The 70,872-nt window shown below is 37.7% G+C and overlaps 1 non-coding gene and 1 pseudogene across 1 annotated transcript; both read right to left on the bottom strand.

Annotated features, from left to right (window-relative positions):
• Positions 1-12,229: 12,229 nt before the first annotated feature.
• Positions 12,230-39,343, bottom strand: LOC127678145 (mesoderm induction early response protein 1-like; annotated as a pseudogene).
• Positions 39,344-68,546: 29,203 nt separating this feature from the next.
• On the bottom strand, positions 68,547-68,619 carry Trnak-cuu (transfer RNA lysine (anticodon CUU)). Its single transcript has one exon. It is a non-coding gene; the product is annotated as a tRNA-Lys (tRNA).
• Positions 68,620-70,872: the final 2,253 nt, after the last annotated feature.

The following is a 70,872-nucleotide window of genomic DNA, read 5'->3' as shown; positions in this document are numbered from 1 at the left end:
CAATCCTGCATTAACACTCTTGCATAGGAATGTTGCTCATAACTGCCTACTGTTACACCCCATATAAGGGACTCACGACACCCAAACAGCTGTTTGCACAGACAGATAATTTATTAAGCTGGGAAAAAAAAGGTAAGATTGTTTGATTGCTGATTTACGCAGAACAGCAGTAAACGACCTACAGTTGTAATTTTTTTCCATTTTTTTATTATTTCATTTGATATATATATATATATATATATATATATATATATATATATATATATATTTACATATCCACCCTTCTCTCTCCCTACTGCAACTCCTTCAATGTCTCTTCAACTTCCTCCCAAATTCATTACCTCCTGTATTAGTCAGGGTTTCTTTTTTTTTTTTTTTTAATTTTTTTTATTCGATATAATTTATTTACATTTCAAATGATTTCCCCTTTTCTAGCCCCCCACTCCCCGAAAGTCCCGTAAGCCGCGTTCTCTTCCCCTGTCCTCCCACCCACCCCTTCCCACTTCCCCGTTCTGGTTTTGTCGAATCCTGCTTCACTGAGTTTTTCCATAACCAGGGGCCACTCCTCCTTTGTTCTTGTATCTCATTTGATGTGTGGATTATGTTTTGGGTATTCCAGTTTTCTAGGTTAATATCCACTTATTAGTGAGTGCATACCATGATTCACCTTTTGAGTCTGGGTTACCTCACTTAGTATGATGTTCTCTAGCTCCATCCATTTACCTAAGAATTTCATGAATTCATTGTTTCTAATGGCTGAATAGTACTCCACTGTGTAGATATACCACATTTTTTGCATCCACTCTTCTGTTGAGGGATACCTGGGTTCTTTCCAGCATCTGGCAATTATAAATAGGGCTGCTATGAACATAGTAGAGCATGTATCCTTATTACATGGTGGGGAATCCTCTGGGTATATGCCCAGGAGTGGTATAGCAGGATCTTCTGGAAGTGAGGTGCCCAGTTTTCGGAGGAACCGCCAGACTGCTTTCCAGAGTGGTTGTACCAATTTGCAACCCCACCAGCAGTGGAGGAGTGTTCGTCTTTCTCCACACCCTCTCCAACACCTGCTGTCTCCTGAATTTTTAATCTTAGCCATTCTGACTGTTGTAAGATGAAATCTCAGGGTTGTTTTGATTTGCATTTCCCTAATGACTAATGAAGTTGAGCATTTTTAAAGATGCTTCTCCGCCATCCGAAGTTCTTCAGGTGAGAATTCTTTGTTTAACTCTGTACCCCATTTTTAAATAGGGTTTTTTGGTTTTCTGGAGTCTACCTTCTTGAGTTCTTTATATATATTGGATATTAGCCCTCTATCTGATGTAGGATTGGTGAAGATCTTTTCCCAATGTGTTGGTTGCCGATTTGTCCTCTTGATGGTGTCCTTTGCCTTACAGAAACTTCGTAATTTTATGAGGTCCCATTTGTCAATTCTTGCTCTTAGAGCATGCGCTATTGTTGTTCTGTTCAGAAATTTTCTCCCTGTACCGATGTCGTCAAGGGTCTTCCCCAGTTTCTTTTCTATTAGCTTCAGAGTGTCTGGCTTTATGTGGAGGTCCTTGATCCATTTGAATTTGAGCTTAGTACAAGGAGACAAGAATGGATCAATTCGCATTCTTCTGCATGCTGACCTCCAGTTGAACAAGCACCATTTGTTGAAAAGGCTATCTTTTTTCCATTGGATGTTTTCAGCCTCTTTGTCGAGGATCAAGTGGTCATAGGTGTGTGGGTTCATTTCTGGACCTTCAATCCTGTTCCATTTATCCTCCTGCCTGTCACTGTACCAATACCATGCAGTTTTTAACACTATTGCTCTGTAGTATTGCTTGAGGTCAGGGATACTGATTCCCCCAGATTTTCTTTTGTTGCTGAGAATAGTTTTAGCTATCCTGGGTTTTTTGTTGTTCCAGATGAATTTGATAATTGCTCTTTCTAACTCTGTGAAGAATTGAGTTGGGATTTTGATGGGTATTGCATTGAATCTGTATATTGCTTTTGGCAAAATGGCCATTTTAACTATATTGATTCTACCAATCCATGAGCATGGGAGGTTTCCCATTTTTTTGAGGTCTTCTTCCATTTCCTTCTTCAGAGTCTTGAAGTTCTTGTCATACAGATCTTTCACATGTTTGGTAAGAGTCACCCCAAGATACTTTATACTGTTTGTGGCTATTGTGAAGGGGGTCATTTCCCTAATTTCTTTCTCAGCCTGCTTATCCTTTGAGTATAGGAAGGCCACTGGTTTGCTTGTGTTGATTTTATAACCTGCCACTTTGCTGAAGTTGTTTATCAGCTGTAGGAGCTCTCTAGTGGAGTTTTTTGGGTCACTTAGGTTGACTATCATGTCGTTTGCAAATAATGATAGTTTGACTTCTTCCTTTCCAATTTGTATCCCTTTGACCTCTTTATGTTGTCGAATTGCCCGAGCTAGTACCTCAAGTACAATATTGAAAAGATAAGGAGAAAGGGGGCAGCCTTGTCTGGTCCCTGATTTCAGTGGGATTGCTTCAAGTTTCTCTCCATTTAGTTTGATGCTGGCTACCGGTTTGCTGTATATTGCTTTTACTATGTTTAGGTATGGGCCTTGAATTCCTGTTCTCTCCAAGACTTTAAGCATGAAAGGATGCTGGATTTTGTCAAATGCTTTTTCAGCATCCAATGAAATGACCATGTGGTTTTGTTCTTTGAGTTTGTTTATGTAGTGGATTGCATTGATGGATTTCCCTATATTGAACCAACCCTGCATTCCCGGGATAAAGCCTACTTGATCATGGTGGACGATCATTTTGATATGTTCTTGGACTCGGTTGGCAAGAATATTTTTGAGTATTTTTGCATCGGTGTTCATAAGGGAAATTGGTCTGAAGTTCTCTTTCTTTGTTGGATCTTTGTGTGGCTTTGGTATCAGCGTAATTGTGGCTTCGTAGAAGGAATTGGGTAGTGTTCCTTCCGTTTCTATTTTGTGGAATAGTTTGAAGAGTATTGGTGTTAACTCTTCTTTGAAGGTCTGATAGAATTCTGCACTGAAACCATCTGGTCCTGTGCTTTTTTTGGTTGGAAGACTTTCTATGACTCCTTCTATTTCTTTAGGCATTATGGGACTGTTTAGATGGTGTAGTTGGTCCTGATTTAATTTTGATATTTGGTATCTGTCAAGGAAATTGTCCATTTCCTCCAGATTCTCCAGTTGTGTTGAGTACAGTCTCTTGTCTTAGGATCTGATGATTTTTTGGATTTCCTCAGTTTCTGTTGTTATATCTCCCTTTTCATTTCTAAGTTTGTTAATTTGGATACTTTCTCTGTGCCCTTTGGTCAGTCTGGCTAAGGGTTTATCTATCTTGTTGATTTTCTCAAAGAACCAGCTCCTGGTTTTGTTGATTTTTGTATGGTTCTCTTTGTTTCTACTTGATTGATTTCGGCCCTGAGTTTGATGATTTCCTGCCTTCTACTCCTCCTGGGTGAAATAGCTTCTTTTTGTTCCAGGGCTTTCAGGTGTGTCATTAAGCTGGTAATGTATGCTCTCTCCATTTTCTTTTTGGAGGCACTCAGGGCTATGAGTTTTCCTCTTAGCACTGCTTTCATTGTGTCCCATCAGTTTCGGTATGTTGTGTTTTCATTTTCATTGTGTTCTAAAAAGTCTTTAATTTCTTTCTTTATTTCTTCCTTGACCAACGTATCATAGAGTAGAATATTGTTCAGTTTCCACATGTATGTGGGTTTTCTGTTGTTTTTGTTGCTATTGAAGATCACTTTTACTCCATAGTGATCTGATAGGAGGCATGTGATTAGTTCGATCTTCTTATATTTGTTGAGGTCTGCCTTGTGTCCAATTATATGGTCGATTTTGGAGAAGGTACCATGAGGTGCTGAGAAAAAGGTATATTCTTTTGCTTTAGGGTGAAATGTTCGATAAATATCATTCAAATCCAATTGGTCCAAAGCTTCAATTAGATTTACTGTGTCCCTGTTTAGTTTCTGTTTTCCCGATCGCTCCATTGAGGAAAGTGGAATGTTGAAGTCCCCCACAATTATTGTGTTAGGTGCAATGTGTGCTTTGAGCTTTAGTAAAGTTTCTTTTACGAATGAGGGTACCCTTGCATTTGGCGCATAGATGTTCAGAACTGAAAGTTCTTCTTGGTGGATTTTTCCTTTGACCAGCAAGAAATGTCCTTCTGTGTCTCTTTTGATGACTTTAGGTTGAAAATCAATTTTATCTGATATTAGAATGGCTACTCCTGCGCGTTTCCTGTGTCCATTGGCTTATAAGATTGTCTTCCAGCCTTTTACTCTAAGGTAGTTTTTATCTTTGACACTGAGGTGTGTCTCCTGTATACAGCAAATTGTAGGGTCCTGTTTCCTTATCCAGTCTGTTAGTCTGTGTCTTTTTATTGGGGAATTGAGACCATTGATGTTAAGAGATATTAGGGAATAGTGATTATTACTTCCTGTCATTTTTGATGTTCTTTTTATATTTGAGTGGTTATCTTCTTTTGGGTTTGATGAAGGAAGGTAACTATCTTGCTTTTTCCAGGGTGTAGTTTCCCTCCTTGTATTGGAGTTTTCCTCCTATTATTCTTTGCAGAGCTGGGTTTGTGGAAAGATATTGTGTAAATTTGGTTTTGTCATGGAATATCTTGGTTTCTCCATCTATGTTGAATGAGAGTTTTGCTGGGTATAGTAGGCTTGGCTGACATTTGTGTTCTCTTAGAGTCTGCATGAGATCTGCCCAGGATCTTCTAGCTTTCATGGTCTCTGGTGAGAAGTCTGGTGTGATTCTGATAGGTCTTCCTTTATATGTTACTTGGCCTTTCTCTCTTACTGCCTTTAATATTCTTTCTTTGTTTAGTGCATTTGGGGTTTTGATTATTATGTGACGGGAGGTATTTCTGCTCAGGTCCAGTCTGTTTGGAATTCTGTAAGCTTCTTGTATATTCATAGGCATCTCTCTCTTTAAGTTAGGAAAGTTTTCTTCCATATTTTTGTTGAAGATATTTGCTGGCCCCTTCTGTTTTAAATCTTCACTCTCATCTATACCTATAATCCTTAGGTTTGGTCTTTTCATTGTATCCTGGATTTCCTGGATGTTCTGGGATACAAGCTTTTTGCATTTTGCATTTTCTTTGACAGTTGAGTCAATGGTTTCTATGGTATCTTCGGCATCTGAGATTCTTTCTTCCATCTCTTGTATTCTGTTGTTTATATTTGCATCTATGGCCCCTGATTTCTTCTCTAGATTTTCTATCTCCAAATTTGTCTCCCTTTGTGATTTCTTAGTTGTTTCTACTTCTGTTTTTAGGTCCAGGATGGTTTTGCTCAGTTCCATCATTTGTTTGTCTGTGTTTTCCTGTATTTCTTTAAGAGATTTTTGTTTCCTCTTTCATGACTTCTGCCTGTTGACTCAAGTTCTCCTGCATTTCTTTAAGTTTTTTTTTTTTTTTTTTTTTTTTTTTTTTTGCCTTTCTTCTTTATTGGCTTCTCTCTCTTGGGCCTTATTCTCCTGCATTTCTTTAAGTGTTTTTTGTGTTTCCATTAAACGGGTTTCTAGCTTATTCATGTTCCCCTGTATTGCTTTAAGAGATTCATTCATGTCCTTTTTGTGTTCTTCTAGCAGCATCATGAACAGTGATTTTAAATCCAAATCTTGTTTCTCTGGTGTGTTGGCATAACCAGGACTTGCTGATGTTGGAGAGTTTGGTTCAGATGCTTCCATATTGCCTAGATTTCTTTTAGTAGCGTTCCTGCGTTTGCCCTTTGCCATCTTATTCTCTGGAGCTAATTGGTCTTGTCTCTGCCTGGTGTTTCAGCCTCCTGAGAGGCTCTAGGGCTATTTCTGCAACACTGGAGGGCAGGGTTTCCCCTGTTGCAGATTGCTGATGTGCTTTCCTCCTCTTGGATGCCCTTGCAGCCCTAGTGTTCTTTGCCCCAGATTGTGTCTGTGAGCCAGAAGGTGCCCGTTTGCTCCTTCAGGGAGTGCTGAGGCTGTATGCTGCAGGGATCTTTTCTGCGTGCTGATCTCTCTGCTGGGCAGCAGAACTCCCAACCGGGTTGGTGCACACAAGGCTAGCCTAGCTGCTCAGGCCCTGAGTCTAGGCAAAAGCCTGGCAGGCCAATGTCGGAGCAAAGTTCCCCTCAGCTGTGAGTGTTAATTGGGTCTGTCAGGTGGCTAGGATGGTGGCGTGCGAGCGTTCCCTGAGAGTGCTGGGAGAGTCTGCTGGGCTAACAACCTCCTGGCTGGGTCAGCACACAGATGTCCCACCGAGCAGCCCAGGGCCTGGGGGCAGTCCAGGGCCTGACCATCTGAGACCCCTGCTATGTCTGCCTTGGGCTATGCCTGTTAGCTGGTTTGGTTTTGTCTGCTAGTCTCTCTGGCTTCCCGTAGGCAAAATGGCGGTGGTGCGCGCCAGCCCGGGCAAACAAGCTCCTGGCTGGGTCAGCACACAGATGGCCCACCGAGCAGCCCAGGACCTGGGGGCAGTCCAGGGCCTGACCATCTGAGACCCCTGCTATGTCCGCCTCGGGCTATGCCTGTTAGCCGGTTTGGTTTTGCCTGCTAGGTCTCTCTGGCTTCCCTTAGGCAAAATGGCGGTGGTGCGCGCGCCGGCCCCGGGGGAAAAAAACCTCCTGGCCGGGTTTGCACCCCGGTGGCCCCCCGATCAGCCCAGGGCCTGGGTGCAGGCCAACGCCCGTCGGGCTTAGACCCCCGTGATGTTGGTCTCGGGTTATATTGGCGTACCTCAGTCTGATTTCTCTGGCGACCAAGAACCAATATGGAGCCCTCGTAACTGACTGGTGGGAGGCAGAGTTCTGTTGTGGCTTCTGTGTGGTGAAAGGCACCGTAAATCCGCTGCTGCTTGCAGCCTGGCTGGCCAGCGATGGCCAGTGGTCGTGGGCGCCAGGTCTGCCTGGACCCTGTCCGCTTGGTTCTACTGCTGATGGCCCTTCCTCTGGACCAGCCACAGCTGCAGCTGCTGCTGCTGCTGTTGCCAATATAGAACTCTTTCGATATATTTTTAATTTGCATTTCAAATGATTTCCCCTTTTCTGGTTGCCCACTCCCCGAAAGTCACATCAGACCCCTTCCCTCGGTGACAAAAGATTTCTTCCCAAAAGTTTAGTTGGGGAACTTGGCATAACATTTGGCTGAATTAGTCTGAATTTCCTTCATCATCTTTCTAGGTTAGAAGCTTAGATCTCTGCTTAGGATTATTGGCATAATCAATCCCTTGGAGGTGAGTGAGAATTTTTGACAAGGGCCAAGTTGAAGGCCAATCTTGCCCTCCAATAATTGTCACATCAACTCCAGTATCTATCAATCCTTCAGTTCTTTTTCCTTTAATTGGTAATTTCAGGTTAGGCCTTTTATTAGTAATAGACTGAATGCAATACACTCCAGAGGACCCAAAGCCACTCTATTCTCTCATATTCTTAACACATTTTGAAGGTAGCAGATGCAAAGGAACTAAAACAAGTTGAGCAATTCTTTGGTTAGAAGGAACAGTTATAACACTATAAGGGGAAACAGCCATAATTTTAATTACTCATAATCATTATCTATGTCACCTGGATAAATCTGCAGCCCCTTTACAATAGTACTACTTCATCCTAGAAGCAATCCACAAGTTTCTGCAGGCAAAGGTCCAAAGACTTCTGTAGGCAGATTCTGGACCCGCATTTCTGGAGTTAATATGACATTGGAGGTGGACCACTTGTCCAGTCCTGAGATTCCCAGTATTGCCCTTATAAGTTCAAAGATGGATTTTCCTGGCCTGGCAGTAGTTTATTGGCTCCATAAGCTGTCTGCTGTGATTGTCTGAGGGCCTGATTCTGGACCCTCTGCTAGTTCCCTGATAAGGGTGGGCCCTGAATATCAATCACAACATAAATCTCTAGCCCAGTGATTATCATTCCTACATTTAGGATAGACGCCTGGAGTTCAATTTGATTGCCCGCTTACAGCACCTCAGTTGTTAAGGCAATCACTTTTAATGTGACCAAGACCTCCACATTTAAAACAATTTTGTTCCCTTATCTCTATGAAAATATCCCCTGTATCGTGGTTCCTCACAAAGCTGCAGCTATGGTGAGGCCCTGAATGAATGAAGGTCCAATTTCTGAACAAAGGCGAATATAACTAGCTAATTCTGTCTTTCCCATATGAGGTCTGATGGCCTTGTAAAAAGCTGCATTAGTGTTCTCAGAAGCCAGCTGGGTGACTCACAGATCTTCTGCCTGAAAATCTCCAAAAATTTGATTAGCTGTTTTAAATAGCCTATCCACAAATCCTGAAAAAGCTCTTCAGGAACCAGTCTGATGCCAGTTAAACTTCCACTAAGATCCCCTTTTGTTGGGCATAGATTACAAGCCTAGCACGCAGACATTGCAACCTGCATGTCCACTCCCATAGGAAACACAATCTGATTATGATTCCTTTCATATATACATTCTCCCAGTTGCAATTCAATATCCCTGTCTGGATTACCTGTGTGAGCATTCATAGCAGCAGTCCTCTTGAAATTCATGCCTTTCAGAATTCCAAAACAAGAAATCTCAATCTGACAAAGTAGACTTACATAGAGTCCTCCAATCCTGTGGAGTTAAATTTGACTCCATCAAAGTGTAAAATAAAGCTTGTTTAAAAGGAGCCATTGGGACTTACTCTGCCACAGCTGCTTTTAATATTTTATCACTTTGAATTCAAATATCTGATATAGTCTTATCCTATTCTCCAGGTCTTCGATCTCAAGGACAGGAAAAGCCAACAGGTCAAATGTATCCTGTCCTTCCTTTGTCTCCTGTCCTGAGGAAGTCAGGCTTCCTCAGGAGCCTAACATACAGCTCTTTCTAGCTGCTATTAGCATATCTCAATGTCATTGTTTTTTCCAATACTTGATACACTTTTTAGCTCCTGAAACTCATTAGTCAACTTCTGCAACTTAATCTCAAACTCCAATCTTTGTAGTTGCATATTCCACTGGATATCATCTCCTACAAAAGAGGTCATAGGCAGAACAGAAGCACATTAGGAGGCCAATCCACACCATGATATTTGGTAGCTCCTTTCTTTGGATGAGCTTTCTTCTCTACAGTCAGCTCATCAGCACTACCTCCGTATCTTTTTAATTTAGGGTGGAAAGGACCCTTTTCTAAGGCAGTCCTCTCTGGCAGTTCTTTTTCTTGATATTCTTCCAGTACTCCCTGCATTATATCTGATGCCTTCAAGGTACCTTCATCAATAGCATCCTTTATAAGTGTCCACCAATATTATCTGCCTTGGTGGCCTTTAGCGTGTTACCATTCTTTTCCCAGGTTCTCTCATTTAAAGTTCTTTTTTCTTGGAACCATGGGCAGCAAGAATCTATCCTATCTAGAAAAATCATTGTTCTTCAAACCCAATCCATTTCACCTGGAGCTGCTCTTGCAGGCTGTGGACAAAAGTCTGCCTAGAATGTTCCTGCCAAATTTTCCACTGTCCACCCTAAGCAAATTCAGTATTGGGTTGAAGCTGTTCCACTTAGCTGTATCCTTTCGCACCCACAAATTTTCAAAAAGATGAAATTTCACACTAGCACTATTATTTAACTCCTATATTTGCTCACTTGCAGGATGCCTTCTTTTTCTGTCTTTCTGGGAAGCTTCACAAAGAAAAGGTTATCTCAGGAATTTTTCTCATATCAGGTCCCTGTTTAGGAGCCAATTCATAGCTGCCAGCAGCTACTGTGAACTTGGTCCCTGTAAGAGAAGCTGGAGATACATGGGGAGGCAGCAAAAAGAAATGACATGAGGATGACTGTTGCTGTTCGAGATGTAATGTTTTATTAGGGTCTCAAGATATATGTGGCTTTTAAGGGCAATACTTTCCTCAAAACTCTGTGGGTGTAAGCTTCAATGTTTAACACTGCTCAATGGGTAGCCTGCTTAATTCAGAAAATAGTAGGTGAGGGAGATCAAAAGGACTTCAACACTCTGCCCTGGGCTAGTTCAGGTATAGATAGAGTCTCAGAGGAAAAATAAACTGGAGGTTGTGTTGTTCTAAGGAGAACCGTGGGCCAGGAATATAAAAGGCTGAGAACTAGTGATTAGCACTGAGACTCAGAAACCCAGCTCAAGTTCTGAGGGGGAAGCATCATTTCCTAAACTTCATTCTTAGCCTATTTATCCTCTGAGTTGTGGAAGACTAATGATTTGATTGAGTTAATTTAATATTGAGCCAGATTGCTGAAGTTGTTTATCAGCTTTAGGAGTTCTATGGTGGAATTTTTGGAGTCACTTAAATATACCATCCTATCATCTGAAAATAGTGATATTTTGACTTCTTGATTCCAATTTGTATCCCTTTGAACCCCCTTTGTTTACTAATTGCTCTTGGTAGCACTTTGAGTAATTGTATACAAACACACACACACACAAAGTGATATTTTGACTTCTTGATTCCAATTTGTATCCCTTTGAACCCCCTTTGTTTACTAATTGCTCTTGGTAGGACTTTGAGTAATTGTATACATACACACACACACACACACTCACACACACGCACACACACACACACATACACACACACACATATATATATGTATATATATATATACATACATACATACATACATATATATAAATGTATATAATATGTGTTTCATTTTGGAAAAACAGTATCACATTTGACAAATTGGATTACAACTGGGAAAATCTGAAAATTCTTAAGATCAATATTTTTTCATGAAAATTAACATTGCTACTGGTCAACAGTTACTCCTTGGATGCTGCAATATTGTAACATCATATGCCCTTCCATTTCTGTTGTCTTAATGGAAAAGATGAGAAATGTTACAGGCCACATGAAAGTAACTGAACAAACATGATGCATCTACATACTTAACCTGACAGTAATTTTTTCTTTTTCTTCAAAATTAATTTATAACATTGTAGCATATTCAAACAAGCTTGTAATATGAGAAGAATGCTGAATTTTAGAAGGCCCAAATTGTTGGTTTTTCTATGCAGGTCATCTGCCTACACCTCAGCACAGGTCACCTGTCTGCCCGCTGTGTGGGCCACGGAGATTCAGTAGAACTGTGGGCCGCAATGAGATACACCAGGCCAAACAGTTCCAAGTGGGACTTTATTTAAGATGGGGAAAGTGGTAGCAGGTGGGAAGAAGGACAGAAAAGAAAAAGAGAGAGGAGGAGAAATGCTATCCAGTTATATAAAGGTGATCAGGTAAATTACAGGTAAAGGTGGGCCATTGAATTCTGGGTATATAGCTGCTGTTGCCACAGCAACAGGTCTATAGTTATACTGTTTTAATTCTCACCTATATGATGTCACAGGCTTTGCAGGTCTAGGTACCACCCCAAATTATTTGTTTTTAAGTAGAAGTTTGAAAATAACACATTTTCATAATTCGTTATGAATGCTTTTAACACCTGGATAAGAAATATAACTTGGTTAATTACACACATACTTAAAAAATTATGAAAAAATCTTAAGAAAATAAAATGAGAGCTTACAGAATCAGAGTATCAGGTTCCTCAATTAAAGTTTACCATCTGTACAAGTTCAGAAAATTATACAAGCTTTTTGTATTAAGAAAGTAAAGCTGAGCAAAACATATGTACCAGAAAAATCTTTCAAAGGCTGTAAAGAATCTAGAAAAATACAGAATGTATTTTTTAAGCCATGATAAAAATATGGGAAGACAACATTGATGTCAACAATTTTACAAAAACATTCCTGACTTCATTTATTTTTAAACTTCTACATATAAAAATCACACTAGCATATCTCTTAGTATTCTTTAGGGTTTCCTTATTGATGATGTTCAATTTGTATGGAGAGAAAAATGTCTGCTGTAAAGATATTACTAGATAATAATAAAAAAAAACTGGTGTTTACCAGAAACACAAACATTTCTTTCTTCCATATAAGGCATAAGGAAAATTACCTTTAAATCAAATATATGATTCATTTTTCAAAGGAGAAAGTATAGTTATGTCTGGATCATTCAAATTTACCAATGTTTTTATATCCATAAAGAAGACTTTAAAAATTTGAAGTAAAATAACTTGTAAAAGATAGAATTATGAGTCACATTTCTTAAAGTTAGATCTTAATTTAAATTTTAAGAGTTAACCAATTGCTTCAAGGAAATCAGCATTATAAAAGCTGAAAACTGAAACCCATCCCTAAAAACTGCAGTCAAGCCAGATTTTACTGTAAAGAAAGTGAAATAGACCTAAGAGTTAGTCATTTGTATTTTCTTTTCCTGAAACTTCCCATGTGAGACTTCTTCCTGGGAAAACTTAGAGGAGCCTGGACTTTCCCACTGCTGTTTATCCATGACTGTTTAGCAGGTCTCTCATTCTTTTTCACCCAAATCATTTTCATTTCTTGCAGTAATATGGGCAAGTTTTGGATCAGTGTTCAGATTAATTGCTTCATAACCATTAGTGTCCATTTCTGTAAGAAGTGGTTTCTTAGTTCTACCTGTTGGTCCATTAATGAGTAAGCCTTCAACTTTTCATTTACTTTGTTCAGTATTTCTCCTGGTCCAAAAGATTACTATTACTGATAGTTCCATCTTCTTTCTCTGACTGGCTGTTACTACTACTTGAGACAGTTGGGGGAGGGGATAGTGCTTGGCCAGAAGCAACACTTTCACTTTCATCCAAAAGTTAATCCATGTAATCCATTACACCAGAATGAAGATTATATTAATTTTTCCAAACCTTGTTTGCTGAGCAAAGAAATCATAGTGCCCAGATTTTTTTCCATATGAATGCTACATATTCACTGACTGATCTTCTTCAGACTTTATTAGCCTGAATCAGGTGAAAATATTTTCCATAGGCTTCAGCCCTTGCTAATATTTTCTGCATTCTTCCTCTGTCCACACATTAATTCCTATTTTATATGAGATCCTTCAGGGATTGCTTCTAGACCTTTCTTGTCCCCTGTTCTAGATCCATCCTTAAAAAAAAAAAACAATCACTTTATTTTCTGGTAAATATTCTGGATCCTAGAGAAGCTGATCATCATTTTCATAGACTTTTTCATTTTTTTCGAATCTCCAAACACCAACTGGAATCTCAGCTTGAAGCATGGAGCCCACCATGATTTCCTTTTTCAATCTTCTGAAGGAATATAATTTTCATCTTCTTCATATTGTTTTTTTATTTCACTACTGGTATCAAAATATTTACATCAACCTTCGTGGATTTCCTGAACATCTTGTATATTAACAGATTGTGAGAGATCTTCATTGGAAGACTGAGTTTCATCCTCCTGACCACATGAACGCTTTATATTCTCTTCTTTATATTCCCCCACTACAGTCATTCTTATCATCATTTTCAACCTTATCATCACCTTCACATTCCTCCTCCTCCTTCTATTCCTCCTCCTCTTCTTCACATAACTGAACTGTGCTTTCATAAAAAAAGAGGCTTAGTGTAAGACCCGAAAAATCCAAGGGCACCCCAGTGTCCCACTCCTCAGAAGGTGACACCCAAAGTACTCATGAGAAAAGGTCTTGATGCAATAGATAGAGGATTTTTATTCCAGAGGCTCTGGGGTCCACAGTCATACACTGCATAGGGGTAGAGGACTGTGGAATACCAAGTGCAGAATCGGGACAGCTTTTATGGGTTTGTAACAATGCCAGTGAATCACAAACCAATCATTCCTTATCATTGAGAACCTGTGTAGAGCGAGCCAATTGATTTCTACCACTCCATAGTTTTTAGGCCAATCAGTTTGGATTATCCAAGCCCACATTCTGTTGGCCAATCAGTTTCAAATTTTCTCGGTGTTCCATAGCCACAGGTAGTTAGCTCATTTCCTGTTGCCTTATGGGGCCAGGATCACTTACTCAAGACCCTTTTGCTTAGTTCCTAACAAAGAGTGGGCTCAAGGTATGTGACCTTTCATATAGTTTCTAACAAAGACCTGGGTCATTAGTGAGTTAGGCTCTATTTTTTTATCCTTTCATTCTCCATTTTTTCTCTTGTTAATATTTCTAATCTTAGAACGGAGGACTAAAGGTCAGTTTCCTCTAGGCTCAGAAGGCCCTTGTACTTTTGTGTAAGTACCATGATCTGGACTGCACTCGCTCGCTCTCCAACAAAAGCAGTAACCCTATTAATTATGCAAGGCCCCAATGTAAGCAAGAGGAGAAAATTACTAAGGGTCTGATCAAACTGAAAGCAGGGTGGCCAAGAGTACAAGATAATTGTCTTTCCTCTGAGTCTCAAGGTTTCCTTCGTGGTGGCATCTAATGTAGACTGAATCTCCAACCTGGAAGCAATGTGGGACTTGCAAGTCTCCTTCACCTGAGTAGACCTCTAGAAGCTGCTTCTTTGCTCACCACCTCACCCACTCGAGTACCTTGAGCCTAGAGAACAAAGGCCTGAAGATCATAAATGGTAGGAGAGCTATCCCATCATTAATGTCAGTGTCTGTGGTCTGGTGATGTTGGTGAGGGCTTTATTCATCAGGGTTTCAGTAACTGCTCCTGATGCCTTCTTATGCAGATCCAGTCACCTGTCTGGAAGCAGTGAGGAGTTTTTGGCATGCCTGGAACATTTAAGGCAGACAGTTTGAGCCAAATTTCATGTTGTGGGATACCTCCTGGAAGGGCCCAGTGTATGCCAAAGAAGTTGGGGTATCAAAGAGGATCTCTGGGGGGGGGGGTCAGGTTAAAACGGCAGGGGCTGTTCAGAAACAAGAGGAGAGGTACCACCCAGCCTGAGCCAGTCTCTAAGGTCAATTTAGTTAAGGCCTCTCATAGGGTTTGTTTGTTTTCTCTTCCTGTCTTGAGTCCTGGGGACAGTACATGCAATAATGTTTCTAATTAGTCCCAAATATCTCTGTCAATTTCTGACTTATCTTAGAAACAATAGCAGAACCATTGTCTGATCCAATTACCTTGTTCACTCTGAAACTCGGGAAATTTCTTCTAACCCTGGCAGCTGTTTCCTGCTTATTGGGGAAAGTCTCAAACCATCTAGAGAAAGTATCTATAAATCCTACAAGGTATCCATAACCATATTCTCCTGCCTTAGCTTTTATAAATTTTTAAATATATTACAGGAAGAAACAATGAAAAAATATTGATGACCTTAGATTATTTTCAGCGCTGAAATTGCAGATGGAAGGACACGCAGAAAGAAAGACAGTAATCAAAGTTGAATGCTGAATATTTTATTATTGTATTGAAGCTCCGGTTGTGCTCCCTCATGGCAGTGGAAGCACATTGTGAGGGAAATCAACTTCTTACTCAATTTCTGAAAAAAAAAAAAAACAGAAAAACTAATGTATTCATATTACAGAGCAGAAAAAGAAATCTCAGTCATAATATTTGATATTGGGTCTACGACAAGGATATCACTACACATTTAGTTTGGCTAATTTCTGACACATAAATTATGGAGTAGATTTTTCCCCTGCTACCTACCAGGGGATAAATATGAATCATACCTGTCACAGAATTCTGGTTTACTGAGGTCCCTGGGGTCTGCCAGATTGGGGACCTTGTGGTCGGCCTTGTGAGTTTCCTGGCTGAGGGGGTCTTTGCTGAGGACCTCCTTGTGGTCTTTGGCCTTGAGCAGGTCTCTGCTGTTGACTTTCTTGTTGGAGTTGTTCTTCAGATGATTCCTGCTCCTCACCTTCTTGTGGGGGTGGGCCTTGAGGAGGTCTCTCCTGTGGGCCTCCTTGTGAGGGTGGGCCTTGAGGAGGTTTCTGCTGTGGGCCTCCTTGTTGGGGTGGGCCTTGAGGAGGTTTCTGCTGTGGGCCTCCTTGTTGGGATGAGCCTTGTGGAGGTTTCTGCTGTGGGCTTCCCTGAGGGGGTGGGCCTTGAGGAGGTTTCTGCTGTGGGCCTCCTTTGTGGGGTGGGCCTTGAGGAGGTTTCTGCTGTGGGCCCCCTTTGTGGGGTGAGCCTTGAGGAGGTTTCTGCTGTGGGGCTCCTTCTTGGGGTTGTCCTTGAGGAGATCCCTGCTGCTGGCCTCCTTGTGGAGGTGGGCCTTGAGGAGGTCTCTGCTGTGGACCTCCTTGTGGGGGTTGGCCCTGCTGGTTCCCATTAGCAGGGGGTCTTGGCTGGAATCCTGATGGACGAGGCCTCTGGTTTTGGTTCTGGAGTTCTGAGTCATAAAAGCAAATAATAGATGAGTTTAGTTGTACTCACCTTTGTTCTCCTTTATGCCAAAGACACTTCCACATTTCTAGATAGTAACCTTTTATAGTTTCAATGAAAGCTCCTGTTAAACCATGGCCTTTGATGACCTAATGCAGATTATTCAGGAACAGTTTCCTTGGACTAATTAAAAGAGATAAATCAGTTCATATGTGGAAGTTCTCTTACTTCTTAGAGTTTAGGGAAAGTGGTCTTTTAATGAACTGAGGTCAAATCATTAAGTTTCATGGTAAAATCCATGCAGTTTGCTCAGAAAATTGGCATCATATGGAGAAATATTATCTGTGGAAGAAGAGTCTAAAAATCATAGCCTACATAGTTCTCACTTAATAAATTCATCACAGTTTGTATTTGATGGACTCAATATAATTCTCTCAGTATAGAGTCACAAAGAAAAGAGTCACTAACAATTACTTCTGTGCTTTTACTGCTGAAATCAACTGAAATAGATTCAACAAGGAGTTGGAAGATGACAATGAAAAAATCTTGTTTCCTTAGAAGTTTCAAATTAGGGAACTTCATCTAAATTTTATCTCCCATCACTATTCCTCTGTTTTAGAAAAGGTAAATTTCTTATTGTCAGGAATTTAAACTTCTGGCTTATTGTAATTTGTTGTCTATCCATTTACTGTTCCTTATTATCAAAGTTGGATCATTTCTGTCTTTAAATCTGTGAAACCTACATTCCCTAAGTAGTAAAAAGAGAAATCTTAATACAGTATAGAGTTATAAAACTTTCCCCTTCCTAAAGACACATAAGGAGATTAAAGAGTCTTGGTATTTGCTTTATACCAAATAGAGTTTTGATGGATGGCCACTGTATAGCAAAGCAAATGATAGACTCAAGGTGAGTTCACACATGCAACTACAATCCGAGAGGTGGCAAGTGACTTTAGCTACAATCTGTGATTTCCTGGGGGAATTTTAACTGTTAGGAAAATGACCAGGTAGCATTCATTTACAGTATCTCTGGTGACTATATCAATGAGGGGCAACGGCTAAGTTACACATAACATTATCCTTTTGGTTGTCTCTATTTTAGTTAGAATCTTGCTGCCTACAATGATTAAGCCATCTATCTATCTATCTGTCTGTCTGTCTGTCTGACTGTCTGTCTGTCTGTCTGACTGTCTGTCTGTCTGTCTGTCTTTAGGTCTATCTACATTTCTATCTCTGTGTGATTTAAATTATTTATCTCTTTCAAATTTTCTATCGTCTAAATTTTAGTCTTTGCAAATAAAATTCATAAGGTTATGCATTTGAGTAAAGGATAAAAATACACTCATAATGCATTGGAATGTTGAAACAGTGTGGAAAAATGAAAAACGGTAAGATGTTATTATTTTCCTGTATTACAGTTTCAGGGTTATTACTTGAGTTGTCATCATTCAAATGGCTCTCATATCTGTTTTTCTGTAGTCTTCCCTTGATCAACAGTAAAGCAAGGCTACTGGCATATGCAGTTTAGTTTTACTACAACAGTGCCTTCAAATCTGAGACTCTCTATTTTTATAAAGCATTGGGTGGTCTCATTCATCTCTCATTACCTGTCCTGGGTTCCATTTCTCTCCTCCCCTGAAGTGTTGTCTCCTGTGCTTTAAAGAGAGTCATAACATGCACACACATATTAACGTACCTTCACCAGGTTCCTGAGCAGAGCTCAGGGCCAACAGGAGCACTGTGAACAGGACCACCAGCATCTTGGTAGAGGTTCTGATGTTTCTCCCAAGTCTGTGCTGAAAGAAAAAGACAGTGCTTTTATAAGGATGATCAGAAGAATGTCACCATTGAATTCCACACTATGCTATTTCATACCTCTCAAAGCAGGAAATCGTGCATCCTTTACTCCAACCTGGGCTTTTTGCCAATCAGGAAGATGTAAGAAAAAGCTGCCAGTGTCCCTATTTTAATGGTACAAAAATAAGAATAATTTAGAAGAAAACCTTGTGTAAAAGACTATCCTAGATAGTGACGATAATGACTATTAATATATGAAATACTTTTTCTATTTGCTGACATTATCTCTGCGTCACTATTCATTGTGGTAGCAATAGTATGTATGTGTGTATACAAATATATATATATATATATGTATATATATATACATATATATATATATATATATTAATAAATATAAATGTCAGTGATGATTTTATTCCAAATGGAATGTGGCCAATTACTCTGATCAGTATATCTTAACACTATCATTTTTTTGTTTCCTTATATATTCTAGAGTTAAGTAATACTGATGGAGTTGAAGCTATTGATATAAACATTTCAATTATAGCAAGACATTTGGAATCACTAACCTTCTAAGAATGAATAACAGTGCCCACTATTTTCTTCGTATAGCCAAATAACAACAGCATTGTCTAGTGAAACAAGAGACCTATTAAATCACTAAAATCTCAGCAAAAGTGACCTCACAACACATATGAGGTTCACCTGGGTCCTGAATCTGTAATTTGGTGATGTGTTTTTTTGAGCATTTTACATTTCAAAAGTCCATAAACAGCTCCACTTTTTAAATTGTTCTATTTAATTTGCTTATGGATAGAATTATGGAGCTGAGCATGGAGAAAAATTTTATGTTCTCCTCCAAGGGGCAAATGAATGCTGTTATGATAGTTTACTTTTTTTTGAAAGTGCTAAATTTTTTATTAGATATATTCTTTATTTACATTTAAAATATTGCCTTCATTCCTGTTTCCAACCATGCTTCTTTATCTTCACATTATGCATATTCAAAATGAGGCTGGAATTGTTTACATTTTATGTTCCAATATTTTTGTCTATTTTTATTAAAAACATTTTCACCATATTTTTTTTCAAAAGGTATTCTTATGTGCCTAATATTCCTTACTTAAATTATCTTGCCTCTATTGTTATTTTTCAACATTTCTTTCTCATTCTTCTCTTCAAAGAATTATTTTTAACAACTCTTAACTCAGAATATTTGTAGAAATTTTTCTGTGTTCCCTTGGTTTAGTTGAGTGTATGTGGCATTTTTTGTCATGCTACCATAGAGGTAGTTTAGAAGGAGTTACATAAGAGAAAAACCCAGATGTGTGACCCATGTGTATTGTTATTCACTAGGTTCTGTGCTATACCTGTGAATGTCACTCAATTCTTTTCCACCTGATTGTAGAGAATAAAGCAGAAAAGTTCACTCATCGATGGACAGCATATACTACATTCTATGTGTCCCATAAATAATAGCTACTCTCATGGTAATATATATGCGGTATTTAGACCTGTACTCTAAAGGTATTTTAATTGAAGTTCACCAATAAACTTTGGTTATCCTAAAAAGAAGCTGTTTTTCCTGCTTTTGTTGAATTTATGAGAAGCCCAATTTTCTTAGACCAGAATGTAGTCTCTATTTGTCAACAGGCCATGAGCTGTAACTTTCATAAAAACTACATAGCAAGGGAGCATGAAGATAAGTTATCCTTTCCAGGTTGTCACAGAAAAGCACCATAGTCATGAGTCATGCCTTGTGCTAGGTTGTACTGACTTTTCACATGCCTGACAATTCCAACCTTTTCTTGACTTTTTGAAAATGGCAACATATATGTTGATTCTTCCAATTATCACTCTGTTCAGGATATTTCACTGACCTTTTCAGTTTCAACAATGTGTGAAAGATGTTAGTATATCATTAAACAAAAATATTATTTGTTACCTCAACAGCACAGCTGATGCAGGAAATATAGTAGACATAAGGGTGTATTTAATGCCTAATTCAAAATTAGAGCTTCCTTTATCTCATATAAGTAATATTGAACCATATCTCCTTAATGAACACAGTCTTTATTATATTTCCACCTCTGTGAAATTCATTCTTCCCTATAAGATGCTTCCTGAGGTTCACAATTTTCTGTTATATTTTTACACAGATCTGAGTTTCATCGGAGCGCTTTCTCAGGTGACAATCTGTGCTGAACTATGAATTGGATCCTGAGGAGCTTACTAGCTTATGTACAATTAAAAGCAATAAATCACCCTTGCCTAAAATCTGTCAGTATCCAGTATAAATGTAGAGGTTAGCTTCAGAAAACTCAGACACAAATAAACCAATCTAAATTGACAGGGATAGGATACTGATGATCGATCCTTACCTAAATGCCTATTGGTAGTGGATGGCAATTTGTTTGTGGAAGTATTAGTTTTCTTGACAAGTGTGGCTGCTGGTAAGTTGTCTATTGTCCACTGGATTGATTCACATCCACTAGGACAGACAACATGATATAGAGTTACTGGTATATAAAATTATAATAATCTGAAGAAATTATGTTTGGAAAGGGACATGTTGAAGAACTGAAGATAAGGACTGTAATGGAATTGTCAGGAAAATGATCACAAATAAATATGTCATGACTGCTTCAAGTAATAAATAAAAAATATACATTGCCCGCAATTTTATTTTTTATATATATCCTCTTTTTAGCTGACTGACATGTCCTATCCAACATATATCCTTTCCTTCTTCCTGCTCTCTGTACCTATTACAACTTAAATACACCAATCATTTTAAAGCCATGAATACCTTTAGACAGTAAATATGGGTTTTTATTCCCTGGGATGGGTTATTTCACTCAGTTTTAGTTTCATCAGTATTAATTCTTTATTGTAAATTTCATATTCTTCTTTCTTAAGTTCTCAATAGTTTTATATTTTGAGTATGCACCATATGTTCATTACTCATTCAGTAGTGAATGCACATTTAGTCTACTTCCATTTCCTGCATCTTGTAAGATGGCTTCATGATAAATGGGTTTGTATCCCCTTCAGAAAGTATAAAGTCCCTTGGCTCTATGTATAAAGGTGTTTTGGGCTGTATGAGGAGAATGCATTTAGCATTGTCAGAGAAATACAGAGATGTTCATTTTCTTCAAATACTCTGGTGTGAGCTGAGCTTCCTAACATAAATACACATAAATACTGCCTGAGACCTAGGGATTTAAGAATTTTCTGTGATATCCATGATCAAAAAGCTAAAATATTTTCCATCATACATTTCTATCATTTTCTCCTAATGATCTTTCATTCACTGATTTTCAAAATTATAAATATTATTAAGCATACTCATTTTTTCTAACTACTTTTTCTAGCAATTACTCATGATTCTGTTTTCAGTTAATGTGGCTGCATAACCCCTTGCAAATGATATACTCATTCCCTAATATCTCTGTTGTGGATGAGTGAGCCTTCTCTAATGATTTATAACACATTCATTGTCTACCATATCCACTAACTTTGCTCTCAGTTGCCTAATAATTTTCAGTAGAATGCACAGAACTATGTGACTTCCAAACCACTACCTGTTTTCCTGTTATCCAAATAACATGTATATTTTGTATATACATGTATATTTAACATATTTCACTTTCTTTTAACTTAGAAACTTAAGGATTCATGGTGAGTCATTTGTGTTGGATGCTATTTTCATGCGTGAAGACATTTAGGAATGTTTTCCTGAAGTTGTCACAGGTCACTGAGTAAGGGAGAGTTGTTCTGAAAAATGTGTCACTGATGCAGGCACAGCATCTAGGATATTCTGATAAAGCAAACACATGAAAGGACATGTGATAAAGGATTCTTTTCTAAGAAAATATGTGTATAGGTCTACCTGCAATTTTGTAGTTGAGCTCTATTATCTGGTTCCATAGAGAGAAATAGACCAGCAAGATTTTGGTGGTGTACTGAAGCTTCTTGCTAATTGCATGGACTATGGTTGACTGACTTGTTTGGAAAGTAAAAATAGAATTCCATACCCAGTGAAGTAGGATGAGCTATAATTACTGAGCTAGTTGTGCCATGGTTGTGTGTCTGTCGTCTGTTCTGTAATAGCCACAGACAAGAATATCTCCTGGTGTCAGTATGTGTCTCTCCTGCTGAGGAGAGCTGAGTTTGAGACCTGGATGTCTCTGCTTAGAAGTGATTCCACTGTTGATATTCTCCCCACTCTAACTAATTTTAATGCTGTTGTATCCATACAGTATTTTTGTGCTGATTGAGCTGGTACTGCTAAATCATGAACTCTTATGATTACTTCCAGAAAACACATATGAAAGTGGAAAAAACTGAGGTTGCAGAGTATATGTGACTTCATTTGTATGATACCATCGTAACTTCTCTTGACCTTTGATTGGTACTGCACTAAAACTGAGGTCTGAGCAAAATCAAAAAATGTTCCTGGCAATAACATAACTGACACAACAGCTGCTGGTATCTGATAACAACAGATTATGCTAAGTAAACAAGTATATTCAAGATCAATGGCCTCCTCTTTGATATATTTTGGTCCCTCTTTCTCGATAACTAGTTGCTGTACTCCAATTAGCTTCAAGGCCAATATTTTTCACACTCTCATGACGTTCTAAGGCTATGACCCAACCACACACCTTGCCTCAACCTTGCAGGTATTTTTTCCTAATACGTAATGCCTTGCTCTATATTTTGAGCATCTTCATATAATTACATGTGCCAAGATTTTGGAATGTATTCTCTGTAGTGATTATTTGCTGTTTTTTTTCTTACATGTTCTGCTCTGTTTTGTGTTTATAAGCAGTTTGGCTTTGAAAGGGGATGTGGTGTGATTTGGCAACTCTCCCTAAATATATGAAAATCTCAGAATTTCTCATTATTTTGGGATGTAGGATATACCTATGTGGCCCAGAAATTTCTTTCATATTATTACCAAAACTCTCTTCAACTGCAAGGACACTCTATGACATTGCTATCTTGCATCCTAATTCTTTATAATTCAATATAGTTTTTCATGTTCATGAGACACCTTAAAATGTTTTTGTTGCTACTCCATAATTATAATTTTGCTACTGTTATGTATACTAATATAAATGTCAGTGGCTTGTAATGGTCTTGGGGTTGCAATATAAAAAAGATATTTAACCCAGAAATGGGTTGTATTTCACAGTTTGAGAACAGCTGCCAAATGGAGATAGTACCAGCATAAGAGTCACCCACATGCAGACCTAACCTTCAGACAAGAGAGGAGCAGAGGGAGGCCATGGGAACCTGTGAGTGGGAATGGACGTAAGATCTTGGGGAAAAAAATCATCTATGCTCCATGTTAATTCTCCTAAATATCACCCTTCTTGTGACATTTGCCTGACCTTCTTCATTGCCAGAAAAGCACGAATAAGATTAATGCATCATAAAGAAAAATATCAACTTGGACAAAGATGATGAAAGACCTAAGAGCAAACATTATCATTCAAAAGTTCTCAGTAAAGACAGGAGTAATCTTGGCCAAAGTACTACGTAAATTATGCATAATGAATCCCTTATGCTTCAACTTTGATTAGAATTTAGATACAATAGCTATCATGCATCCAAAAATATTTTATTTTCACATATTAAAAGCTGTGGAATCTATGATGCTTGGGGCCAGCCCCAGTGGGATTTTCTTTATTGTTGGTTCCTCTTGAGACAGGTGAGGGGCAAGAACATCACAAGAAGGGAAGACTTTATCTTATGAGGTATAGAATTAACAGTTTGTCTTATAAGATTATTAGGGTTGCGGTATAATAATACAGAATTTACTTAGCAAGTCTAAGTTACCATGCCACTATATCTATTATGCAGTCTGTGATCTTCTGAGGCCAGAAACTGCAGTTAAGGACACTTAGCACCTCTTCATACACAAGGAAAGATTGATTAAATAGCATTTGTACTTCATGACTCTTAACTTTTGACCCACTAGGTAGAAATCACAGGGGGAAAGGGGACATTTTGGGAAGTAATTTATAGGCTTTATTACTAAGTTCTAAACAGTTTCCTAAGAAAGTTATCTAAGGGGAAGTGCAGAAAGATCCTATGAGGAGGGAAAGGAAAAATTAATCTGACTTTTTTCATCTGTTTGTATTTAGTACTTAAAAATCTTTGAGAATGCATGATCACAGGTTAAAACGTTCATCACCAGTTCACACAAAAATCAAATCATAAATTGAAATAGATGTTTAAAATAGAGAATGTTGATATGCATAACAATCAGCAGTAATTATGTAGCTAAATATCCATCACCTAGCACTCTTCCACAGGCTAATTGACGGTTGAAAACCATAACTAAGTTATTAGTGGAATTTTGTATAGATAAGACCAGTCAATATTACATCTTTCTTCTGTCCTATCACGTATAATAAATCCATAGTTCCTTTTTTATGACCTTTAGATAATTGATTTACAACATTGGGAATGTGATCTGAGTAGGAGAACTTCTAGTTACTTTTGAAGAGCAATTGATTTGCGACACATGGGGGATGGCATGATTCTAATTACAATTTTGACAATTAGAAAAGGACCTATTAGGAGTCCCAACATAAAAGAGATTAATAATTATTGATATATTTTTGGAATACATATATTTTTATAATTAGGTTCAAGAAGTCATCCATTTCTCAATATAGCATAACTTGTACACAGAACATTTTTGTAGAGCTACAGAAATCTGTTCAAAAGATGTGGGCTAAAAACTAGTGATTATTATATATGTTTAATAACAACAGGAAAGCTTATTAAGAGCAGGAATGTTCCTTAAAGGAATTCTCTTAGATGTTGCAGATGTGGGCAAATCTCTCATAGATTAATCCCTATCAGACCATCTAAGGAAAACAACCTAGTTAATAAATTATTGCATTGGGGCATCTATCAATGTGTAATATTTACAGATAACATATTAATTGAGGATCACTCACTAAGTGTGTTATAGACCAAGAGATTTGGAGATTACAAATCCAGCACATAGGTTTGAATTGGTGCACCAACACTTCCTAGCTTCATAGTTTTCTGTTTGTTTATCCTTCAGTATTTTTTTCCCTTAGGCCAATTTGTTCTCTATTTCTGTGGTTAAATCTATTGTTTAAATATATGGAGATTTTGTACAAAGGGGCTGGTTTTAAGTCATTTCTGTATGTTCTTTACTTATACAAATGCAACTCAATATTATCACTATCAACTTCACTTATGCTGACACCAGCACACAAGACGCAGAAGACCTTGGATTTTAACAACGAATGTTCTGTTTCCTGAAGCCAAGTGAGTGGATGTAGGTCTGCTTGCAGTGAAGAAGGCTGAATTCTCATAAGGGCCAAAAAACAATAGAAAATCTATGTGTCCTCTGCTTGTAAATCTCAAGAATCTTGTAATTGTACTATCTTTGTACTCCTCAAATGTTCTTCTCCTCCCTGTCCTTTGAGCCAACTTTGAAAAATAATCTTCAATATGATGGGTTCTGCTGAGCTATGTCAATGTCATCAATTCAAGAGCAACTAAGAAGTTTCAGAAGGCAGTAGTAACACATTCCTGGGAACTGTGTTCGAGTGGGCTTAATTCATCGACTGACTTCATCCATAAAGAATATTCAAGATCAAACACATTTCTTTTATCTATTTTAGCTCTTGAGAAAGTCTAGTCCTCAAATTGGAAAACATTTCCTTGAAGGTTCCTTTGTGTTGCCCTAATTATAAAAACACAGTATTGAATAGAGGGTGAATAATTTCATGTGGTACAAATTAAGTGAGTTTCTCTGAAAAAAGGTGAATTGACAAAGTTATTCCAGAGCAACATGGCCTACTGGCACCTGGAAGGTTTGTGACTGTGGCGGTAGCTCCCCCTAACTGAGAAATTGCTACATACAAAGAAAAGTAAGCGTGATGACTGTATAACTTCAATGCACCCCTATTTTGTCAAAACAAGGCCTTTGAGAGAATGTTGCTGCATTGTCTGTTCACCATCATGAGGCAGTGCTTCAAGAAAGCCAGAAGGGAAATATAAAATGTCTTTGAGTAACAATCTTGAATCTTTCAACATGATCTCAAGTTATTTGCCCATGTTAGAAGTCAAATATGGTTATAAGACTCTCATCTGGAATAATGACATGTGATCTCTTTCAGTAATAATCAGGAAGGAATCAAACCAGTGATACGCATGTCAGCTCTTTGAGATATCCTTTTACAATTCAAATTCCCTTTGTTTCAATTTGGTTAATGGAGTAAAAAATTATTCCAAGCTGCCAGGTTCTTTGGGGCTGAAAGAAATCATGGAAATCAGATAAAAAATGGCAATTCCCATGTTTTTCATGAGGCTTAGGTTATACACATGAATAGAAATATTCCTGTGAAATTGATCAACCAGTCATATACTCCATCACAGACCCTACAGCCATGCTTAGAAGATACATATAGTCTCTTTTGCTCTCTCTCTCTCTCTCTCTCTCTCTCTCTCTCTCTCTCTCCCTCTCTCTCTCTCTCTCTCTCTCTCTCTCTCTCTCTCTCTCTCCTTTTTTCTTTCTGTCTATATCACTGTCCCTGTCCCTCTCAGTGTCTCTGTCTATCTGTCTCTCCCTGTCTCTCTGTCTGTCACTCTCTGTCTGTCTTGTTTTCCTTTCTCTCTGTCTCTATGTCTCCATCTCTGTGTACCTCTCCCTTTCCCTTTCCCTCTCCCACTCCCAATCTCTCTCTCTCTCTCTCTCTCCCTCTCTCTCTCTCTCTCTCTCTCTCTCTCTCTCTCTCTCTCTCTCTCTCTCTCTCTTTCTCTCTCTCTCCCTTTTCCTCTCCCACTCCCAATCTCTGTCTCTCCCTCCCTCCCTCATCCCCCCCTCTCTCATATAACTGGTGATAATGTCAGCACTTCTTAGGTTCTCTCCAACTGCTTTGACCATTAAAGAATTGATAACAAATTGTTGAGTCTTTAAGCATTAGGATCTTTGATATCTCTGTGTTTCTCACACAGTTTCCATTGTGTCTAACCTGACTATTTTAATGTTTCTATGCACATGTTCTTGTTCTCATATTTATCTCTGCTTATCCCATATTTCCCAATCAGCAATTACTAGACCAAAGATATATTTGTAGTGTAAAAAACATTATTTAGTGTAGGGATACATGGAATCTACTTATATATGAATTTCAGGAAATGTTGTTATACAAAATAATTATTTTTCAATCTCTTGTACACTCTCTGTCTTTCTCTGTCTGTCTTGTGCCTACATCAATCTTGTGTGTGTCAATATTGCCTCTTTGTTTTGCAAGGATATTTTTGTTTCATTAAAATTAAACATTCACCAGTGTTAAGGTTAACACTGCTCATCATAATCATGCAACCATCTTGGACTCAAGGTGGATACTTCATTTTATTTTCTAGTTGTGCTAAAGAGAGTACTGCATCCTCTGTCAACCCAATACTAGAGAAATACAGCTAACATAACCACTTACGTGAAGGCCATCTTGATATTTTTGACTGTAATGTATGTGAGACAAATATTTAAGAGTATTTTAAAGGTGATGAACTAAAATATATTTAATATATTTTTGAATCAACAAAAAATATGCTTATTTAATGACATTCTTAAAAAGCCAGAGGAGACACAATCTGCTTTCAGAAAAATTAATGCCCAGTCTACTAAAGGGGAAGTGTTTTTTTTGTTGTTGTTCTTTTTTTTAGTATGCATATAATAATAATACATACAGCAATCTCATTCTAAAGATATTTTTTAAAAACTGATCATGTATGCTTTATTTATACACAAACACACCCACATCCATATATATATATATATACATATTTTTGTTAGGGTTTTTACTTATTTACATTTCAGAGTGTCCTCTTTCTTGATTTCTCCCCCAGAAAATATCTATTCTATCCCCCCTCCTCCAGATTCTATGAGGGTGTACCCACCCTTTCTGCCCTCCCATTCTCTTATACCATGGCATCGAGCCTTCACGGAACCAAGGACCTCCTCATGAATTTAGGCCCAACAACACCATTCTATGCTACATATATGACTGGAGCCATGGGTCTCTACATGTGCACTCCTGGGTTAGAGGTTTAAATTCTGAGGTCTCTGGTTGGTTGATATTGTTGTTCCTCCTATGGGATTGCAAACCCCTTCAGCTCCTCAGACTCCTAGAGTCAGCGTCTCTAACTCTTCCATTGGGGAACCATGTGATCACTTCAATGGTTGACTGCCAGCATCCACCTCTGTATATGTCATGGTCTGGCAGAGCATCTCAGAAGACTGCTGTATTAGGCTCATGTCAGCATGTACTTCTTTGGATTTACATTGGTGCCTGTGTTTGGTGAGTTTATTTGGGTTGGATGCCCAGGTGAGGCATTCAATGGATGACTTTCCTTTAGTCTGTGCTCCAATCTTCCTTTCTGTATTTTCTCCTTAGAGTATTTTGTTGCCCTCTCTAAGAGGAGCAACACTTTTATATTCCTTCTTCTTGAGATTCATGTAGTCTATGAATTTTACCTTAGGTATTCTGAGCTTTTGAGCAAATATCCTGCTATCAAGATATACATACTGTCTTCATCAGTGTTTCTATTCCTGCACAAACATCATGACCAAGAAGCAAGTTGGGGAGGAAAAGGTTTCTTGAGCTTACACTTCTTACACAGTACCAAGTCCAGACACAGCACAAAATACAACTCTGGCTATCTCTGGAACACACTCTCTGTGCTCTCAGAAAACACTTCCAAGAAGATTTCATCTCAGTGATGCTGGTCTCTTCTTAATCACCGCTAATTTCTTAGCTCCAGCTAACCAGCATCAATAGGCCCAGTAACACAAAGGTTTGCTTTAGTGGTTCTGGCATCTTGTTACTCACAGCTGATTCTTCAGCCCCAGCTAACTAAAACCAAAGAATCTTCACAATCAAAACATGGCCAATGTAAGAGTCTTTAATCTTCCCTCTAAATTTCACAAGCCAGGCCTCCATCTTTTTCCCTGTTCATAACATTGTCTTCCAAGCTCCTACAGAACTTTTTATAGAGCTCTTAATATTCTAATGGCTTTTCTAGCTCAAAGTTCCAATGTCCTTCCATGATCCTCCCCAAAACATGGTCAGGTTGTCACAGGAATACCCCACTATGCTGGTACCAATTTGTCTTAGTCAGGGTTTCTATTCCTGCACAAACATCATGACCAAGAAGCAAGTTGGGGAGGAAAGGGTTTATTGAGCTTACACTTCCACATTGCAGTTCATCACTAAAGGAAGTCAGGACTGGAACTCAAGCAGGTCAGGAAGCAGGAGATGATGCAAAGGCCATGGAGGGATGTTTCTTACTGGCTTGCTTCCCCTGACTTGCTCAGCCTGCTCTCTTATAGAACCCAAGAATACCAGCCCAGGGATGGCACTACCCACAAGGGTCCCTCCCCACTTGATCACTTATTGAGAAAATGCCCCAAAGCTGGATCTCATGGAGGTAATTCCCCAGCTGAAGCTCCTTTCTCTGTGATAACTCCTGCCCATGTCAAGTTGACACACAAAATCAGCCAGTACACATACCAAGTTTGTTTGTTCTTTTGTGATTGGGTTATATTACACAGAATGATATTTTCTAGTTCTACTATTTTGCCTGTGAATTTCATGCAGTTATGTTTTAATAGCTGAGTATTTAGTTCATTGTGTAAATGTACCACAATTTCTGTATCTTTTCCTCTGTTGAAGGATATCTGGATTCTTTGCAGCTTCTGGCTATTATAAAGAAGGATTCTACAAATACTCTTTTTCATGTGTCCAGGTTATATGTTGCATCATCTTTAGGATATATGCTCAGGAGTCATATAGCTATAAACTCAGGGCATAACATGTCCAATTTTCTAAGGAAACACCTGACTGATATCCAGAGTACATGTACCAGCTTCTAATACCATCACCAATGGAGGAGTTTACCTTTTTCTCCACATCCTTGCCAGCCTCTGCTGCCACCAGAGATTTTGATCTTAGCCATTCTAACTTGGATGAGGTGGAATCTCAGGATATTTATGCATTTCCCTGATAACTTAGAATGTTGAACATTTTTTAAATGCTTCTCAGCCAATTGAGATTCCTCACTTGAGAATTCTTCTTTTAGAACTCTACTCCGTTTTAATAGGTTTATTTGGTTCTTGGAGTCTAATTTCTTGAGTTCTTTGTATATATTGGATATTAGCCCTCTATCAGATAAGGGATTATTTGTTGGTGGCAGTTTTTTCCTGATGATAGTGTCCTTTGCCTTAAAAACAGTTTTCAATTTTATGAAATCCCATTTGTCTATAGGTGAACTTGGAACCTGTGCTATTGGTATTCTGTTCACGAAAAATTTCCACTGTGTCAGTGTGGTTGAGGCCCTTTCCCACTTTCTGTTCTATTAATTTCAGATGTGTGTATCATTTTATGGTGTAGAACTAGGGGTAGCCATCAGAAAGTCCCAGATGACTGGAAATCAAGAGATGTGTAGGATGCAGTAAGGATGGCATAAGCTGAAATACACAATAAAAAGGAGGGAGAACCTGTAGAAAGCATACAGAGAGTTTAAGCTCATCCTCTCATTGAGTGATGGGCCCAACAAGTCATGTCAAGAATTTTAACCCATATTTGTTATTTCTAAAGAAAATGCAGGGACCAAGAGTGGAACAGAGACTAATGGAAAGGCTATCCCGTGACTGGCCCACCTGGGGATACATAACATATGGAGCCACCAAACACAGACACTATTGCTGACACCAAGAAGATCTTGCTGAAAAGGTTCCTAATATTTCTTCATGCTGAGAGATAACAGAGGACTATGACTAATACAGATTTGGGTTCTTGTAGGCAGCTATTGGATTGAGCATAGGACTCCGTTGAAACAGTTAGGGGAAGGCCTGAAGAAGCTGAAAGGTTTGAATCCCTGTAGGAAAAACATTATCAAATAAACAGATACAAAGCTCCCACAGAATAAACCAAGAACCAAATACTATACAAGGAGGGACCCATGAGTATCTAAGTATGTGCAGCAAATGATGGCCTTATTTAACATCAATGGTTGGTGAGGGCCTTGGTTCTTTGAAGGCACTATGTCCCAGGTAAGGGGAGTTCAGGTTGGTAAGTTGGAAGTGGGAGTGTGCTTGGGTGAGCTCCCTCAAAGTAACAGTGGTCAGGAAGATGGGATTTTGGTGGGAAAACCTGGAAAGTAAAAGATACATTTGAAATATAATTAAATAAAATAACCAATTTCAAATCCTTCCCATCGTTTTATTGTCCACGGAGACAGTGGCTAGAAATTCTATGGTCTTAGAACTTAACTGTTAGATCTAAGCACCAAGAATTAAGATTTGATATCATCAATATGTGGATCATGTGAAAATTTTATAAAGGGACGGCGACATAATTATGATGATGATTGAGAAATAAGTGAAAACAACTGTGATAATTAATGAGTTCTTAATAAAAGGTAAGAGGGGTTTATATCCCTCTGGTTTTTCTCTCCTTGTGATGACCCATCACAGAACTTGAGAATTCAAACTAGTGCCCTAATTTCCTTTCATGTTTATTTCTTTCAGAAAATATGTATGAAGACAATGAAGGCCTTGCCATAGCTTACATCTCAAATAATGTGATCATAGTTTAACTTTGTTATACGAATGCTATTACAAGTAAACCGTTTCTCACTCCATCTCTATGTATGCATGTGATTTAGTCTCTTACTTGAATATATTAGACACAGTTTATGAGGACCTAGGACCATAAATCAACAAATCCTCTGCCTTTTGAACTATGTATATCCACTAACCAGCTGCCAGTGTACACACAGTTGATTATCTTCTAAGAGAAATTCAGTTTGTATATTAAAATTACATATATGTACATGTATACTGTATATAACATACATATTACATAAACATAGGTTTTTAATTCTCTAAATTGAACATCACAAACAGCATAATTTATTTATTAGTTTTGTACATGGAGAAAAATTCCTGTGATATTCCAAAAGTTTAGAGCAAGTTTTCAATACATATTTGAGTCTAACAATACTGAATTATGACGTTATTTCAGGAATATGTTGAAGGGAACTGAAGGTTAATTACCCATTGAACTATGGTTTTGAAGATGGTTAGGAACACTTGCTATTCTTGCAGAGGAAACAGGTCTGTTTCCCATCATTCACACTGCTGCACACAATTGCGTGCAACTATAGCTTCAGAATGTTTAGTTTCCTTTTCCAGTCTTTAATAGAAATGCATTCAAGAAATGCTAACACCCAATATCAATCAAACACTTCTACGCATATATTAAAATACGCTTTTAAAAACTTGATCTACAAAATCATAGGTCACCATGAAGCAATAATGAAGTTATAAATTATCAAAGGCAAACCTATGAATTTATAGTATTTTAAAATCTATAAATACATCAATTTTGGGAATGTTTAATTATACACTTAAGGATGTTATTTAGGAAAAAAGCATAAGACACTGTTTGAATTAAATATAGCATTCTAATTTCCAAATATGTAGGTTGGCTTGCTTTTGTAAAATAGCATAATTCCATAAAGTATTTTTCTTTATTAGCCAGCATATTTTCATGTGCAATATATTCTATTGTTACAAATCACCATTTTAACTGATGAGTAAATCCACTGAAATCTTACAACGTTTCATACTCATGTAATTTGTGTATTAGCATGCTTCTTTTTTTCTTCATCATAGTAGCATCATCTTATAGTCTCACCTCTCCTGATGTGGAAATCAAAGGGATTAAATTATTTCTGCCTCTACTGAAATACTCTAGAAAAATCCCCATCTTTCTTTCTAAATATATATGGCTTATTATATCGTTTTAGGTACTGTAATTTACTACTCCAAATTGTTGAATAATTATTAATTTTATTTAGAAGAAAATCACACTTATTTTTGAATCACAAAACAAATATACCATAGCATCCCTTCCTAGAAATATTATTGATTTTTTTATGCAGAATTTTTCTTATCTTTTCTAATTTTAGTTTGTATATATACAAGTCCTATAATGTTAACTTTATTTCATGAAAAATTTTTATGGAGAAAATGGTTAAAGTTTCAGAGCACTGGTTTTTGAGCACTCAAGAGTCTTTGGGTTCCGTGTTAGTTTGAATAATTGTGGTCTCTATATATAATTTTTCAGAAGAACTATTTGTTTTTGTTTAGAGTATTATTATTAACTCCTCTATATTTACTTACCCATCATGAAAAACTCTACAAAGACCTCATGCATCTGCCTCCAGGAAAAAGAGGAGAGATGCCAGTCTTGGTAATTTTTTATTTCATTTTATTGTTTTTGTAGTTAAAATTTTTTGGTTTTTTTATTTTTATTTTCTTTTTTACTGAATATTTTCTTTATGTATATTAAACGTTATTCCATTTCCCAATCCCATTCCACCAGAGATCCTCTGTCATAACCCCCAAGCCCTGCTTTGATGAGGATGTTCTCCACTCCCGACTCCCCAACCAGGCATTCCCCCTACACTCTGGAATGGAGCTTCCACTGCACCAAGGGCCCCTCCTCCCACTGATGCCAAGCAAGTCCATCCTCTGATACATATGTTGCTTTAACCATTAGTTCCTCCATGTGAACTCTTTGTTTGATGATTTAGTCACTGGGAGCTGTAGGGTGTCTGGTTGGTTTATATTGTTGTTCTTCCTAAGAGATAGAAATCACTTCAGTTTCTTCAATCCTGTTTCTAACTCCTCCACTGGAAGTCTCATGCTCATTCGTATGGTTGGCTGTGAGAATGTGCTCTGTATTTGTCAGGCTCTGGCAGAGCCTATCAGGAGACAACTATAACAGTGTCCTGTCAGGAAGCACTTCTTGGCATCCACAATAATGTCAGGGTTTGCTGTATGAGATGAATATCCAGGTTTGGCAGTCTTTAGTTGGATTTTACTGGAGTCTCTGCTCCAGACATTGTCTCTGAATATCCCAAGTGTTTTGATTCCCCTTCTAAGAATGACACAAGAATCTACTCGCCTTCCTTGTTCTTGAGCTTCATGTGTTCTGTGAATTCTATCTTGAGTTTGTCGAGCTTTGGACTAACATATACTTATCAGTCAGTGCATACCATGTGTCATCATTTGCTATGGGGTTACCTCAGTCAGGATATTTTCTAGTTCTAGATATTTGCCAACCAATTTCAAAAACTCATTGCTTTTAAAAGCTTATTAGTACTCCATTGTTTTAATTTACTACATTTTCCTCTATCAGGTCCTCTGTTGAAGGATACCTGCATTCTATCTTGCTTCTGGCTTTTATAAATAAGTATGCTTTGTATTTCCATGATGATTAAAAGTGGAGCATGTGTCCTTATAATGTGTTGGAGCACCTTCTGGCTATATATGTGCAGGAGTCTGGTAGCTGGATCTTCAGGTAATATTATGTACAATTTTTTTTTGAGAAACAACCAGACTGATTTCCTGAGTGGTTATAACAACTTGCAATACCTACAACAATGGCAGAGTGTTCCTCTTTCACCACATTCTTGCCAGCACATGATATCCCTTGAGTTTTTGCTCTTGGCCAATCTCACTGGGGTGAAGTGGAATCTCAGGGTTATTTTGATTTGTCTTTCTCCGATGTTGAAAATTTCTATATGTGTTTCAGAGCCATTGGATATTTCACAGTTGAAAATTCTTTATTTATATCTGTACCCGTTTTTAATAGAGTTCACTGATTCTTTGGAATCTAACTTCTTGAGTTCTTTGTGTATGTAGGATATTAGCCTTCAATAGGATGTAAGATTTGTAAGCATATTTTCTGAATCTCTTGCTTGTCATTTTGTTCTATTGGCAGTGTCTTTTGCCTTACAGATAATTTGCAAGTTTATGAAGTCTCATTTCTCTATTTTTGAACTTAGGAAATAAGCCACGGGTGTTCTGTTCATGAAATTTTCTTGTGTGACCTCGTGTTTGAGGCTCTTCCCCACTTTCTGTTGTACTACTTTCTGTGAATGTGCTTTTATGTAGCGGTCCTTGATCGACTTGGGCTTGAGCTTCCTACTTGAAGATAAGACCGGATGGCTTTTCATTCTTCTAATGATGACTTCCAATTGAACCACCACCATTTGTTGAAAATGATACCTTCTTTCCACTGGGTGCTTTTGACTCCTTTGTCAAATATCAAGTGAGTATAGGTATGTGGGTTATTTTGGGGGGACTTCAATTCTATTCTATAGATCTACCTGCCTATCTCAGTAAAAATATTACACAGGTTATATTACTAATGCTCTGTAATTCAGCTAGGGGTTTCTGATTCCCACACATGTTCTTTTATTATTGAGGAAACTAATTTCCATCCTGGCAAATTTTTCTTTCTAACTCTATGAAGAATTTTATTGGGATTTAATGCTGATTGCACTGATTCTGTAGATTGCTTTTAGCAAGATGGACATTTTTCTTTTAGTTTAATGGGAATTCTGGATTTTATATCCTCCTGGCAAACAAGAATGGTCTAAATATAGGCACACACATTAATTTAATTTAATTCATTTGTTCTGGATTATTTGAATTTGAACTAGAATAGGGAATATTAGTCACTGACTCCACAGTAGAGAGCACAATGATAATCATTGCCTGTTTGAACAGGTATGAATTATCTATGTTTGTGGCTTCAGATAGAGAGTTCAACAGACAGATATACCAATATTAATAAAATATATCGAAAGAAAATGTGTACTAATACTGCTAGCCACATGTATGGCAAACACGTCATTTTTTTCCCTCAACTTTTCCAGTCTGATTACTTACGAATCATTAGTAGCAGATGCATAAGTAGGTGTGTGAGACTTTTCAAAACTATGATCAATCAATCAGTGATTATTTCAGTTTTGCAAAAACACAAAAGACGTGTAGAAAAATGCTACGGAGGAGCTGGAGAGATGGCTCAATGGTTAAGAGCACTGACTGCTCTTCCTCAGGACCTAGGCTTGACTCCCGGCTCCCACCCACCTGTAACTTACTTTCAGGGGATCTGATGCCCGCTTCTGACCTCTGCAGGCACCAGGTAGATACAGGGTAAAGAGACGTATATGAAGGCAAACACTTAAACACATAAAATAAAAATAATGTTAAAATATATTATGAAACAAACAAACAAAATTTATCTGTGGCTCTGGGAAGAGAGCAAAATGGACAGACTATATAGACTATTTAGCCAGTCACAGGAAACTCATATTCTGCTTACATGGGCTCCACTGAAATCTTGAGTGAGTTTTACTGCTTGGCAGGGTAGAAAAGGCCTTGTATAAGCAACACAGTATTCTAGTTACTTCATTTGCTTTAGATTGTTTTAATTTTCAAAATGGATGTGATGCTGTGTTTTGTGTTCCTATTATTCCTCTGGGAGAGAGGTAAACATGAATGTTTTCCAGTTTTCCTGCTCAAGGATATGCTAATTTGTGAAAAGGGTTTGTCTTTGTGTTTTTGGAAAAGGTAATTAAGGGATTTATTACTTCCATATTTATATGCATCAGATTTGATAGAGGAAAATGTCCTGAAAACTAGATTCCAAAGAATCAAACTAAAAATTTATCTTGATGATAAAAAAAATTATTTTGAGATTTATATATTACAGAATATAGAGTCTTGGCGAATCTCCTCATAAGACATGATGAACTGACCTGTTTAAACTCCTGATTTCTTGGTTTTTCATAAATATCCAGTGAGGGCACAGACATAAGAGACTAATACAAATGCTGGTGTGGCCTTCTTAAGGTCAGCCAACTCCTCCATTTTACCTCAACTCCCACCCTTCAAAACTATTTCAATGCCCATATTCAGTTTGAAGAATTTATAAAGATTTGTAGTTCCATTTCCCAGATATTAGGGAATGGGGTTGCTATTAAAGGTTGTCTTTCTAGGCAATGCAGAATTGGTCATAATTGGAACCAGGAGGAATAGTTAGATTTGATTGCATAGCTGTAGTCCCTATTGATAGAAATCTTCTTAATTGTTACTAAGTCATATTTTTTAAATATTACATAATTTATTTTGATGCAAAATAAAGGGTTTCATTGGTGTAAATTTCTTGTATTGATTCAAATTTTTGTAAGTACAATGATTAGACCCAGTACTTCTATAACTCTATTTTAATTTGAACTGAGGTGTTTTAACCTGTGTGTTTAGGACCAATTAGCAAATTCATAGCTCTGAGTTTATTGTTAGTGGGTTTTCAAGATTTTAATTAAAAATAGCTGAGAGTAGTTAAGGTACAACAGTCCAAATTACTTTACATAGATAGTTGCTTTTCAAGACCATCAGAAAGCTCCAGAATGTGACATTTAATGTTACTTATTCCTTTGTTGAGACTGGTTTGCTCCTGAAAATATTCCTTCTCTTTTTATCACTATTGTTGTATAATACAGCTGGAGAATAGTTAATTCCCCAGAAGTTCTTTTATTGTTGAGGATAGCTTTTGCTCTCCAGTATTTTTTGTTATTCCAAATGAATTTGCAAATTGAACTTTCTAACTCTACCAAGAATTTCTTTGGGATTTTAATGGGCATTTCACTGAATCTATAGTTTCTATTTTGCAAGATGGACATTTGTATTATATTAATGTTGTAATTGATGAACCTGGGAAAACATTCCATCTTCTGAGATCATCATTTTCTTTCTTTTTTAGAAATTTGGACCGTACAGATTTTCATTAGCTTGGTTATAGTTACACCATGATTTTTTAAATTTTTATGACTATTGTGCAAGCTGTCATTTCCCTAATTTCATTCTCAGCCTGTTCTGGAAAGTTATTGACTTGATTGAGTCAATTTTATATACAGCCAGAATGCTGAAGTTGTTTATATATATATATATATAATGTGTTTCATTTTGAACCAATAGTATCAAATTTGACAAATTGGATTACAACTGGAAAAATATGAAAATTCTTAAAATCATTACTTTTTTATGAAAATTAATATTGCTGTTGTCAATAGTTACTCCTTGGTAGTTGCAATATGGCATCATCTTGTGCCCTTCCATTTCTGTTGTCTTAATAGAAATGATGAGAAATCTTATAGTCCACATGATAGTAACTGAACAGGATTTTATTTTGCTTGATAATTCTACTCACTTAAGCTGATGGTAATTTTTTCTTCCAAATTAATTTATAAAATTATAGCCAATATGAACCAATTTGTAATCTGAATATCATGGTGAAATTTAGAAGGCCCAAATTATTTGTGGTAAGTAGAAGCTTGAAATTAACACATTTTAAAATTCTTTATGAATGAGTTTACCACCTGGATAAGAAATATGTCTAGGTTAACTATACTGATATTTAAAAATTCATTTGAAAAACCTTTGCAAAATAAAATGTAAGCTTAAAGACTCAGAGTATGATTCCTCATTTAAAGTTTACCAACTATACAAGTTAAGAACATTATACAAGCTTTTTTGTATTAAGAAAGGACAGCTCCGTCAAGACATACATACTATAAAAATCTTTCATATACAGTAAAGAATCTGGAAAAATACAGAATGTATTTTTAAAAGGCATGGTAAAAATATGGAAAGACATCCTTGATGTCTACAAGTTTACAAAAACAAAACTGACTTCATGTATTATCTTCTGTATCAAAACTGCATTTAACCTATCATATAAAGCCTGTTCACAGTCTTTCATATGAGCTCCTTTAGGAATTTCTTCTACACCTTTCTCACTCCCTGTTCTAGATGTATCCTTAAGAACGACCATCACTATATTTTCTGGTACATATTCTGGATCCCATGGAAGCTGATCATCATTGTCATAGACTTTTTCATTTTCTTTAAATCTACAAAAGCCAACTGGTATCTCAGCTTGAAACATGGAGCCCAACAGAATTTCCTTTTTTCAGTCATCTGAGCGAATATAATCTTCATCTTCTTCAGATTCTTCTTCTATTTCACTACTGGTGCCAAAATATTTACATAAATGTAAGTGTATTTCCTGAACATCTTGGGTAGTAACAGATTGTGAGAGACCTTCATTGGAAGACTAAGTTTCATCTGCCTGACCACATGAAACTATTATATGCTCTTCTTTATATTCCTCACTACAGCCACTCTTATCATCATTATCATCAGCAGCAGCATCTTCACATCCTCCTCCTGCTGTTCCTTCTCATCTTCTTCAGGTAACCAAAGTGTGCAGTCATAAACATTGAGGTTGAGAATCTCATGGATTGGCATGTCACATTCAATTGTAAGATCCTCTATTTCAGAACGGAAGCTTGACTCTCCTTCCAACATTTCTTCTTTTTCTAATCTTTCTCATCATCAAAACCATGCACCTGCATGTCAGCTGATGAATCAAACTCATGGTTCTCTAATATTGCTGAGCCTCCAGGCCTTGAAGACTCAACAGATGGCTCCACCATGTTGTCCATACTGGCAGGTCTTATCGCCACTGCAGGTTATAGACAGTATCCAGATGTGCTCATGGCTTGCAGGGATACTGATGCCTTCTTCTCCTTTGCTGAGGGAACATCAAGTACAATATTGCCTAGGTAGGGGGAGAGTGGTCAGCATTGTCTAGTTCCTTATTTTAGTTTCATTGCTTTAATGTGCTTTCCATTTAGTTTGAGGTTCACTACTGGTTCACAGTTTTTTTTTTTTTTTTGCTTTGTTTATGAATGGGTTTTGAATTCCAGATCTCCCAAGCCTTTTACCATGAAGGGATGAATAATTTTGTCCAATGCTTTCTCAGAATCCAGTAAGATGATCACTATCACCCTCAATTAGCTGAAGAGTTCCTGATGATCAAGAGCAAGTAGTGGGAGGAAAGTCAGTTTTGTTCAGGCACAAACCTTTGATAGGTTGCCTTTTTGAAATGTTCAGACCAATAGACAAATTTATCTGTATAATGCTAAATGGTGCATATTGCCTATGTTTGTAAATATACAAATAATAATATTAATAATAATAATAACAATGATAGAGACATAAATAATAAAATGTAAGCATATTCTGAGATGGGAAGATTAATTTCAGATGAAATCTTTAAAGAAAATCAAACAATGGCAGGGCAGTACAGTCACAAAACAACATTTACCTATTCGGTATTTTTATGGTATATTTAATAATTACATAAAATCAAGGATATATGAATCTACAATAAATCTTTATTTATCTATAAATTCTAGCTGTCCTGTTGTGATACAATACATTTGATTATTTTTGATGCTTTCTAAAAAATATACTCTTTCTCACCTATGTGTATTTGTGTTCAGTGAACCTTGGGAGAATAGCATTTGTAAAAGAAACTTAGTTATACTTAACATACATAGCATTTAATCTTTGAAGTGAAGTTTTTATGAAGTGTGATCACCATCATTTTCACACTTTACAGGAGATATAACTAAGGTGAGTATAAATATTTTCTATCATTATTGTCTTTAAGAGAATATACTCAGTGTGGTACAATCCTTGATTTCATCATAATATGTAAACACAGTCTAAACACAGTCTTAGAAATATATGACACTATAAGCCTCGCTTCTTTTCATGTATACTGTGTCAATAGTCACAAACAAGGTCTAATATTGACAGTATATTCTCCTTGTGTGTATGCATTATTTTTTTAATTACTGTGATAAAATTTGCTAACCAAAAGAAACTTATGAGAGACTTTATTTTTGTTTCGAATTCTAGTAGTAGGGTTCACCATGGGAGAGTAACAAAGGCAATAGGCAACACGTAGAGAGCATAACCAAAGTTAGGCAAGGTTCCAGGTTGAAGGATAGGAACACTCTGCCCTCTCCAAAATTTGAACCCATAATTGCACTTGTGAAAATGAACTACATGAACAAAGAGTGGAGTAGAAAGTGAAAGGTCATCCAGAGAACACCCCACCAGGACATCCATCCCATAAGATGACATCAAACCCAGACACTATTTCCGATGCCATGACGTGCTTGCTGGCAGTTGCCTGACATAGCTGTTCTTTGAGAGGCTCTGGCAGAGCTTGAGCATCACAGATGCTGATATGTTCATCCACCCTTATGATGATCATACGGACATCAACAGAGGATATAAGGGAAGGGCTGAAAGACATGAAGGGTTGGCATTCCCATAGGGAGAACAAAACTAATAACAAACCAACCCCCTTCGAATTTCTAGAGATTAAAGTACCAAATCAAGAGGATCCATGGCTTTATCTGTTTTAGTAGAAGGGCCTTATCTGGCATTAATGTAGAGAAGGCCTTTGGTCCTATGAAATCTTGATTCTCCAGTGGAATTGTAGGCTGTGAGGTGGCAGTGGATAGGGTGGTAGGCAGTGAATAGTACCAACATAGAAGCATGGGGAGGAGTGATGTGATTTGGGTTTTGAGGAGGGGAAACCAGATAGGGGATTACATTTGAAATATGAATAAATAAAATATTCAATTTTTTATTATAAATAGTAAGGATATTCCCTTGAAGAACAGCTTCCATGAACTCCATCTGTAAGGCATTTTCTAAATTAGTAAAGAAGGGTGGGAGTGCCCATTGTGGGTGGTGTCACCAATGGGCTTAAAGTCCTGGGTTCTATAGGGGAGCAAACTTAGCAATCCCAGAGAAACAAGCAAGTTATTAATAACCCTCCATAGTTACTGTATAAGATACTGTTTCCTACACTGCTTGAGCTCCAGTCCTAAATTCATTTTGTAATGAACAGCAACATGAAAATGTAAGGCGAATAAGCCCTTTCCTCCCAAGTTTGCTTCCTAGCCCTAACGTTTTGCACAGGAATAGAAACCCTAAGACACATCCCAAGTGTGCAGCATCTCTGGAAAGCCCTACAATCTAGCTTAGATGTCCTGCATCCACTTCAGACTAATATACTTATTTCTAGAGCCTACCAACCTACTTTTTCTGCAAAAGATGCCTGGTCATTTCTCTCGTCCTCTGTGGCATTGTTGTACAAGTCCACACACAATCCTGCATTAACACTCTTGCATAGGAATGTTGCTCATAACTGCCTACTGTTACACCCCATATAAGGGACTCACAACACCCAAACAGCTGTTTGCACAGACAGATAATTTATTAAGCTGGGAAAAAAAGGTAAGATTGTTTGATTGCTGATTTATGCCGAACAGCAGTAAACGACCTACAGTTGTAATTTTTTTCCTTTTTTTTATTATTTCATTCGATATATTTTTAATTTGCATTTCAAATGATTTCCCATTTTCTGGTTGCCCACTCCCCGAAAGTCACATGAGACCCCTTCCCTTGGTGACAAAAGATTTCTTCCCAAAAGGTTCGTTGGCAAACTTGGCATAACATAAGGCTGAATTGGTCCTGAATTTCCTTCATCATCTTTCTAGGTTAGAAGCTTAGATCTCTGCTTAAGATTATTGGCATAATCAATCCCTTGGAGGTGAGTGAGAATTTTTTACAAGGGCCAAGTTGAAGGCCAATCTTGCCCTCCAATAACATCAACTTCAGTATCTATCAATCCTTCAGTTCTTTTTCCTTTAATTGGTAATTTCAGGTTAGGCCTTTTATTAGTAATAGACTGAATGCAATACACTCCAGAGGACCCAAAGCCACCCTATTCTCTCATATTCTCAACACATTTTGAAGGTAGCAGATGCAAGGGAACTAAGACAAGTTGAGCAATTCTTTGGTTAGAAGGTACAGTTATAACACCATGAAGGGGAAACAGCCATAATTTTAATTACTCATAATCATTATCTATGTCACCTGGATAAATCTGCAGCTCCTGTACAATAGTACTACTTCATCCTAGAAGCAATCCACAAGTTTCTGCAAGCAACGGTCCAAAGACTTCTGTAGGCAGATACTGGACCCCCATTTCTGGAGTTAATATGACATTGGAGGTGGACCACTTGTCCAGTCCTGAGATTCCCAGTATTGCCCTTATAAGTTCAAAGATGGATTTTCCTGGCCTGGCAGTAGTTTATTGGCTCCATAAGCTGTCTGCTGTGATTGTCTGAGGGCCTGATTCTGGACCCTCTGCTAGTTCCCTGATAAGGGTGGGCCCTGAATATCAATCACAACGTAAATCTCTAGCCCAGTGATTATCATTCCTACATTTAGGATAGACGCCTGGAGTTCAATTTGATTGCCCGCTTACAGCACCTCAGTTGTTAAGGCAATCACTTTTAATGTGACCAAGACCTCCACATTTAAAACACTTTTTGTTCCCTTGTCTCTATGAAAGTATCCCCTGTATCGTGGTTCCTCACAAAGCTGCAGCTATGGCGAGACCCTGAATGAATGAAGGTCCAATATCTGAACAACGGCGAATATAACTAGCTAATTCTGTCTTTCCCCTATGAGGTCTGATGGCCTTGTAAAAAGCTGCATTAGTGTTCTCAGAAGCCATCTGGGTGTCTCACAGATCTTCTGCCTGAAAATCTCCAAAAATTCGATTAGCTGTTTTAAGTAGCCTATCCACAAAATCCTGAAAAAACTCTCCAGGAGACATTATAATGCCAGTTAAACTTCCACTAAGATCTCCTTTTGTTGGTAAGAGATTACAAGCCTGGCAGGTAGACATTGCAACCTGCAAATACACTCCAATAGGAAACCCAATTTGATTATGATTCCCTTCATATATACATTCTGCCAGTTGCAATTCAATATCCCTGTCTGGATTCCCTGCCTGAGCATTCATAGCAGCAGTTGTCTTACAAGGATCATGCCTTTCAGAATTACAAAACAAGAAATCTTATTCTGACCAAGTAGACTTACATAGAGTCCTCCAATGCTGTGGAGTTACATTTGACTCCATCACAGTATACAATAAAGCTTGTTTAAAAGGAGCCATTGGGCCATACTGTGCCACAGCTGCTTTTAATTCTTTTATCACTTTGAACTCCAATGTCTGATATAGTCTAATCCTATTCTCCTGGTCTTTGATCTCAAGGACAGGGAAGGCCAACATATCAGATGTATCCTGTCCTTCCTTCGTCTCCTGTCCTGAGGAAGTCAGGCTTCCTCAGGAGCCTAACATACAACTCTTTTTAGCTGCTATTGGCATATCTCAATGTCATTGTTTTTTCCAATACTTGATATGCTTTTTAGCTCCTGAAACTCCTTTGTCAGCTTCTGCAACTTAATCTCAAATTCCAATCTTTGTAGTTGCATATCCTGATGGATATCATCTCCTACAAAAGAGGTCATAGGCGGAATAGAAGCACATTAGGAGGCCAATCCACACCATGATATTGGATAGCTCCTTTCTTTGGATGAGCTTTCTTCTCTACAGTCAGCTCATCAGCACTTTCTCTGTATCTTTTTAATTTACGGTGAAAAGGACCCTTTTCTAAGGAAGTCCACTCTGGCAGTTCTTTTTCTTGATATTCCTCAAGTACTCCCTGCATAATATCTGATGCCTTCAAGATACCTTCATCAATAGCATCCTTTATAAGTGTCCAGAGCCAGAGGGTAATATTATCTGCCTTTTTGGCCTTTAGTGCTCTACCATTCTTTTCCCAGGTTCTCTCATTTAAAGTTCCTTTTTCTTGGAACCATGGGCAGCAAGAATCTATCCTATCTAGAAAAAAACATCGTTCTTCAAACCCAATCCATTTCACTTGGTGCAGCTCTTGCTGGCTGTGGACAAAAGTCTGCCTAGAAGGTTCCTGCCACATTTTCCACTGTCAACCCTAAGCGAATTCAGTGTTGGGTTGAAGCTATTCCACTTAGCTGTATCCTTTTGCACCCACAAGAGTTTCAAAAAGATGAAATTTTACACTAGCACTATTATTTAACTCCTATATTTGCTCACTGTAGGATGCCTTCTTTTTCTCTTTTTCTGGGAAGTTTCACAAAGACAAGGTCACTTCAGGATTTTTTCTCATATCAGGTACCTGTTTAGCTGCCAATTTGTAGCTGCCAGCAGTTACTGTGAACTAAAAAAAATCATTGTTCTTCAAACCCAATCTGTTTCACCTGGAACAACTCTTGTAGGCTGTGGACAAATGTCCACATAGAAGGTTCCTACCACATTTTCCACTGTCAACTCTAAGCAAATTCAGTGTTGGGTTGAAGCTGTTCCACTTAACTGTATCCTTTTGCACTTACAACAAGAGTTTCAAAAAGATGAAATTTTATACCAGCACTATTATTTAACTCCTATATTTGCTCACTGTGCAGGATGCCTTCTTTTTCTGTTTTTCTGGCAATCTTGACAAAGATAGGGCCACCTCAGGAAATATTTTCATATCAGGTTCCTGTTTAGGCACCAATTTGTAGCTGCCAGCAGCTACTGTGAACTTGGCCCCTGTAAGAGAAGCTGGAGATACATGGGGAGGCAGCAAAAAGAAATGACATGAGGACGAGTGTTGCTGTTTGAGATGTAATGTTTTATTAGGGTCTCAGGATATATATGGCTTTTAAGGGCAATACTTTCCCCAAAACTCTGTGGGTGTTAGCTTCAATGTTTCACACTGCTCAGTGGGTAGCCTGCTTAATTCAGAAAACAGTAGGTGAGGGAGATCAAAAGGACTTCAACACTCTGCCCTGGGCTAGTTCAGGTATAGCTAGAGGCTCACAAGAAAAATAAATTTGAGGTTGTGTTGTTCTAAGGAGAACCATGGGCCACAAACATAAAAGGCTGAGAACTAGTGATTAGCTCTGAGATTCAAAAATCCAGCTCAAACTCTGAGGGAAGCATCATTTCCCTAACTTCATTCTTAGCCTGTTTATCCTTTGAGTTGTAGAAGACTACTGATTTGATTGAGTTAATTTAATATTGAGCCAGATTGCTGAAGTTGTTTATCAGCTTTGGGAGTTTTATGGTGGAATTTTTGGAGTCACTTAAATATACCATCCTATCATCTGCAAATAGTGATATTTTGACCTCTTCATTCCAATTTGTATCCCTTTGAACGCCCTTTGTTTACTAATTGCTCATGGTAGGACTTTGAGTAATTATACACACACATACACGCACAGACACACCCCCCAACCCCCCACATATACATACATACATATATATAAATGTATATAATATGTGTTTCATTTTGGAAAAACAGTATCACATATGACAAATTGGATTACAACTGGAAAAATCTGAAAATCCTTAAGAACAATATTTTTCATGAAAATTAATGTTGCTACTTGTCAACAGTTACTCCTTGTATGCTGCAATATTGCAACATCATATGCCCTTCCATTTCTGTTGTCTTAATGGAAAAGATGAGAAATGTTACAGGCCACATGAAAGTAACTGAACAGGATTCTGTCAAGCATGATACATCTACATACTTAACCTGACAGTAATTTTTTGTTCTTCTTCAAAATTAATTTATAAATTATAACATTATAGCAAATTCAAACAAGCTTGTAATCTGAGAAGCACACTGAATTTTAGAAGGCCCAAATTGTTGGTTTTTCTATGCAGGTCAATCTTCTGAGGGAATATAATCTTCATCTTCCTCCGATTGTTCTTTTATTTCACTGCTGGTATCAAAATATTTACATCAACGTTTATGGATTTCCCGAACATCTTGTATATTAACAGACTGTGAGGGATCTTCATTGGAAGACTGAGTTTCATCCTCCTGACGACATGAACACTTTATATTCTCTTCCTTATATTCCCCCACTACGGCTATTCTTATCATCATTATTAACCTCATCATCACCTTCACATTCTTCCTCCTCCTTCTATTCCTCCTCATCTTCTTCACATAACTTAACTGTGCTTTCCTAAAAACAGAGGCTTAGTGTAAGACCTAAAGGATACAAGGGCATCCCAGTGCCCCATGCCTCAGAAGGTGACCCCCAAAGTACTCATGAGAAAAGGTCTTGATGCAATAGATAGAGGATTTTTATTCCAGAGGCTCTGGGGTCCACAGTCATACACTTCACAGGGGTAGAGGACTGTGGAATACCGAGTGCAGAACCAGGACAGCTTTTATGGGTTTGCAACATTGCCAGGGAATCACAAACCAATCATTCCTTAGTATCGAGAACCTGTGTAGTGTGAGCCAATCAATTTGTACCACTCCATAGTTTTTAGACCAATCAGTTTGGATTATCCTAGCCCACATTCCGTGGGCCAGTCAGTTTCCTATTCTCTCAGTGGTCCATAGCCACAGCTAGTTAGCTCATTTCCTATTGCCTTATGGGGCCAGGATCACTTACTCAAGACCCTTTTGCTTAGTTCCTAACAAAGAGTGGGCTCAAGGTATGTGACCTTTCATATAGTTTCTAACAAAGAGCTGGGTCATTAGAGAGTTAGGATCTATTTTTTATCCTTTCATTCTCCACTTTTTCTCTTGTTAACATTTCTAATCTTAGAAGTGGAAGGACTAAAGGTCAGTTTCCTCTGGGCTCAGAAGGCCCTTGTACTGTTGTGTAATTACCATGATCTGGACAGCCCCTCACTCGCTCTCCAACAAAAGCAATAGCCCTATTAATTATGCAAGGCCCAACTGTAAGCAACAGGAGCAAATTTACTAAGGGTCTCATCAAACAGAAACCAGGGTGGCCAAGAGTACAAGATAATAGTCTTTCCACCAAGTCTCAAGATTTCCTGTGTGGTGGCATCTAATGTACACTGAATCTACAACCTGGAAGCAATGTGGGACTTGCAAGTCTCCTTCTCCTGAGTAGACCACTGGGAGCTGCTTCTATGCTCACTGCCTCACCAACTAGAGAACCTTGAGCCTAGAGAACAAAGTCCTGAAGAGCATAAATGGTAGGAGAGCTATCCCATCATTAATGTCAGTCTCTGTGGTCAATTTGGTGGGGGCTTTATTCATTAGGGTTTCAGTACTGCTCCTGATGCCTTCTTATACAGATCCAGTAACCTGTCTGGCAGCAGTGAGGAGTTTTTGGCATGCCTGGAACATTTAAGGCAGACAGTTTGAGCCAAAGCTCATGTTGTGGGACACCTCCTGGAAGGGCCCAGTGGATGCCAAAGAAGTTGGGATATCAAAGAAAATCTTGGGGGGGGGTTCAGATTAAAATGGCAAGGACAGTTCAGAAACAAGGGTAGAGGCACCACCCAGCCTGAGTCAGTCTCTAAGGTCAATTTAGTTAAGGTCTCTCATAGGGTTTTGTTTGTTTTCTCTACCTGTCTTGAGTCCTGGGGACAGTACATCCAATAATGTTTCTAATTAGTCCCCAATATCTCTGTCAATTTCTGACTTATCTTAGAAACAATAACAGAACCATTGTCTGATCTAATTACCTTGTTCACTCTGAAACTCGGGAAAATTTCTTCTAACTCTGGCAGCTGTTTCCTGCTTACTGGGGAAAGTCTCAACCCATCTAGAGAAAGTATCTATAAATGCTAGAAGGTATCCATAGCCATATTCTTCTTCCTTAGCTTTTATAATTTTTTAAAATATATTACAAGAAGAAACAATGAGGAAATATTGATGACCTTAGATTATTTTCAGTGCTGAAATTGCAGATGGAAGGTCACCCAGAAAGAAAGACAATAATCAAAGTTAAATGCTGAATATTTTATTAATGTATTGAAGCTCCAGTTGCACTCCCTTGGGGCAGTCGAATCACTTTGTGAGGGAAATCAACTTCTTACTCAATTTCTGAAAAATTAGAAAAACTATTGTATTCAAATTACAGAGAGGAAAAAGAAATCTCAATCATAATATTTGATATTGGGTCTAGGACAAGGTTATCACTACATATTTAGTTTGGTTAATTTCTGACATATAAAATATGGAGTAGATTTTTCCCCTGCTACCCACCAGGGGATAAATAAGAATCATACCTGTCACAGAAATCTGGTTTACTGAGGTCCCTGGGGTCTGCCAGATTGGGGACCTTGTGGTCGACCTTCTGGGTTTCCTTGCTGAGGGGGTCTTTGCTGAGGGCCTCCTTGTGGTCTTTGGCCTTGAGGAGGTCTCTGCTGTTGACTTTCTTGTTGGAGCTCTTGTTCAGATGATTCCTGTTCCTCACCTTGTTGTGGGGGTGGGCCTTGAGGAGGTCTCTGCTGTGGGCCTCCTTGTGAGGGTGGGCCTTGAGGAGGTTTCTGCTGTGGGCCTCCTTGTTGGGATGGGCCTTGAGGAGGTTTCTGCTGTGGGCCTCCCTGAGGGGGTGGGCCTTGAGGACGTTTCTGCTGTGGGCCTCCTTGTTGGGATGAGCCTTGAGGAGGTTTCTGCTGTGGGCCTCCCTGAGGGGGTGGGCCTTGAGGAGGTTTCTGCTGTGGGGCTCCTTGTTGGGGTGGGCCTTGAGGAGGTTTCTGCTGTGGGCCTCCTTGCTGTGGTTGTCCTTGAGAAGATCCCTGCTGCTGGCCTCCTTGTGGAGGTGGGCCTTGAGGAGGTCTCTGCTGTGGACCGCCTTGTGGGGGTTGACCCTGCTGGTTCCCATTAGCAGGTGGTCTTGGCTGGAATCCTGAAGGACGAGGCCTCTGGTTTTGATTCTGGAGTTCTGAGTCATAAAAGCAAATGATAGATGAGTTTAGTTGTACTCAACTTTGTTCTACTTTATGGCAAAGAACTTTCCACATTTCTAGATAGTAACCTTTTATAGTTTTAATAAAAGCTCCTGCTAAGCCCTGGCCCTTGACGACCTAATGCAGATTATTCAGTAACAGTTTCTTTGGACTAAAAGATAAATCAGTTCATATGTGGAAGTTCTGTTACTTCTTAGAGTTTAGGGAAAATGGTCTTTTTATGAACTGAAGTCAAATCACTAATTTTCATGGTAAAATCCATGCAGTTTGTTCAGAAGATTGGCCTCATATTGAGAAATATTATCTGTGGAAGAAGAGACTAAAAACCACAGACTAAATAGTTCTCACTTAATAAATTCATCACAGGTTGTATTTGTTGGGCTCAATACAATTCTCTCAATATAGAGTCACAAAGAAAAGAGACGCTAACACTTACTTGTGTGCTTTTCCTGCTGAAATCAACTGAAATAGATCCAACAAGGAGTTGGAAGATGACAAGGAAAAAATCTTGTTTTCATAGAAGTGTCAAATTAGGGAACTTCATCTAAATTTTATCTCCTATCAACTACTCCTCAGTTTTAGAAAGGGTAAATTTCTTATTGTCAGGAATTTAGACTTCTGGCTTATTGTAATTTGTTGCTCATCCATTTAATGTTCCTTATTACCAAAGTTGGATCATTTTGGTCTGAAACTCTGTGAAACATACATTCCTTAAGTAGTAAAAAGAGAAACCTTAATACAGTGTAGAGTTATAAAACTTCCTCCTTACTAAAGACACATAAGGAGATTAAAGAGTTTTGGTATTTGCTTGATAATATTTGGAAGAGTTTTGATGGATGGACATTGTATAGCAAAGCAAATGATAGACTCAAAGTGAGTTCACACATGCAACTAGAATCCTAGAGTTGGCAACTGGCTTTAGCTACAATCTGTGATTTCCTGAGGGAATTTTAACTGTTAGGAAAATGACCAGGTAGTATTCATTTGCAGTATCTCTGGCGACTATGTCGATGAGTGTCAACAGCTAAGTTACACATAACATTTTCTTTTGGTTGTCTCCATTTTAATTAGAATCTTGCTGCCTACATCGATTAAGCCAGCTAGCCAGCTACCTACCTACCTATCTATCTATCTATCTATCTATCTATCTATCTATCTATCTATCTATCATCTATCTATCTATCTATCTATCTATCTATCTTTCTTTCTTTCTGTCTTTCTCTCTCTGTCTGTCTGTCTGTCTTTCTTTCTTTAGGTCTATCTACTTTTCTATCTCTGTGTGATTTAAAATATTTATCTATTCCAAATTTTCTATCGTCTAAATTTTAGTCTTCGCAAATAAAATTCATATGGTTAAGCATTTGAGTTAAGGATAAAAAATACACTCATAATGCATTGGAATGTTGAAACAGTGTGAAAAAATGAAAACTGGTAAGATGTTATTATTTTTCTGTACTACAGTATCAGGGATATTACTTGAGTTGCCATCATTCAAATTGCTTTCATATCAGTTTTTCTGTAGTCTTCCCTTGATCAACAGTAAAGCAAGGCTACTGGCATATGCAATTTAGTTTTACTATGACAGTGCCTTCAAATCTGAGACTCTCTATTTTTAAAAAGTAAAACATTGTGTGGTCTCATTCATCTCTCATTACCTGCCCTGGGTTCCATTTCTCTCCTCCCCTGAAGTGTTGTCTCCTGTGCTTTAAAGAGAGTCATAACAGGCACACACATATTAACGTACCTTCACCAGGTTCCTGAGCTGAGCTCAGGGCCAGCAGGACCACTGTGAACAGGACCACCAGCATCTTGGTAGAGGTTCTGATGTTTCTCCCAAGTCTGTGCTGAAAGAACAATACACTTCTTTTATAAGGAGGAGCAGAAGAATGTCACCATTGAAGTCCACACTATGCTATTTCATAATTGTCAAAGCAGGAAATTGTGCATCCTTTACTCCATCCTGGGCTTTTTGCCAATCAGGAAGATGTAAGAAAAAGTTGCCAGTGTCCTTATTTTAATGGTACAACAATAAGAATAATTTAGAAGAAAACCTTGTGTAAAAGACTATCCTAGATAAGGACTATTAATATATGAAATACTTTTTCTATTTGCTGACATTATCTCTGCATCACTGTGCATTGGGAAGGAATGGAATATATATATATATATATATATATATATATATATATATACACACGCTATATACTATATATATATATACACACACTATATACTATATATATATATATATATATATATATATATATACTGTATATATACTATATACTATATACTATATATATACTATATACTATATATATACTAGTTTATATTGTCAGTAATGATTTTATTCCAAATAGAATATGGCCAATTTCTCTGATCACTATAGCTTAACAATGTCACATTTTGTTTCCTTATATATACTAGAGTTACATAAGACTGATGGAGTTGAGGCTATTCATATAAAATTTTTCAATTATATCAAGACACTTGGAATCACTAACCTCCTAAGGCTAAATAATAGTGCCCACTATTCTCTTGGTCTAGCCAAATAACAACAACATTGGCTAGTGAAACAAGAGACTTATTAAATCCCAGCAAAAGTGACCTCACAACACATATGAGGTTCACCTGAGTCCTGAATCTGTAATTTGGTGATGTATTTTTTGAGCATTTTACATTTCAAAAGTCCATAGATAGCTCCACTTTTTAAATTTTTCTATTTAATTTGCTTAATGATAAAATTATGGAGCTGAGAATGGAAAAAATTTCATGTTCTCCTCCAAGGGGCAAATGAATACTGTTATGATAGTTTTCTTTTCTTATTTTTTTTTGGAAGGTGCTAATTTTTTTATTAGATATATTCTTTATTTACATTTAAAATATTGCCTTCATTCCTGTTTCCAACCATGCTTCTTTATCTTCACATTATGCATATTCAAAATGAGGCTGGAATTGTTTACATTTTATGTTCCAATATCTTTTTCTGTTTCTATTAAAAACATTTTTCACCAGATTTTTTTCAAAAGGTATTCTTATGTGCCTAATATTTCTTACTTAAATTATCTTGCCTGTATTGTTATTTTTCAACATTTCTTTCTCATTCTTCTCTTGAAAGAATTATTTTTAACAACTCTTAACTCAGAATATTTGTAGAAATTTTTGTGTGTTCCTTTGGTTTAATAGAGTGTATGTGGCATGTTTTGTCATGCTTCCTTACAGGTAGTTTAGAAGGAGTTACATTAGAGATAAACTCAGACTTGTGACCCATGTGTATTGTGATTCACTAGGTTCTGTGCTATCCCTGTGAATTTCACTCAATTCTTTTTCACCTGATTGTAGAGAGTCAAGTAGAAAAGTTCACTCATCGATGTATAGCATATACTACATTCTATGTGTCCCATAGACAATTGCTTCTCTCATTGTAATATATATGTGGTATTTAGACATGTACTCTAAAGGTACTTTAATTGAAGTTCACCAATAACCTTTGGTTATCCTAAAAAGAAGCTGTTTTTCCTGCTTTGGGTGAATTTATGAGAAGCCCAATTTTCTTAATCCAGAATGTAGTCTCTATTTGTGAACAGGCCATGGCCTGTAACTTTCATAAAAACTACATAGCAAAGGAGCATGAAGATAAGTTATCCTCTCCAGGTTGTCACAGAAAAGCACCATAGTCAAGATTCATGGCTTGTGCTAGGTTGTACTGACTCTTCACATGCTTGAAAATTCCAACATTTTTTGACATTTTGAAAATGGCAACATATATGTTGATTCTTCCAAGTATCACTCTGTTCAGGACATTTCACTGACCTTTTCAGTTTAAACAATGTGTGAAAGATGTTAGTATATCATTAAACAAAAATATTATTTGTTACCTCACCAGCACAACTGATGCAGGGAATATAATAGACATAAGGGTGTACTTAATGCCTAATTCAGAATTACATCTTCCTTTATCTCATATAAGTAATATTGAACCATATCCTTAATGAACACAGTCTTTATTTTACTTCCACATTTGTGAAATTTCAGTCTTCCCTATAAGATGCTTCCTGAGGTTCATGATTTTCTGTTCTATTTTTACCCAGATCTGAGTTTCATCAGAGCTCTCAGGTGACTATCTGTGCTGAACTATGAATTGGATCCTGAGGAGCTTACTAGTTTATGTACAACTAAAAGCAATAAATTACCCTTGCCTAAAATCTGTCAGTATCTTCTGAAAACATAGAGGTTAGCTTCAGAAGACTCAGTCACAAATAAACCAATCTAAATTGATGGGGATAGGATACTGATGTTCCATCCTTACCTAAATGCCTATTGGTAGTGGATGGCAATTTGTGTGTGGAAGTACTAGTTTTCTTGACAAGTGTGGCTGCTGCAAAGTTGTCTATTGTCCACTGTATTGATTTATATTCACTAGGACAGACAACATGAAATAAAGTTACTGGTATCTAAAATGTTAATAATCTGAAGAAATTATGTTTAGAAAGGGACATTTTGAAGATCTGAAGATAAGGACTGTAAGAGACTTGTCAGGAAAATGAAAAAAATAAATATGTCATGACTACTTCAAGTAGTAAATAAAAAATATACATTGCCTCCAATTTTATGTTGTATATATATCTTCTTTTTAGCTGACTGACATGTCCTATCCAACATATATCCTTTCCTTCTTCCTGCTCTCTGTACCTATTACAACTTAAATACACCAATCATTTTAAAGCCATGAATACCTTTAGACAGCAAATATGGGTTTTCATTCCCTGGGATGGGTTATTTCACCCAGTTTTAGTTTTATCAGTAATAATTCTTTATTGTAAAGTTCATATTCATCTTTCTTTGGTTCCGAATAATTTTCTATTTTGAGTATGCCCTATATTTTCATTACTTATTCAGTAGTGGATACACACTTAGTCTACTTCCATTTCCTGCATCATGTAAGATGGCTTCTATATAAATGGGTCTGTATCTCCTTCAGAAAATATAAAGTCCCTTGTCTCTATGCATAAAAGTGTTCTAGGTATGTTGTATGAGGAGAATACATTTGGCATTGTCAGAGAAATACATAGATGTTCATTTTCTTCAAATACTCTGGTGAGAGATGAGCTTCCTTACACAACTACTGCCTGAGACCTGGGGATTTAAGAATTTTCTGTGATCTCCATGATCAAAAAGCTAAAATATTTTCCATCATACATTTCTATCGTTTTTCCCCTATTGATTCACTGATTTTCAAAATTATAAATATTATTACAGCGTACTCATATTTTCTAACTACTTTCTCTAGCATTTACACATGATTCTGTTTTCAGTTTATGTGGCTGCATAATCGCTTGCAAATGATATACTCATTCCCTAATCTCTCTGTTGTGGATGAGTGAGTCTTCTATAATGATTTATAACACATTCATTGTATACCATATCCACTAACTTTGCTCTCAGTTGCCTAATAACTTTCAGTAGAATGCATAGCACTACGTGGCTTCCAAACCACTGCCTGTTTTCCTGTTATCCTAATAACATGTATATTTTGTATATACATGTATATTTAACATGTTTCACTTTCTTTTAACTTAGAAACTTTGGATTCATGAAGAGTCATTTGTGTTGGATGATATTTTCATGCATGAAGACATTTAGGAATGTTTTCCTGAAGTTGTCACAGGTCACTGAGTAAGGGAGAGTTGTTCTGAAAAATGTTTCACTGATGCAGGCACAGCATCTAGGATATTCTGATAAAGCAAACACATGCAAGTACATGTGATGAAGGATTCTTTTCTAATAAAATATGTGTATAGGTCTACCTGCAATTTTTTAATTGAGCTCTATTGTCTGGTTCCATAGAGAGAAATAGACCAACAAGCTTTTGTTGGTGTCCTGCAGCTTCTTGCTGATTGCATGGAGTATGGTTGACTGACTTGTTTGGAAGGTAAAAGTAGAATTCCATACATGGTGAAGTAGGATGAGCTATGATTACTGAGTTAGTTGTGCCATGGTTGTGGGTCTGTAGTCTGTGCTGTGATATCCACAGACAAGAACATCTCCTGGTGTCAGTATGTGTCCCTCCTGCTGAGGAGAGCTGAGTTTGAGACCTGGATGTCTCTGCTTAGAAGTGATTCCACTGTTGATTTTCTCCCCTCTCTAACTAATTTGAATGCTGTTGTATCCATACAGTATTTTTCTGCTGATTGAGCTGGCACTGCTAATCCATGAACTCCTATGATTACTTCCAGGAAACACGTATGGAAATGAAAAAATTGAGGTTGCAGAGTATACCTGACTTCATTTGTCAGATACCATTATAACTTCTCTTGACCTTTGATTGGTACTGCACCACAACTGAAGTCTGAGCAAAATCACAAAATGTTCCTGGCAATAACATAACTGACACAACAGCTGCTGGTATCTGATAACAACAGAGTGTGCTAAGTAAGCAAGTATATTCAAGATCAAAAGCCTCCTCTTTGATATAGTTTGGTCCCTCTTTCTTGTTTAACTAGTTGCTGTGTTCCAATTAGCTTCAAGGCCAGTATTTTTCACACTCTCATGACATTCTAAGGCTATAACCCAACCACACACCTTGCCTCACACTTGCTGGTGTTTTTTTCCTAACACGTAACACCTTGCTCTATATCTTGAGCATCTTCATATAATTACATGTGCCAAGATTTTGAAATGTATTCTCTGTAGTGATTATTTGCTGTTTTTCATATGTTCTGTTTTGTGTTGTGTTTATAAGCAGTTTGGCTTTGAAAGGGGATGTGGTTTGATTTGGCAACTCTCCCTAGATATATGAAAATCTCAGAATTTCTCATTATTTTGGGATGTTTAGATGTAGAATATACTTATGTTGCCCAGAAATTTCTTTCATATTATTACCAAAACTATCTTCAATTGCAACGACACTCTATGACATTGTTATCTTGCATCCTAATTCTTTATAATTCAATATCATTTTTCATGTTCATGAGACACCTTAAAATGTTTTTGTTGCTACTTCATAATTATAATTTTGATACTGTTATGTATACTAATATAAATGTCAGTGGATTGTAATGGTCTTGGGGGAGCATTATGAAAGAGATATTTAACCCAGAAATGGGTTGCATTTCACAGTTTGAGAACAGCTGCTATATGAAGATAGTACCAGGATAAGAGTCACCCACATCAGACCTAACCTTCAGATAAGAGAGGAGCAGAGGGAGGCCAAGGGAACCTGTGAGTGGGAATAGACGTAACATCTTGGGGAAAAAAATCATCTCTGCTCCATGTTAATTCTCCTAAATATCACCCTTCTTGTGCCATTTGCCTGACTTTCTTCATTGCCAGAAAAGCATGAATGAGATTAATGCATCATAAAGAAAAATATCAACTTGGACAAAGTTGATGAAAGACCTAAGAGCAAACATTATCATTAAAAAGTGCTCCATAAAGACAGGAGTAACACTTGGCCAAAGTACTAGGTAAATTATGCATGATGAATCCCTTATGCTTCAACTTTGAATAAAATTTAGATACAATAACTAGCATGCACCCAAAAATATTTTATTTTCAAATATTAAAAGCTGTGAAATCTATGATGCTTGGGGCCAGTCCCAGTGGGATTTTCATTATTGTTGGTTCTTCTTGAGACAGGTGAGGGGCAAGAACATCACCAGAAGGGAAGACTTTATCTTATGAGGTATAGAGTTAACAGTTTGTCTTATGAGATTATTAGAGTTGTGGTATAACACAAAATTTACTTATCAAGTCTAGGTTACCATGCCACTATATCTATTATGCATTCTGTGATCTTCTGAGGCCAGAAACTGCAGTTAAGGACACTTAGCACCTCTTCATAAACCAGGAAAGATTGATTAAATAGCATTTGTACTTCATGACTCTTAACTTTGGGCCACTAGGTGGAAATCACAGGGGAAAAGGGGACATTTTGGGAAGTAATTTATAGGATTTATTACTAAGTTCTAAACAGTTTCCTAAGAAAGCTATCTAAGGGGAAATGCAGAAAGATCCTATGAGGGGGGAAAAGAAAAATATTCTCTCTTTTTTCATCTGTTTGTACTTACTACGTATACATATTTCAGAATGCATGATCACATGTTAAAACGTTCATCACCAGTTCACACAAAAATCAAATCATAAATTGAAATAGAAGTTTACAATAGAGAATGGTAACATGCATAATGATTAGCAGTAATTATGTAGCTAAATATCCATCACTTGTCATTCTCCCACAGGCTAATTGAAGGTTGAAAACCGTAACTAAGTTATTAGTGGAGTTTTGCATAGACAAGACCAGTCAATATTACATCTTCTGTCCTATCACCTATAATAAAATCTTAGTTCCTTTTTCTGACCTGCAGATAATTGATTTACAACATTAGGAATGATTTTTGAGTATGAGAACTTCTGGCTACTATTGAAGAGCAATTAATTTGTGACACATGGGAGATGGCATGATTCTAATTAGAGTTTTGACAATTAGAAAATGACCTATTAGGAGTCCCAATATAAAAGAGCTTAATAATTATTGCTATATATTTGGAATACATATATTTTTATAATTCGGTTCAAGGAGTCATCCATTTCTCAATATAGCATAACTTGAACACAGAACATTTTTGTAGAGCTACAGAATTCTGTTCAAAAGATTTGGGCTAATAAGTACTGACTATTATATATGTTTAATAACAACAGGAAGGCTTTTTAAGAGCAGGAATGTTCCTTAAATGAATTATCTTAGATTTTGCAGATGTGAGCAAATCTCTCATAGATTAATTCCAATGAGACCATCTCAGGAACACAACCTAATTAATAAATTATCGCATTAGGGCATCTATCAATGTGTAATATTTACAAATAACATATTAATTGAGGATCACTCACTAAGTGCATTATAGACCAGCAGATTTGGAGATTACAAAGCCAGCAAATAGGTTTGAATTGGTGCAACCAACACTTCCTAGCTTGATCGTTTTCTGTTTGTTTATCATTCAGCACTGTTTTTCCTTAGGCCAATATGTTCTTTATTTCTGATGTTAAATGTATTGTTTAAATATATTGAGATTTTGTACAAAGGGGTTGGTTTTAAGTTATTTCTGTATGTTCTTTACTTATACAAATGAAACTCCATATTATCGCTATCACCTTCACTCATTCTGACACCAGCACACAGGACCCTGAAGACCTTGGACTTTAACATGGAAGGTTCTGTTTCCTGAAGCCAAGGGGGTGGATGTAGGTCAGCTTGCAGTGAAGAAGGCTGAATTCTCATAAGGGCCAAAAAACACTAGAAAATCTATGTGTCCTCTGCTTGTAAATCTCAAGAATCTTGTAACTGTACTATCATTGTACTCCTCAAATATTCTTCTCCGTGTCCTCTGAGCCAACTTTGAAAACTAATCTTCAATATGATGGGTTTTGCTGAGCTATGTCAATGTCATCAATTCAAGAGCAATTAAGAAGTTTCAGAAGGCAGTAGTAACACATTGGTGGGAATTGTGTTGGAGTGGGCTTATTTCATTGGCTGACTTCATTTATAATGAATATTCAAGATCAAACACATTTCCTTTATCTATTTTAGTTTTTGAGAAAGTCTAGTCCTCAAATTGGAAAACATCTCCTTGAAGGTTCCTTTGTGTTGTCCTAGTTATAAAAACATAGTATTGAATAGATGGTGAATAATTTCATGTGTTACAAATTAAGTGAGTGTCTCTGAAAGAAGCTGAATTGGCAATGATATTCCAGAGCAACCTGGCCTACTGGCACCTGGATTGTTTGTGACTGTGGAGGTAGTTCTCCCTAACTGAAGAAATAGCTAAATACAAAGAAAAGTAAGCCAGGTGACTGTATAACTTCAATGCACCCCCATTTTGTCAAAACAAGGCTTTTGAGAGCATGTTGCTGCATTGGCTGTTCACCATCATGAGGCAGTGCTTCAAGAAAGCAAGAAGGGAAATATAAAATGACTTTGAGAAACAATCTTGAATCTTTCAACATGATCCCAAGTTATTTGCCCATGTTAGAAGTCAAATATGGTTAAAAGACTCTCATCTGAAATAATGACATGTGATCTCTTTAAGTAATAATCAGGAAGGAATCAAACCAGTGATAAGAATGCCAGCTGTTTGAGATACCCTTTTACAATTCAAATTCCATTTGCTTCCATTTGGTTAATGGAGTAAAAAATTATTCCAAGCTGCCAGGTTCTTTAGGGCTGAAAGAAATCATAAAAATGAGATAAAAAAGAGCAATTCCCATGTTTTTGATGAGGCTTAGGTTATACACATGCTGTGAAATTGATCAACCAGTCATATAAACCATCACAGACCCTACAGCCATGCTTAGAAGATACATATAGTCTCTTTTGCTCTCTCTCTCTCTCTCTCTCTCTCTCTCTCTCTCTCTCTCTCTCTCTCTCTCTCTCTCTCCTTTTTTCTTTCTGTCTATATCACTGTCCCTGTCCCTTTCAGTGTCTCTGTCTGTCTCTCCCTGTATCTCTGTCTGTCACTCTCTGTCTTCTTTTCCTTTCTTTCCATCTCTGTCTCTTTCTCTTTCTCTGTGTACCTCTTCCTTTCCCTCTCCCACTCCCAATCCCCCCTCTCTCCCTTCATTGGTAATAATGTCAGCACTTCTGAGGTTCTCTTCAACTGCTTTGACCATTAAAGAATTGAAAACAAATTGTTCAGTCTTTAAGCATTTGGGTCTTTGATATCTCTGTGTTTCTCACACAGTTTCCTTTGTGTCTAACCTGACTGTTTTAATGTTTCTATGCACATATTGTTGTTCTCATATTTATCTCTGCTTATCCCTTATTTCCCAATCAGCAATTACTAGACCAAAAATATATTTGTAGTGTAGAAAACATTATTTAGTGTAGGGATACATGGAATCTACTTATATATGAATTTGAGGAAATGTTGTTATACAAAATAATGATTTTTCATTCCCTTGTACAAATGCCTAAATCAAACCTGTGTATGTCAATATTGCCTCTTTGTTCCCCAAGGATATTTTGTTTCATTAAAATTAAACATTCACCAGTGTTAAGGTTAATAGTGCTCGTCATAAGCACTCAACCATCTTGGACTCAAGGTGGATACTTCATTTTATTTTCTAGTTGTGCTAAACAGAGTACTGCATCTTCTGTCAACTCAATACTAGAGAAATACACCTAACATAACCACTTACGTGAAGGCCATCTTGATATTTCTGACTTTAATGTATGTGAGACAAATATTTAAGAGTATTTTAAGGATGATGAACTAAAATATATTTAATATATTTTTTGAAACAACATAAAATATGCTGGTTTACTGACAGTCTTAAAAAGCCAGAGCAGACACAATCTGCTTTAAGAAAAATGGATGCCCAGTCTACTAAAGAGGAAGGTTTTTTTTTTTTTTTTGGTACACATAGAATAATAATACATACAGCCATCTCATTCTAAAGATATCTTTTTAAAAAACTGATCATGTATACTTTATTTATACACAAACACACATACACACACACACACATACACACACACACATATATACATATTTTTGTTGGGTTTTTTACATTTCAGGGTGTCCCCTTTCCTGATTTTTCCCCCAGAAAATTCCTATTCTATCACCCCTCCTCCAGATTCTGTGAGGGTGTACCCACACCAACTCCTGCCTTTCTGCCTTCACATTCTCTTACACTATGGTATTGAGTCTTCATGGAACCAAGGACCTCCTCATGAATTTAGGCCCAACAAGGCCATTCAATGCTACATGTATGACTGGAGCCATGGATAGCTACATGTGTACTCCTTGGTTGGTGGTTTAAATTCTGAGATCTCTGGTTGGTTGATATTGTTGTTCTTCCTACGGGATTGCAAACCACTTCAGCTCCTCAGACTCCTAGAGTCAAGTCTCTAACTCTTCCATTGGGAACCCTATGATCATTTCAATGGTTGGCTGCCAGCATCCACCTCTGTATATGTCATGGTCTGGCAGAGCATCTCAGAAGACTGCTGTATTAGGCTCATGTCAGCATGTACTTCTTGGCATTTACACTGGTGCCTGTGTTTGGTGAGTGTATTTGGGATGGATGCTCAGGTGGGGCAATCAATGGGTGACTTTCCTTTAGTCTCTGCTCAAATCTTCCTTTCTATACTTTCTCCCTAGAGTATTTTGTTGCCCTCTCTAAGAAGAGCAACACTTTTGTATTCCTTCTTCTTGAGTTTCATGTAGTCTATGAATTGTACCTTATGTATTCTGAGCTTTTGAGCAAATATCCTGCTATCAAGAAATACATACCAAGTGTATGTATTTCTTTTGTGATTGGATTATATCACACAGAATGATATTTCCTAGTTCCATTATTTTGCCTGTGAATTTCATGTAGTAATGTTTTAATAGCTGAATATTAGTCCATTGTATAAATGTACCACAATTTCTGTATCTATTTCTCTGTTGAAGGAGATCTGGATTCTTTTCAGCATCTGGCTATTATAAAGAAGGATTCTACAAACACTCTGGTTCATGTGTCCAGGTTATATGTTGGATCATCTTTTAGATATATGCTCAGGAGTCATATGGCTAAGAACAAAGGTAATAGTATGTCCAATTTTCTAAGGAAACCCCTGGCTGATATCCATGGTTCATGTACCAGCTTCTAATACCATCAACAATGGAGGAGTGTTCCTTTTTCTCCACATCCTTGCCAGCCTCTGCTGTCACAAGAGATTTTGATCTTAGCCATTCTAACTTGGATGAGGTGGAATCTCAGGATAGTTATGCATTTCCCTGATAACAAAGAATGTTGAACATTTCTTTAAATGCTTCTCAGCCAATTGAGATTCCTCACTTGAGAATTCTTTTTCTTAGCACTTTACTCTATTTTTATAGGTTTATTTGGTTCTTGGAGTCTAATTTCTTGAGTTATTTGTATATATTGGATATTAGCCCTCATCAGATAAGGGATTGTTAAAGAAATTTTCTCCACTTGTTGGTGGCAGTTTTTTCCTGATAATAGCATCCTTTGCCTTAAAAAACACTTTTCAATTTTATGAAATCCCATTTGTCTATAGGTGAACTTGGAACCTGTGCTATTGGTATTCTGTCCACGAAAAATTTCCCCTGTGTCAGTGTGGTTGAGGCCCTTTCCCACTTTCTGTTCTATTAGATTCAGATGTGTGTATCATTTTATGGTGTAGAACTAGGGGAAGCCATCAGAAAGTCCCAGATGACTGGAAATCAAGATATATAGGACCCAGTAAGGATGACATTAGCTGAAATACACAATAAAGAGGAGGGAGAACCTGTAGAGAACCATACAGAGAGTTTAAGCTCATCCTCTCATTGAGTGATGGGCCCAACAAGCCATGTCAAGAATTTTAACCCATAATTGTTATTTCAAAAGAAAATACAAGGACCAAGAGTGGAACAGAGACTAATGTAAATGTTATCCTGTGACTGCCCCACCTGGGAATACATCCCATATGGAGCCACCAAGCCCAGACACTATTGCTGACACCAAGAAGTTCTTGCTGAAAAGGATTCTAATTTTTCTGCATGCTGAGAGAATCAGGAGGACTATGACTAATACAGATTTGGATTCTTGTAGGCAGCTATTGGACTGAGCATAGGACTCCATTGAAACACTTAGGGAAAGGACTGAAGAAGCTGAAGGATTTGAATCCCTGTAGCAAAAACAATATCAAATAACCAAAATATACAAAGCTCCCACAGAATAAACCAAGAACCAAATACTATACAAGGAGGGACCCATGGCTCTCTAAGTATATGTAGCAAATGATCGCCTTATTTGACATAAATGGTTGGTGAGGTCCTTGGTTCTTTGAAGGCACTATGCCCGAGGTAAGGAAGTGCAGGTTTGTAAGTTGGAAGTGGGAGTGTGCTTGGGTGAGCTTCCTCAAAGCAACAGTTGGCAGAAGGATGGGATTTCGGTGGGAAAACCTGGAAACTTAAAATTACATTCGAAATATAATTAAATAAAATAACCAATTTCAAATCCATCCCATGGTTTTATTGTCCATGGTTTCAGTGGCTAGAAACTCTATGTTCTTAGAACTTTACTGTTAGTTCCAAGCACCAATAACTAAGATTTGATATCATCAATATGTGGGTCATGTGAAAATTTTATAAAGGGATGGTGACATAATTATGACGATGATTGAAAATAAGTGAAAACAACTGTGATAGTTAATGATTTCTTTTTTTTAATTTATTGATATATTTATTTACATTTCAAATGACTTCCCCTTTTCTGGACCCCCACTCCCCGAAAGTCCCATCAGTCCCCTTCGCCCCCCCCCCCGTTTTTCCACCCAATCCTTCCCACTTCCCTGTTCTGATTTTGCTCTATACTGCTTCACTGAGTCTTTCCAGAAAAAGGGGCCACTCCTCCGTTCTTCTTGTACATCATTTGATGTGTGGATTATGGTTTGGGCATTCCAGTTTTCTAGGTTAATATCTACTTATTAGTGAGTGCATACCATGATTCATGTTTTGAGTCTGTGTTACCTCACTTAGTATGATGTTCTCCAGCTCCATCCATTTGCCTAAAAATTTCATGAATTCATTGTTTCTAATGGCTGAATTGTGTATATATACCACATTTTTTGCATCCACTCTTCTGTTGAGGGATAGCTGGGTTCTTTCCAACTTCTGGCTATTATAAATAGAGCTGCTATGAACATAGTGGAACATGTATCCTCATTACATGCTGGAGAATCTTTTGGGTATATGCCCAGGAGTAGTATAGCAGGATGTTCTGGAAATGAGGTGCCCAGTTTTCAGAGGAACCGCCAGACTGATTTCCACAGTGTTTGTACCAATTTGCAACCCCACCAGCAGTGGAGGAGTGTTCCTCTTTCTCCACATCCTCGCCAACACCTGATGTCTCCTGAATTTTTAATCTTAGCCATTCTGACTGGTGTAAGGTGAAATCTCAGGGTTGTTTTGATTTGCATTTCCCTAATGACTAATGAAGTTGAGCATTTTTTAAGATGCTTCTCTGCCATCCGAAGTTCTTCGGGTGAGAATTCTTTGTTTAACTCTGTACCCCATTTTTAATAGGGTTGTTGGGGTTTCTGGAGTCTAACTTCTTGAGTCTTTATATATATTGGATATTAGCCCTCTATCTGATGTAGGATTGGTGAAGATCTTTTCCCAATTTGTTGGTTGCCGATTTGTCCTTTTGATGGTGTCCTTTGCTGTACAGAAACTTTGTAATTTTATGAGGTCCCATTTGTCAATTCTTGATCTTAGAGCATATGCTATTGGTGTTCTGTTCAGAAACTTTCTCCCTGTACCAATGTCCTCAAGGGTCTTCCCCAGTTTCTTTTCTATTAGCTTCAGAGTGTCTGGCTTTATGTGGAGGTCCTTGATCCATTTGGATTTGAGCTTAGTACAAGGAGACAAGGATGAATCAATTCGCATTCATAAAATGTAAGAGGGGTTTATATACCTCTTCTTTTTCTCTCCTTGTGGTGAGCCGTCACAGAACTTGAGAATGCAAACTAGCGCCTAACTTCCTTTCATGTTTGTTTCTTTCAGAAAATATTTATGAAGACAATGAGGGCATTTCCAGAGCTTACATCTCAAATAATGTGATCATAGTTTAACTTTGCTATACAAATGCTATTACAAGTAAACAGTTTCTCACTACATCTTTAAGTATGCATGTGATTTAGTCTGTAACTTGAGTACATTAGACACAGTTTATAAGGACCTAGGACCATAAATCAACAAATTCTCTGCCTTTTGATCTATCTATATCCACTAACCAGCTGCCACTGTACCCAGAGTTGATTATCTTCTAAGAGAAATACAGTTTGTACATTAACATTACATATATGTACATGTATACTGTATATAACATACATATTCAATATACATAATTTATATATATGTATATTGCCATTTAATTATATATATATACATATATATATATATATATATAATATGTATACATATAATATATATAATATTCTTAGGACTCCAACATTATTTTTAATTCTCTAAATTGTACATCACAATCAACATAATTTATTTATCAGTTTTGTAACATGGAGAAAAATTCCTGTGATATTCCAAAAGTTTAGAGCAATTTTTCAATACATATTTGAGTCTAACAATACTGAATCATAACATTTATTTCAGGAATATGTTGAAGGCAACTGAAGGTTAATAACCCATTGAATTATGGTTTTGAAGATGGTTAAGAACACTTCCTAATCTTGCAGAGGAAACAGTTCTGTTTCCCATCATTCACACTGCTGCACACAATTGCCTGCAACTCTAGTTTCAGAATATTTAGTTTCCTTTTCCAGTCTTTAATAGAAATGTATTCAGGAAATGCTGACACCCACTATCAATCAAACGCTTCTATGCATATATTAAATTAGGCTTCTAAAAATATGATCTGCAAAATTATAGGTCACCATGAAGCAATAATGAAGTTATAAATTATCAAAGGCAAACCTATGAATTTATAATATTTTAAAATCTATAAATACATCAATTTTGGGAAGGTTTAATTATACACTTAAGGATTCAATTTAGGAAAAAAGCATAAGACACTATTTGAATTAAATATAGCATCCTAGTTTCCAAATATGTAGTTGGCTTGCTTTTGTAAAATAGCATAATTCCATAAAGTATTTTTCTTTATTAACCAGGATATTTTCATGTGCAATATATTCTATTGTTACAAATCACCCTTTTAACTGATGAGCAAATCCTTTGAAATCTTACAAGGTTTCATACTCATGTAATTTGTGTATTAGCATGCTTCTGTTTTTCTTCATCATAGTAGCATCATCTTATAGACTCACCTTTCTTGATGTGGAAATCAAAAGAGATTAAATTATTTCTGCCTCCATTGAAATACTCTAGATTAAAAAAATACAAAAGAGAAAACAAAAAAAATCCCCATATTTCTTTCTAAATATATGTGGCTTATGATATTTTTTAGGTACTATAATTTACTACTCCAAATTGTTGAATAATTATTAATTTTTGTATTCGATATAATTTTTTATTTACATTTCAAATGATTTCCCCTTTTCTAGCCCCCCACTCCCCAAAAGTCCCATAAGCCCCTATTAATTTTATTTAGAAGAAAAATCACACTTATTTTTATTTACAAAACAAATATACCATAGCATCCCTTCCTAGAAGATTATTGATTTTTTCTATGCAGAATTTTTCTTATCTTTTATAATTTTAGTTTGTATATATACAAGTCCTATCATGTAAACTTTATTTCATGAAAAATTTTTTTTTAAATTTTTTATTCGATATAATTTATTTACATTTCAAATGATTTCCCCTTTTCTAGCCCCCCACTCCCCGAAAGTCCTGTAAGTCCCCTTCTCTTCCCCTGTCCTCCCACCCACCCCTTCCCACTTCCCCATTCTGGTTTTGTCGAATAAGGCTTCACTGAGTCTTTCCAGAACAAGGGGCCACTCCTCCTTTCTTCTTGTATCTCATTTGATGTGTGGATTATGTTTTGCGTATTCCAGTTTTCTATGTTAATATCCACTTATTAGTGAGTGCATACCATGATTCACCTTTTGAGTCTGGGTTACCTCACTTAGTATGATGTTCTCTAGCTCCATCCATTTGCCTAAGAATTTCATGAATTCATTGTTTCTAATGGCTGAATAGTACTCCATTGTGTAGATATACCACATTTTTTGCATCCACTCTTCTGTTGAGGAATACCTGGATTCTTTCCAGCATCTGGCAATTATAAATAGGGCTGCTATGAAGATAGTAGAGCATGTATCCTTATTTCATGGTGGGGAATCCTCTGGGTATATGCCCAGGAGTGGTATAGCAGGATCTTCTGGAAGTGAGGTGCCCAGTTTTCGGAGGAACCGCCAGATTGCTTTCCAGAGTGGTTGTACCAATTTGCAACCCCACCAGCAGTGGAGGAGTGTTCCTCTTTCTCCACACCCTCTCCAACACCTGCTGTTTCCTGAATTTTTAATCTTAGCCATTCTGACTGGTGTAAGATGAAATCTCAGGGTTGTTTTGATTTGCATTTCCCTAATGACTAATGATGTTGAGCATTTTTTAAGATGCTTCTCCGCCATCCGAAGTTCTTCAGGTGAGAATTCTTTGTTTAACTCTGTACTCCATTTTTTAATAGGGTTGTTTGGTTTTCTGGAGTCTAACTTCTTGAGTTCTTTATATATATTGGATATTAGCCCTCTGTCTGATGAAGGATTGGTGAAGATCTTTTCCCAATGTGTTGGTTGCCGATTTGTCCTCTTGATGGTGTCCTTTGCCTTACAGAAACTTCGTAATTTTATGAGGTCCCATTTGTCAATTCTTGCTCTTAGAGCATACGCTATTGGTGTTCTGTTCAGAAACTTTCTCCCTGTACCGATGTCCTCCAGGGTCTTCCCCAGTTTCTTTTCTATTAGCTTCAAAGTGTCTGGCTTTATGTGGAGGTCCTTGATCCATTTGGATTTGAGCTTAGTACAAGGAGACAAGAATGGATCAATTCGCATTCTTCTGCATGCTGCCCTCTAGTTGAACCAGCACCATTTGTTGAAAAGGCTATCTTTTTTTTCCATTTTTTCCATCAGCCTCTTTGTCGAGGATCAAGTGGCCATAGGTGTGTGGGTTCATTTCTGGATCTTCAATCCTGTTCCATTGATCCTCCTGCCTGTCACTGTACCAATACCATGCAGTTTTTAACACTATTGCTCTGTAGTATTGCTTGAGGTCAGGGATACTGATTCCCCCAGATTTTCTTTTGTTGCTGAGAATAGTTTTAGCTATCCTGTCTCCTCCCCCTGCAACTAAGCTGGCTGGCAAGCTCCCAAACTCTTCCGATGTCTACCTCCGGCCTTTGTTCCTGTGAACAATAGGCTCAGCACCTCGACTACCAACACTGCCCCCAAGCCGGTGTTTACCTGACTCGCCAGTCTGAAGGCAGGCAACCCGCTGAGACCTGGAGCCAGAGAATTCACAGGAACGCCTTTGAAGCGACAGACTTCTGGGGGGGGGGGTGGCCGATCCCCCAAAATACTATATAACTTGCCTTAAAAATTATTAAAAACCAGTCTTGACCGGAATTCCCACCTTGACTCAAGTCTCTCCGCCTCCCTGTCCCTGTAACCTCAAAATTCTCTTAACAGGTAAGCCGGTTCACATGTAGCTGCTGGCAGACTACATAATTGGCGCCCAACGTGGGGCACGAACCCAAGACCCTGAGATTAAGAGTCTCATGCTTTACCGACTGAGCTAGCCAGACTGTTAGCCATACCCTGGGGAAGCACTGTCCACTCAAACCTTTTCATAGGCTCTGTAATGTTAATAGAAGGAACGCTGAATGCGAACCTTTTGCAATCCTCAGGGTGCAATGGAATGGTAAAGAAACAATCTTTTAAATCTATGACTATTTTATGAAACCCTTTAGGGATAGCCGCGGGGGTGGGCAACATTGTTTCATTTACCTTTCTTAAATCCTGTAACAATCTCCATTTGCCGGATTTTTTTTTAATTACGAATATTGGCGTGTTCCATGGAGATAATGACTCTATTAAATGTCCCATCTCTAATTGTTCCTGCACTAGCAAAGAGGCGGCCTCCAATTTCTCCTTAGATAAAGGCCACTGATCAACCCACACAGGATTGTCACTAAGCCATTGAATTTTATCGGCGTGGGGTGCAGGCAAGATAGTGGCCATTACTGAAAATGCCCCAGACTTCTAGAGTTAGGGTTTGCCTGGGGGTTTTTAAACTTTCTAGTGCCTTGTCCTTCATTTCCAAGCCCCTGAGCAGGTACAGATTCCTTCGACACTGTCTTTTGCTTAGAGGCGATTTCATTTGGATTACACAAGATTAGATTCATCTGAGATAGGAGGTCTCTACCCCAGAGGGTAGTAGGCAAGTTCTGCATCACAAAAGGCCGAATTTGTCCTGAATTTCCTTCTGCATCTTTCCAAGTTAAAAGTCTCGTGCTCTGTTTGGGGTTATTTGCGCAACCGATACCTTGCAGATGCGTTTTGGTCTCAGTCAATGGCCAATTACACGGCCAATCCTGTCCCTTAATAATTGTAACATCAGCTCCCGTATCTATTAATCCTTCAAAACTCTTTCCTTCAATAGTCAATTTAAGGTTAGGTCTTTTATTTGTGATAGATTGAACCCAAAACACTCCGGAGGAGCCAAAGCCCTCCTCCCCTCTTTTATCTTTAATGAATTTGGAAGGCAGTGGATGTAAAGGAACCAAAACTAGCTGAGCAATTCTTTGATTAGCTGGTATAGTTATGACACCATGAGGCAAAGCAGCCATAATTTTTATTTCTCCCTCATAGTCACTGTCTATGACCCCTGGATAAATCTGCAGTCCCTTTACAGTAGGACTGCCTCGTCCTAACAGCAATCCCCAAGTGCCTTCAGGTAATGGTCCGAAGACTCCCGTGGGCAAAACCTGAACACCCATCTCTGGTGCTAGTACGGCATGGAATACACTGCAGAGGTCCAATCCTGCACTTCCTGGTGTAGCTCTGGCGAGTTCAAAGATAGATTTCCTTGGCTCGGCAGCAGCTGTGCCCCACAGACAGTTTGTCCTAGATGCATCGGGGCCTGGGGTTGGCCCCTCCCCCCGTTTCCCGACACGGGTCTGCCTTGGAAATTATTTTTGGACTTGCATCCCTTTACCCAATGATTTCCTTTTCTACACTTATGGCATGTTCCTGGTGGACCACCTGATTGCCCGTTTATAGTAGTCTTATTATCAGGGCAATCACTTTTAAAATGGCCCAGACTACCACATTTAAAACACCTTCTCTTTCCTCGTCTCCGCGAAAGAATCCCCTGGATTGTGGTTCCCTGCAGCGCTGCAGCCATAGCTAAACCCTGATTATAGGAGGGACCGATTTCAGAACAAAGACGGATGTAACCAGCTAGGTCCGTCTTTCCCCTATGGGGTCTAATCGCCTCCCGGCAGGCTGCATTAACATTCTCATAGGCTAGTTGAGTAACCAGAGGATTCTCTGCCTGAGAATTTCCAAAAGTTCTATTAGCCGTTTTTAGCAATCGATCTACGAAATCTTGAAAGAGTTCGTCGGGAGCCTGTTTCACAGCTGTTAGATTTCCACTAAGATCTCCCTTAGATGGTAAAAGATTCCATGCATGGCGGGCGGCCACCGCAGTCTGCGCATACACTGCGATGGGAAACCCCATCTGGTTATTATTTCCTTCATATAGGCCTTCCCCCAGTAACATCTCAGCATTCCATTCTGGATGGCCTGCCTGAGTGTTAGTGGCGGCAGTTCTTTTGCTAGCCTCACGCCATTCAGAACTCCAAAGCAAGAAATCTCCCCCTGACAACGTGGCTTTGCACAGCGTTTTCCAATCCTGTGGAGTTAAATTCGACTCTATCACAGTATCCTATAACGCCTGTGTAAAGGGAGCTGTCGGGCCGTACTGGGCTACGGCTAGCTTTAATTCTTTTATCACTTTAAATTCCAAGGTCTGATATTGTCTAATCACATTGTCC

The sequence above is a fragment of the Apodemus sylvaticus genome, chromosome 2 (assembly GCF_947179515.1).
Source record: "Apodemus sylvaticus chromosome 2, mApoSyl1.1, whole genome shotgun sequence".
Lineage (NCBI taxonomy): Eukaryota > Metazoa > Chordata > Mammalia > Rodentia > Muridae > Apodemus > Apodemus sylvaticus.
Note: the sequence above shows the minus strand (reverse complement) of the source record. Positions and strands in the feature narration are given on the sequence as shown.